Raw genomic sequence first — 70,858 nt, forward strand, 5'->3', positions numbered from 1 at the left:
TGGTAGCAAGTTTAAAGAAATATTGCAAATATGTATATTTTTAGTTATTTTGACCTCGGAAATATGGGCAGGTAGGGCTAGAGAGGATTATCTTAGTGTGCTTGCTTATTTTGTTAATAATAATTGGGAATTAGAAAATAGAATAATAGATTTTTGGTTGATTGACGTCATACATAACAGTGAAAATACTGCTGAAAAAATATCTATAGTAGTTGAAGACTTTGGTCTCACAAATAAAATATTTTCTACCATTTTAGATAATACCAGTGCAAACTCTAGAGCAATTGATATTCTTACTCTAATATTTAGTATATTTGCTAAATCTTTCTTGTTGCATCAATGTTGTGCTTGTCATATTATTAATCTTATAGCAAAATCCGGTTTGAAGTGGTTGTCGCAATACCTAGATAATTTTCGTACTGCAATACCTTTTGTAAACTCCTCTAATCAACGAATTGCAGCATATAAACAGTAATACGTAATGTGGTGTAATAAGTGTGTGTCCATGTAAATTTGTTGTGGACATACCGGTAAGATGAAACTCTACTTTAGATGGAACTTTACTTTTTTGATGCTCGAAAATCTTATACCATATAAGAGAGAATTTAATGTGTTTATTGATATGCACTATCGTCAGCTTTGGTCAAATTTTACTCATGAAAGCACATTGGTATGTTGCTAAAAGGTTACTAGAGTTTTTTAATTTTTTTATGATTTAACTGTGAGTTTATTATCCAACATATTGTTTAGTAGTGCATAATATTGTTGAAATTACTACTTATTTAAATAGCTATGAAAATGATAATCTTCTAAGAGATTATTTAGTTCATATGAAATCTAAAATTTTAAAATATTAGAAAGAAATCCCTTTATTGTATGCCTTTTTCTTTATTTTAAATCCTAGAGCTAAAATCACATGTTTTTACAGAGTTTTCATAATTCTAGATGATACTCTTGGCCATGATTATTCTACTTATTATACTAATATTCGTTCTAAGTTCTTCTATATTTATAGTAAATATGAAATAAAATATTTTGGTGTTTACCTGCAATGACCTCCACTATCATCTACAACCGGTAAGAGATGACAACATAGGGAAAAATATTTGGTAGAGGTTATTCATAAAAAAGTTCATACTCTTCGTCACAATCGCCTACGGACAACGACGTTATCGGTCATGAACAAAAAAAATTCAACATACTGCAATTGTGGCATAAAAACAAGACGAATTATCTAGTGCTTTCGCTGTTAACACGAGATTTATTAATTGTTCCTGTATTTATAGTTTCTTCTAAGGCTGCATTTAGTCATACTGGAAAAATAATCGAAGAGAGAAGAACAAATCAAATAAATGAGATGGTGGAAATATTCGCTATAGTAAAAGCCTAAGAACAAGCTGAAGCATGAATGCAATACACTGCAAAAAATATTGAGCTTCAGACTTCATTCAAAAATTTGTATCTAGATGTTGATTAGAACATATAATTTTTAATTTTCTGAGCTAGGTTGTACTTTTTTTCTTTGCTGGAAAGGTTTTTAATGAGATAGCATATCAATAAATCCGATTCTTAGAATTAATTATATATCCCTATTATTTTTTATTTTTACAATTTTCTTTATTTTTTTCGAAAGCGACTAGAACTCGTCACCCATCGCTCATCTTAACCTATAAATAGCCACCATTCATCCGTGCCAAACTCCCGGTGATCCCAATATTCCATTCTCATGGACCACCCATCACTGTTTTTCCGCATGCTAGTCAAAGTCATTTGTCCTTCAATAAATCAATTCTATATTTCTATTCATGGATCAAGACGCTGATAACTCGTATGTATGGTAATGGATGTGATGATATTTTGAAAAGATTTTTAGAAAAATTAACAGAGAATATGTATGAATTTCTAAATGTAATAAATACAACTATAAATTAGGTGCTAGATCTTCAAATAGAACATGACATTTGAGGAAATTTATTAAATATTGCAAGCAAAATTCTAAGATTTTTAATGAAATCATATAATTTTCGAAACATAAATATATGCCGTACCTTTTTTACTTCTAGTAGAAAGATTTTTAACAAGATAATCAATCAATAAGACTCATTTTTATTTATTTTCTATATTTTCATTATTTTTGGAATTTTATAACTATTTTTATTTTTTTATTTGCGAAGCGCTACCAAGCCAGTCGTGCCCAACCATACTGACGGTTCAACCATGCCTCTACCGGACCTAGATACCGTGGTGCCACAATCGTATGCAAACTAGTCAAATAATTGATAGGCCATACCCTATGCTAAGGATGGCACGCGAACTGACACAATACGCACCAATCGGACCAAACAGTAACCGAGCCCATACTTAACCTACATCGGCTCGTGCCGATCTAGCCTGACAGCCCCATTTAACCATCTCTGTTCGGATAGGCGTGTGCGGTGAGTCGCGGCGCGGGGAGTAGCGCCGGTTAAGATCGTGCCGATCGAGATGGATTACCTGATTACCTCTCCACGTGTAACGTGTCGGCGCGGGGAGAGGCTTTATCTGCAAATTAAGCATGCATGTTCGTGCGCACCTGTAACGTGTTACCCTTTTTTATCCAAGAAAGCACACGTACGGTGGTCGGAGTCTCGCTGTGTTCTTGTTGCTTGTTGAAACTCTTTTCGGTTTTGAGGCGGACGTGTACCTACCAACAGAAAAGACCATCGTCTCTCAACTCTCAACTTCCTGGTAATTACAGCCATGGTTCTAGTCCCAATAATTATACATTACCTTGGGTTGCTGAGGCTCAACAACAAATCTAATATTAACAAACTACTAGTACACGAGAAAATAAACTATTTTTAATTTCATGTTCTGAGAAAAAAAGAACAAAACAATATCAACGATAGAGACGTAGAGCCCTCTTTCGATTACTTCTGGGCTGGTCCGCTCCGGGTTGGCCTACATCTTGATTTCTCTTCTAAAATATACTCCGTACTTATTTTCTATTAGTATTACAAGTTAGCCCCATTTGAAAATTTTATAAAAATAGTCTCTTGTCGGGCAATAAGTCCTAATCGCCCCGACTAGAGGGATTAAGAAATTAATCAAGTATAAAACTAATCTTCAAGCTTTACCTTACTTTGATCGTTCAGAGAGCAATCATGGAGTCACTGAATGAAGTCCTCCCTCCGTTTCTTTCAGAGATGTTAACCCGTTGCAAGGTAGATATGACTAAGTGAACATTGGGTGACTCTTGCAAAAATCACCTATTGGTTGGATGACATTCGCAAATATTACAAAAAATTTGCATGTATTTGCTCTCAACCTTCAAAACATCATTCAAATAGTTACCAAAAATTCTATAAATTTTGGTGGAGCATATGATGCTACCATCAAGTTCTTTGCAAAATTGCAGCCTAAATAATGGCTTCTACAATGAGAAGTAAGAAAGACAAGTTTTTGTTTCCATAAAATTTGCCCTTTTCTTTTCTCATTGTACAATTTATTGTTTCAGCTCGAATTTTGTGAGCACTTGGAGATAGCAAAATCTACTATGCCAACTTTTAAAGATTTTTTTTTTGACTATTTGGATTGTCAAGTCCCCGATTTTAGGGTTTTATGGTGCATCTCGTATCAATCCCTGATCAATAGTTCATATGCACATTTTTAATAGAATAGCATCGTAATCATACTTTGATTATATTTAAATACCATAACAGAGTCTTACTTAAGGATTACAATGCTTAGTTCATTACAACAAAAGACGACATGCCAAATAAAACAGAACAACGACAATGAAATGTTAGATAAGCCCAATACCTAAAGGCAACTTAGGTGTGGATGAAGCCTTATCCTCCTACTCATCATCATCTATATTAGCGAAGGAAATACACAGAGTTAGGGTCAATTCACATGGACAGACAAACAGGAAAATCCTATGATGGCCAACCTATATAAAATTTTGGTCACCACTGATTGGAGTAAAGGTTTCCCCTATGTAGTGCATCAGCATTACTAGGATCGGCTCTGATCATAGTCCCATCATTCTAGATTCTGGGGAGAGCAAATTTGAGGGGCCCAAAATACTTTTATTTTGAGAAGCAATGGATGCTTCAACCAGGGTTCAAGGAGTTGTTTGAAGGGAAATGAGTTTCCTTCAAAGACAGAATGCTTGAGACAATCTACTCCCTAGACTGCTAGCATGGTTGCTTGGTTAGAAGCAGAAAATTTCTTGCTCACTGGAGTAGACAAATAACTGGCTTAAATAAAGCACAGAAGAATCATCTCACCCAGGAGCTAAAAGGTTTAGATGCCAAAGCAAATAGAGATGGCTTAGCTGCTGAGGAATGGAAAGCCCGATATCAAATTGAGAAAGAATTAGAAAAACTATATCTCGTAGAAGAGATGTACTGGCAGAGGAGAGGTGGATAAGACTGGATTCTTCACGGTGACCCGAGTTCCAATTTTTCACCATTGTGCCAATAGAAGGAAAAGGAAAAATAATATCATGCAGCTACATACAGAAACAGGGGTGGTGAGGGAGCAAGGGGATATCATGAAACATACTGTATTGTTATACAAACAAATCTTTGGCTCCCATTTGGGTATAGGAATTCATTTAAAACCCAACTTCTGGTGTCTGAATGAATAGATTTCCCTTCTAGACAAGGAGTCTTTGGAACATCCTTTTGAGAGAGAGGATTTGGATAAGGCAATTCAATCTATGGAGTTTAATTTGGCACTTGGCCCTAATGGGTTCAGTGCCACCTTTTTTTTTTATAAATTTTGGCATGCTATCAAGGGTGAGATGTATGCCATGTTGATGGACTTCAATGATGGTAATTTAGATATCAAGAGACTTAACTATGAGATTATAACTCTGATTCTAAAAACAAAGGAGACCAACAATATCAATCAATATAGACTCGTATGCCTTCTAAATGTAGACTACAAAGCCTTCACCAAGATGATGACAGATAGGCTAAGCCCGATCACGGGGAGGGTGGTTGATGAGTGATAATAGGCCTTTATCAAAGAGAGGAATATTTTAGAAGGAGTGATTGTTGTGCATGAAACCCTAAATGAGCACATGCACTCTAAGAAGCAGGGACTCCTTCTCAAGATTAACTTTGAAAAGTCCTACGATAAGGTGAGATGAGATTTTCTTAGGGAAGCCATGATTGCAAAAGGCCTCCTTGAGAGATGGATAAATTGGGTTATGCAGATTGTTCAAGGTGAATAGGTTTGCGTTAATGTGAATGGCCAAAAGGGATATCCCCTCTCTCCAATCTTATTCAATATTGTGGCAAAGGTTTTAGGGTCTATGATGAACAAGACTAGGGACATAAGCCTTGTTTCAGAACTGATGGGACATTTTATCCTAGGGGGAGTACTTATCTGCAGTATGCTAATGATACTATGATTATGATGGATTGTTCAGAGGCTACCATTTTGAACTTGAAGATCATCTTATACTGCTTCGAATAGCTATCAAGTTTTTAAATTAATTTTCACAAAAGTGAGGCTTTTGTTTTTGGGGGTAAACCAAGCTACTAAAGAGAAATATGCCAACATGCTCAGTTGCAAATTAGAGGTCTTGCCTATCAAGTATCTGGGAATCCCAATTGACGATTAACGTATTGAGCTGGCCGCTTTTGACCATTTGGTGCAAAAACTACATAAGAGAATAGACCCTTGCAAAGGGAAAAACATGTCCTCAGGGGAAATGCTTATATTGAACAACCATTGCTTCAATAGTCTCCTCATGTACACTATGAGCTTTTATCTCTGCATGCTAGAACCCATGGTAGGATGAACACGATATGCTCTAAATTTTTTCTGGAGAGGAACCCAGGACAAATTCAGATATCATATGATTAAGTGGGAGGCGACCTGCAGACCAAAAGATCAATGAGGTCTGGGTATCATCAATACACAAATCATGAACCAATGCATGATGGTGAATGGATATGGAAAATCCTAAGAGATGGTGATTCGCTTTGATGCAGGCTACTAAGAGCAAAATACATGAGAGATGGAGATTTATTTGGTTTCAAGAGCAAAGACTCCTCTCAATTTTGGCAAGGACTACACAAAGTTAAATACTTATTCCAGTAGATAGCTGTATACTCGGTGCATAATGGGAAAAGGACTAGATTTTGAACAGACATGTGGTTACTAAATACCCCCATAAAGATCTAGTTCCCTGATCTTTACAAAATATCCTCATATACAACGACTAAGGTGGCTGATTGTTTTGAGGATGATACCTTTAGCATTAGTTTCAGAAGAGCTTTGACCCCCTCTGAATCAGGGAGATATGAGGAGTTGAAGACTCTATTAAACCCCATTATCTTGGGTATCAGGACGCTGAAGTCCACTGGACTCTGGAGAAGCCCAGAAACTTCACCACTAAATCTCTTTACTGCTTTATACTGGATGGTGGGATCAGAAATAAGATCAGTGGGGAAATTTGAAAATGCAAAGTCTCGTAGAAGATAAATATTTTCCTTTGGCAGGTGTCTAATGATAGACTCCAAACTGCATCCACTTTAAAGAAGAGAGGTTGGAAGGGCAGTGAGTCCTGCTGCCTCTATGGGAAAAAAGAAAATGTAGACCACACCTTTTTCCAATATATTCTTGCTAACTTCACATGGAGTGTAGTTAGAGAATGCTTTCATTGGTCTGAGCAACACAGGACCTTTAATCACTTTGCTCCTGGTCTGTCGCCTCAAAATCTAAATCTTCATGCAAAATTGTGCCTCTTCTTTTTTACAGGACTTAGCTGGGCTACTTATTTATCCACAACAAGATGACGATCGAAAAGATCTACCCAAACAAGCCAATTGTTTCTCTTCTTAAAGGTCTCTCTTGCTTGCAGACTTAGAAAATCCTGCTCAAGGAAGACGACAGGGAGAAAATTGATCTAGCTCTACAACAGCTCGAGAGATGGTGCTACAACTTACAGCCAAACTTGACCTCTATATTTGATATCTTGGAGCTGTAGTCTTTCCTGACGTGTTATCTTAGCTTCCATGTCATTTATATTTATATCCTGCCTTGTTTCTTTTTCTTTTGTGAGACTCGTGGTACCCTGGTGTATATAATTGGTACTACATTCGTTCTCTTTTACTTGGTTTAGAACATCGACATAGTCTCTAATAAGCACGTTTAGCTATTACTTTTGACTGCTATCTCTTGATAAAAGTTGATAAAAATTAGATGATCTTAAAGTATTTTTTATGATAAACTCACTACTGTCATTTTTATATAACAAATTATAATAGTTTCATATATATTAGTGGTCAAAGTTTCTAAAGTTTAACTGTATATATTCTAGAATGACATCTATTTAAGAACGAATATAGTAATTTGTTTTTAATAGAAGCGGAGCTTGATTCTCTTGTAAAAAAAAGAAATTAAAATGAAGGGGACAAGGAAAGCTGTGATGGTGTGGTTAGCGAGGGGAGGAGCTCACGGCTATCTATAGCCAGAGTAGGGTGCTTCGTGGCCAGATGAGCACGGGCACGGCGAAAATATCTCACCGGTCCGGTGATGCAATTATTCGGTGGTGGAGCTGTCGTGCGGCAGTGGGGTTCACAACGTATCAGTGAGTGCTCGATACGCGCGGAGGCGGCGGTGGCGGCTCTGAGGCGCTCTCGATGGCCTGGTTCGATGGGACTGCTCGGAATGCTAGCGGTCGCGGTGACGGAGCAGCTCTGTGCGCAAGCGCGTTTGCGTGCGGGCAGAACACCATCATGTCGCGGCATCGAGGTGGCCTTCCGCTGTAGGTGCTCACGGGGGTGCCTCCTAGGCGTTGACATTGCGCGCCGACGGGGAGAGAGATGAGGACCGGGAGATGGAGACGAGGGGAAGAGACGAGAGGAAGGCGACGACACTGTACGGTGTAGTGGGCCGGTGCAAGGGGAAATGGGCCTAGGCGGTGCTGGCCTCGAGTGCGTGGGATTAAGGAGGTGTTGGGCCGACCAATAAAAGGAAAAATGAGAGGGATACAGATGGGCTTTAGTCTGGCTACAAAAGATAGGCTCGGCCTGATAGGTGAAGGGGATGGAGAGAGGGAAACAAAGGAGGGAGCTGGGCTGAGCCGAATGGGGTTTTAGGTGTTAGAAACAAGTTTTCTATTTTTAGGGAAGAAGCAAAGTCCAAATTTACATTGCCGAATAAAACTCCAAATAGAAATCCAAGAAAATCCGAAAATGTAAATGTGAACTTTGTGCAAGTTTTCAAATTAAAAAATTTAAATTTGGTGTGAACTCGATCTACTTTGATTAGTTTCAATTGGAATTGTTGTAAAGTTTTAAAAAGCTTAAACTTTTAGTGGTTTTTAAATGCGGCTGAAGCACAGGGTGTTACATGGATGGTGTTTTGAAGGTAGACAACTAACTAGTGTTTTTATGATTTTCCTAGTCCCTTGTCACCCCGTGTTTGGGCAATAGGGATATCCTTATGTGAATTTTGCAAACGGTGCCTAATCTGATAATATTAATAAATATAAATATACTTCCAAAAAAGATTCCGCGCAACTGAGCCAGGCTCTAACCGGCCCAAACTCAAGTCTATTCAGGCCGCTTGTGGGCTGGTGGCCCGGCGCGCGCGGGCAAATATCAACCGCCACGACCGAGAAATATCCACTGCCAAGCTGCTCACTCCCCCTGCCACTTCCTTGCTCGCTCCCGCTGCCGCTCCCCGTGCGACGATGATCACCACCACCTTCCCGTTCCTCTCCTCCTTCCACCCCCCTCTCCTCCGGCCCTGCCCGCGTCGCCTCTCCGTCATCCTCCCTGCTCGGGCCACCGGCTCCTCCTCGTCACGGGAGGAGCGCGAGGAGGCGCAGTGGCTCCGCGAGGAGGCGCGGTGGCTCCGCGAGGAGCATCGCTGGCTCCGCGAGGAGTCCCGCTGGCGCACCGAGCGCGAGGCCCTCCTGGCCGAGGTCGCCGCGCTCCGCCTCCGCCTCCGCGCTCTCGAGGGTCCGCCCCACCTCGCGGCCGCCGTCGACGCCGTGGCGTCACCCGCGCCCCCGGCCGCGGTGCCCGCGCCGCAGCCCAGGCCGGCGCTGGTGGAGGAGGTCGAGGTGAGGAAGGAGGTGGTGGTGGTCGAGGAGAAGAAGGCGCCCAAGGCCGAGGCGGGGAGCGGCGCCAGCAGCAAGAGACGGAGGACGCTGAGGACGGGGGCCGAGGGCGAGGACGTGCGCGCGTTGCAGGTGAGCGCCGTCGCGAGCCTCTCGTTTTGGCTAGGATTCGTGATGCATGACGTGTCCTATGGTTGTTACCAGAAACCATACTTGATTGGCAATGCTCTATCCTGCCACATCTTGTTGAATGTATTTGCAGCGTTTACAATCCATCTACTAACTCTACATTGCCAAAAACTGGTTACGAATTGTCTTATTCTCTCATCATATGCTTCTGAAATTGCATAGGAGTATAGCACAAGATTGATCGGCAGTACAAATCTAATGCATTTTGCCTCACGCAGGAAGCTTTGCAACAGCTCGGTTTTTACTCGGGTGAGGAAGACATGGAGTACTCTAGCTTCTCATCTGGCACCGAGCGAGCTGTTAAGACATGGCAGGTCAGTACTGCTTCGTCACTGCCTCACCATTGGACTGCACAGTTCCATATGGTACTTGATGAGTTCATTTGCGCTTCCTGTTTCAGGCAACGGTAGGGACTTCCGAGGACGGAGTGATGACATCGGAGCTACTTGAAAGGTTATTTACCGGGAAGACTGGAGAGGACGTGAAAACAAAAGTGAGTTTACCTGCATACTTTGTCAAATGCCATTCAATGTATCAGCATTTCTGAAATTACTATATAGTTTCTGCATGTTTTCAAGACTTATGTCTTTGTAAAATAAATTGATTTTATAAAGATGTGTGATATACACAGTCAAGTACACATAACATCTTAAAGGAAAACATATTTTCTGAACCAGAAAACTCTCCAGTTACTTCTGCAGTACAGCCTCCACCTCTTCTAGTAGAGGAAATGGAGAAGCTTAACGCAGTAATTTTAAGTACGCAGGCAAAACACTTGATGTACACAGCTGAGATTCAATTTTCTTGCAGGATGGCATAAACGGAGCAGCTGCTTCTGCTATAACGGGAATTGCAGAGGTTCGCCAAACTGTAGTTACAGAAAATGGTGTCTCAGGAATGGGGGTCTCCGAACACAGAGTGTTTCTTCTTGGTGAGAACAGGTGGGAAGACCCATCCAGGCTGACACAGAAGAAAAAGCCTAGCACCGGCACTGTTGCATCAACTAATCCATGCGTCTCCTGTAGAGGTGAAGGTCGCCTCATGTGCACAGGTACGAATAGTCACCAGTTGCCATAGTCAGGGAGAAGATAGTACAACTGGTAGCCTCTACAGCCCTCTAAAGAAGATATTACACGGATTCTTGTCAGCAAACATTATCTTTTGTGAATGGCAAACAGATACTTCATTAGCTTGAAATTCTGGCGGGAACGAGGTTCATTACTTCGAAATTCTAGACAGTGCAATTCTTTCCAGGCTATCTCACTCTACATTATTATCTAAATCCCAATTTGATATCGAAATTAACATAGGCAACCTATGTTCGACTTTATTATTTCCTGAACTTTGTTAGATTCTGCCGTGTACTGAAAATTGAGCTGCACTCTCCATCTCCCATACTGTGACTATTTCTAAAAATTTTCTTCCTTCAGAATGCGATGGATCAGGTGAGCCAAACATTGAACCACAGGTATGCTAGATTTCCTGTTGCACAAATACATCACACCGTCAATTAAATTTTGTTCTCCTATATGCATTTAATGCTAACTGTTCTCCTTAAAATGCAGTTTTTGGAGTGGGTCGGTGAAGATACAAAGTGCCCATATTGTGAAGGCCTTGGATCCATTGTATGTGATGTTTGTGAAGGGAAGAAAGTAATGGCAAGCTAAGCAAAGACTTAGGAGTAACATTCATGGGCGGACCCAGTAAAGGCCCAATGGGGGCACATGCCCCCACTGAAGTTCTTGTTTTCAGTGGATTTGAGCTTTTTTCGTGAAGCTATAAAGGCCCAGTCATTAGCAGGCCCCCGGCTCATTTTTTGGGCTGGGTCTGCCCTGGAGACATTCTGCCTTGTTCGTGAACATCTACAGCAGCATTGAAGAGCATGCATTCACATGGCTAGTGTAAGTTGCCTGTAATTCCTATAGAAAGCAGAAGTGTAGGGACATTGTTGTGTTGTTTCTTGTACAATAGAAGATGTTTCTTGTACAACAGAAGATGAAAATATTTTTTAAAAAAACTTGACCATGGGGCGAAGATATCCCCTTTGCTTTGTCTTAAAAGAGGGGAGTACCGAGCCATTTAGGGACCTACTCACACGACCTGTGAGCACCTAGGTTCGAGCCTAGGTGGCCGGCCTCAACTGGAGGCTCTACTAGCTGAGTTATTCCTCGGTTCTTAAGATGAAAATATATGAACGAAGAAATGAGTTTCTTTCTCAAATAGGCTTGCCAAATTGAGATGTTCATAAATTTTGACTTGTCATATGCTCTCCAGAAAAAAGATACACTTACACTTATCGGCAAGGATGGGATATTACCTGAAGCTATGTTGGTGTTCTTTCCTACTTTGACTTTTAGCATCCAGTTGGAATATAGCAGTAGCATGTTTTAACAATTGGAGATAAGGAAATGCTCCGTACCAGATAAGAAATAGCAGTCTGTTTTGTTCTTGCTTCTGCAACTCAAACTTGGACCATTTCCCTATCCTATGTACTGTCCGATTCAGATGCAGTTCTCATGCCATCTAATAGATACAAAAACAGCTGTGAGCACGCAAAGGCTTATAGCAAAAGCGGGAAAGATTTCACGTAGGAAAATGAAACCAGAAACAAACCTGTTTAAAATGATTTTAGCTACGAAGGTGAAACCAATAAACCTTGGGATTTCTTATATGCTTGAAACTTTGATGCTACAAACATCAAATAAAGTGATCAGAACCTATATCCCTAATTGATAGGAGCAGATGTATTTTGAACAGATAACATGCAACGAGTACCAAATTCCTCATCTAAACAGCCAAAATCCACTTGGATGAGCCAGAACATCAAGCAAGGTCCTTGCTCTGTAAGCAGAGTTTTAATTAAAAAGGGTCCTCAGCCCTCAAGCATGCATTCCAGATGAAATAGGCTGATCATATCCCTCAATGTTGTCATCTTTCTTCATCATTCCAGTTAGATCGCCAAGCATTTGGTAGATGCTCAGAATGTCCGGGTGATGTCCTGTACAACAAATAAGCTTGTCTTGTTTCCCACAGTGATCCAACTACAACCTGGAAATTTCGCCACTCTTTTTTCTCACATTGCTTCTCTGGCTATCTTAACTTCAACCCAGTTACCAGCCGCAGCATGCAAGCTTGAAAGGAACACATATGTGGATGAGCTTTGTGGTTCCAACTCAACAAATTTCTTTGCTGCAATGTTCCCTCTTTCTTCATCCTTGTGCATTTGACATGCTGCAAGATATGTAGCCCAGATCACACCGTCAGCTCTGAAGGGCAAATGGTCAATAACTTTTTGAGCCTCTAGAAGATGACCACCACGTCCAAGGAGACCAATGAAACATGCATAATGATCTGCTCTGGGCAGTAGCCCATAAACTTGGCTCATAGAATCAAAGAAATGGCGACCTTCAGAAATTAAACCAGCATGGCTACAAGCAATTAGAACACCAAGGAATGTAACTTCATCAGGCTTTATTTGTGACTCTTGCATCTTCTGGAAGAGAAGAAGTGCCTCGTTAGTATAACCATTTTTTGCAAAACCCACAATCATGGAGTTCTATGGCATTATGTCTTTCTTGTTTTCCAATTCCTTGAATATTTCAAAGGAAGAAATTACATCCCCACACTTGGAGTACATGTCTATGAGGGCACTGGTTGCAGTTTCATAAGAAACAAATCCAGATTTAAAGATGAGGCCATGTGTCTCTTTTCCATCGGTAAGAGCTGCTATCTCAGAACAAGCTTTCAGAACACTTGCAAATGTGGCCTCATCTGAACAAACATTATAACTGCGCATTCTCCCGAACGACACCAAAGATTGATCGCTGTAGCCATTTTGAGCATACCCTGAAATGATAGCTGTCCACTCAACCAGGTTTTTGTGATCTGGCATCTCCATTAAGAGTTTGTTTGAATCCTCAAGCATTTTGCACTTCAAATATATTCCAATCAGTGAAACGCCAAGGGAAGTATCCTGATTCAAAAGACCAGATTTCAGTGTGTAACAATGGACTTGTTTGCCGATAACTGAACTGAGAAGGCCAGTACAGCCAGAAAGCAAGCTAGCAAATGTTAAGCTAGAGGGCTTGAAACCATCTTTTAGCACTTGCTCAAACAACTCTATGGCTTCATCTTCTCTATTATTCTGCACAAGGCCTGTAATTAGCGCATTTCTTGGGACTATACTGCTTGCATCTACATGCGCCAAAACTTTTCTAGAAGATTCTACATCTCCATGCTTTGAATATAAGTCAATCAGAGAGCTGCCAAAAGTGTGATTTGAGCAGACATTACACTTGTGAATACGTAATGAATCTGCTTTCCAGTCTCAGTAGCCCGAATATTGGAACAGGCATTAATTGCAGTAGCAAAAGACACCTCATCTGGTGTTATACTGTACAGCTTCATCCTTTTGAGCATACAGACTGCTTCTTCGTCCTCTTCATTATGTGCAAGTCCAACTATAAGCAACTATAAGAGCATTCCAGGATACACTATCCTTGTCTGGACTGAGACTGAACAGTGCTTTCGCTACATCGATTGTTCCAAGTTTTGAGTGCATATCTAGTGTTGCATTAGCAACAAACAAGTTTGCATCCAAGCGGTTCTTGATTGTTATACAGAGTACCTGTCTTCCCAAACCAAGGGAATCCAAGTTAATGCACGCGCCAAGGACACTCACAAATGTAAAATCATCAGCCTCAAGGTCAACCCTCCTCAAATACTGAAACATTTGAATGGTCTCTTCTTGCAGCTCATTTTGAGCACACCCATTAAGCATCGCATTCCACATGACAATGTTCTTTTCAGAGAAGTCAAACACCTTATTTGCATCAGAGATGCAGCCATATTTCACATATAGGTTGATCATAGAACTGCCCACAAAAACATTTGCATCCAAATCAAACCTGACTGCTGCTGCATGTACCTGTTGGCCTCATCAAAAGCTGTCATGTTGGCTATTGCACTTAGAATGCTCACAAAAGTGGATCTAGTTGGCCTTAATCCTTGGTTTCTCATATCCTTGTACAGGTTAAACAGTTCACTCTCAAGCCCACTTTGTGCATAACTGGAGATGACAGCATTCCAAGCAACTGTGCTTGGCATATGTATTTTCTTCAGCAAAGTTCTTGCCTCCTCCAGTCTGCCTATGCCTGCAAGAGTGGAGATAATGGTAACGCATGTTACTTGGTCCGGCGCAGAGCCCATCTTCTCCATCCTAGAAAACAAAGCGAGCGCCTGCTGATAGTGTCCAACCCGATGATATCCCGCAATCATGCTGGTCCAACATATCGTGTCCGGACAAGCAATCTCATCAAACACACTCCGAGCATCGGCGACCTCACCGCATTTGGCATACACGTCCACCAACGCCACTCCGCAGAAGGCACTGGAACAGAACTCGCTCTTGAACACATCACAATGCACCTGCCTGCCGTAGTCAAGAGCGCCCAGCCTCGAACACGCGGACAGAACAACCGCGAGACCAAACTGGTCCGGCCGCCCGCCAACGGAGCACCTGATGCATCGAAACGCATCGAGAACGTCCCCGGGAGACCCCGACCGCGCGTGGCAAGACAGCACCGAGCTCACCGCGGCGCCTGAACCTCGCGCCCCGAGGCAGCCCGGTGCGCGCCAGGCGTATTCCACGCGGCCGGACCTGCCGTACAGGTCGACGAGCGCGTCGCTGAGGCGGCCCCGGAAGGGGCAGGCCGAGGCACAGTATCCGCCCCCGCATGCCCGCGAGGGGTGGGTTCGTTGAGGACTTGCGTCGAACGGGTGGTGGGCGTGGCACTCTTGGGAGAGGGAGGCGAGGAGGCTGGCGTAGTTGGCCGCGGGATGGGGAACGCCCGCCGAGCCCGCGGAGAAGCGGAGGGGAAGCTGCTTGGCTTTCAGCTTTGGCGCGGGACGGAGGCGAGCTGCGGAACGCATGTGCGCACGGCCACCGCCGCATGTGATGTTAGCTTTTTCGGGCTTTTGCGCGCGCGGCGTCGTCTTAGGGCATGTACAGTGCAAAGCTGCTTATACAGACGTTTAAGACCATCCTCAAGCGATTCTTTTCGTGGACAAGAATCCTTCACGGAGATATTTTTTTTAGTGTTTCAATAATTTCACTTTACGGTTCTCATCAAAAAAGATTTTTAAAACTATTCCCTCTGAACGAAAATCTCTCTTATTTTCCTTTGAAGCAAAGCTATTTGAGATAAGAGAAAATAAAAGAAATAAAAATAGAAACGAGAATTAAAAAAAACGAAATAAAAAAAATATAGTTAAAATGGTCTAAGGAGAGGGAACGAATGCTCAGTCATCAAGCAGTGTAAGAGCCCTAATCTACAATGGGAACATCAATCAAGTCATGTTATCAAGTGATAATACGGTAAAAATATATTGGACTTTTTCTTGGACAAGTAAACAATTGGAATTTATTGGATCACACTTACAACAATGAATTATATCATGTACACGATTGTAGACATCAGCAATGTGCAAATACGACCTACTTGTATGAACATCTCATCACATATACAGATTCCGAACCGCCTATTAGTGCCAATGCAGAACGAAGCCTCCTGCCTATAATTAAAAAACCATAGAAAAAAAGGGGATCCTGTCAGGTTGGAATGAAGTACTTGCTCTCCATGTATGTCGCCTCCTCCCTGTCCTCCCACTGTAGTTTCTCCCACCAATCAAACGAACCGCATACTTGCTTCAGTTTCCCACAATTTTATGTGCTGTTCAGTGAGATGCTTCTCAAATTTGGGCAATCCTCCACCCGGATGGTCTCAAGGGAGGGGAAATCTCTTGGGTTACAAATACTTCTCAGCTTCTTAACATCTGTCAATACGATGGATCTCAGCTTCGGGAAGTCGGTGTGGATTGTGCCATTGGTTAACTTGCTCTTGCACATGCTTTGACCATCATTGTTCCATTCGTTCCAAGAATTCTCTGTCATAGCACCACCTTGTTCTTCATCGTCATCAATGTGATCTTCTTCGACAATTTTCAGCATCTCATCACAGTGGGATATGACAAGCCTCTCGAGCACTTCAACCCATGTGATGTTCTGCAATTTGGGGCATCTCAAAATGACCAATTTACGGATGTACCGAAAACGATGGGGCATTGGTGCAACAATGACATTCTCCAATGCTGGAAGAACCGAGATGGTGAGGAACTGCAGGCATGAAGGCGTCTGCTCAGCATCGGCGACCAGTGTGTTAAGATCATAGCATGATTCAACATACAGCTCCTCAAGGTGCACCATGTGGTTGAGATCGGATATTTTGATCGACTGCATTTCCCCACAGTACTTCAGATTCAAGCGATGTGTTGACTTTGCCAAAGGACTCGTCTTGTTCAATTTCTTTAACACGTCCTCTGCATAAATAGTGATTCCGAGGAACAGTAATGCCTTCAGCGAATCAAGATTCAGGTTGTCGACATCACGAATACCGTAGTGGCTGCGAAAGAGATTAAGCACTCTTAGATTAACTTTGAGCAGTTGTTGAAGGTATCCTCAAGTGCAACAGTCACACTGAGATCCAGATGCCTCAACTCTTTTAATAACCACAGTCGCTCAGGTAATCTCATAATGTGTGTGTGTGACAAATTGAGATGCTGCAGTGCGACCAATGCCTCACATTCTGGAAGTGATGTTATTGCAGTGTGAGAAAGCTCTAGCACTTTCAAGGAGGGCATAAACTTGAAAAATCCCCAACTCAGCTTGTTTGGAGGAGTTCCGATTGATTATTTATTTTCTGTAGATGGTGATAGAAGATGAGTTGGGTGAAGGCAGCTAGTGATTACTGAATACTTGATGAGATGACACACTTCTGCGTTGCAAGATAGCGAATTCTGCATCAAAGGTATCGCACACTACATAGATAACCCCTGCTGTCGAGCTGCTATTGATACTGTACTTTCAAATCTACTGAAAAATTTGCTTAGACTATTTGACCAATTTCAAGACAGTAGGGTGGAAACTTGTTGAAGTATAAGTGAATTTTTCATCATTTCTTATCTTTTTAGGTTTTTAGTTAATTGGTTAGTGCATACAATTTAATATGATATCACGGCTAGAGATCTCGAATTTGAGTCCTAGCAGATGTAATTAAATAAAAAATTACAGCTAACTTCTATTTCCACACCTGAGGTCTGAATGAGCATCCACGTAAGGGAATGTTGAAGTATAAGTGAATTGCCTATCTTTTTTAATCAGTTTAGGCTTTTAGATGAGTTGGTTAGTGCGTGCAGCTCAATAAAACTAATCTTCCATAGCTTCTCTTTGAGGTTTTTATACGGTGAATTAAGGAAGAGCTGCACGCAGGTTTGCAGTTGGTTCTCTCGTGCAAGATACATGTGTACCCATTGGATGGAGTCAAGAAGGTATGAGCTACCGACCTACAGTAATGGTTATTGGGTTCAGACCGCTCTTTTTGAAGTTTTAGAGGATAACTGGGTAAGCTATATATTTGAAATTTTGCATCATAGTTAATCAGCTCAACTGCCACAAGAAATAGGAAGAAAATCTGCATGAATATGATGGAAAATACTTCTACATTTGAGATAAATTACATTACATACAGTTTGCATAGATAGGAAAGTAATACAATGCACGTAGTACATATTCAATCTGTACAGTTTCTATGTACAACATTTACAGTTTGTATCTACAACATATACAGTTTCTATTTACATATAAATAGGCTCATACAAAAGCCACTTATTTATGAATCTGAACATATGAATCTAATAAATCAATTCACAGATAGATGGTATAATCTTGAACAGGAATTATCAGTGATGTGCACTGTACCTGTACAAAGGTAGTTTCATGAGCGTGCTAGTCTTGATCCTAGATGGGGATGAAGTACTTATTCTCCATTGTCTCCTTGCCACTCCACTCTAGTCTTTCCCACCAGTCATATGATCCACAAATCTGCTTTAGTTTTGTCCATTCATCCATTTGACCTAATGGAAGTGTTCTCAAACGTGGGCAACCCTCCACTCTAATAATCTCAAGACTAGGGAAGTCTCTTGGATTGCATATCACCGTGAGCTTCGGTAGGCCGGTCAGCACCAGGGATCTCAGTTTTGTGAAGCCTGGATGCTGCACTATTCCATTGTTCTGCCAACTTTTGGTCATGTTCAGGTAGCCCTTCACATATTCAATATACGCATCATCTACCATACCATGTGTCTCCTGTTCCTCAGAGAAACCATATTTTCTTCCACGTCTCTGAATACTTCTCTGCTCAATCGCCCCACTCCTATTGTCCACCTTGTTGAATGTTTCCTGAACAACTTGTTCTAATTCATGGCAATGACAGATAGAAAGCTTTTCAAGTGCTTCCAGCTTCAGAACCCAGGTAATGTCGTGCAATTTTTGGCAGTGAGATATTGTTATTTGTAGGAGGTTGCGAAAGTGATGAGGAGAAGATCCAATAACAATAGTCTGGAGGGCAGGAAGCTCAGCAAGGGTGAGAACTTGCAGACGGGAAGTTCTTCGCTTGTCGGGGTCGGCAATAAGTTGTTTCAAGTCAAGGCATGATTCAACATAGAGTTCTCCAAGTTGCACCATATGTGCGCAGTCTGATATTTGGATCGACTGCATCTGTCCACAGTGCTTGAGGCTAAGGCGCTGTGTTGACTTTGCTAGAGGGTGTGTCTTTGTGAGCTTCTTCAACACATCCTCAGCATAAATTGTGATCCCAAGGAATTCTAGTTCCTTTAAGGAATCGATGTTCAGGTCAGTAACATCACGAACCCCATAGTTGCTTCGGAAGAGGTTTAGCACCCTTAGCCTGTGTAGCTTGGAACAATTGTCAAAAGTATCCTTCAGCGCCTTGGTTACACTTAAATCTAGATGTATAAGTTCTTTGAGCACCCAGAACTCCTCAGGAAGCCTCTCAATGAATGTGTGAGACAAATTGAGATACTTGAGCTTTGCCAATGATCTACAGAGTGGAAGTGTTGTAATGCTGGTGTGTGAAAGATCAAGAACCCTCAAAGAATTCATGTGTTGGAAGAAAGTTTGACTCATCCTGTCCAAGTTAGGATTATTCTGAACCAGAAAAGTTACAAGATGCTTGCACTTAGGTGAGATATCAAGGCTTCTTATATCATTGTACATGAGTGATATCCTTGTGGCTCTTCGCCACTCTCTGTGTGGCGGTGCCTTCTCCAAGCTCATCCCAGCCTTCACAACAATATTTTGCTGCGCCGCAAGGGACAGCCCCAGTTGACGGATTATGTGGTGCATTTTCACCTCTGACTCAGACCCACAACACTCCAACAAGCATGCCGAGAGCAGGCTACGGATTATGTGATGGCCTTTTTTGTCTTGAGGTATTAATTCTTCTGCCATCCAGTACTCCACAAGCTGATCTTTGTTAATTGATCCGTATTCTGGGAATAGGGTGCAGTACAGGAAGCACTGCTGCTGCATTGGTGTCAGCTTGTCATAACTGTATTTAAGTTTATGGAACATTTCTGGGATTCCATCCAAGTCTTTGATGTCATCCTTGGTTGCTTGCATTGCCAAACTCCATTCCCTTGGTTCTGTTAACCCTGCCACAGCCCTCCCTATTACCTTGAGTGCTAGTGGCAGACCACCACAGCTATGGACAATTGCATCAGCATGTTCTTTTACAATATTGTTGGGGCCAGGTGACTCGATGGCTGCAATTGCCTGAGTGCTCAAATTGCTTCGGAAGAGTTCCCATGCCGCTTCCTTTTCTAGGTACTCCATCTTGATCAAGCTCTGGTTGGCTCCCATTTGATAGCACACGTTCTCATAACGTGATGTGAGAATCAGCTTGCTTTTGCTCTCTGAATCTGGGGTAGGGATCCCAACATCTTCTAGTTGGAATTTGTTCCTAACATCATCCAGCAAAATCACAAACTTCTTTCTCCTTAGTGCATTCGCCAAGGACCTGGCACGGGCTTCCTCTGTATCTATGTCATTCCATGGCAAGCCAAGGCGATCTGTAATTGTGCGCTGGATGGCTGCTTTGTTTAGAGTTCCTGAGTTGGACACCTCAATCATGATTACCACCTACCAAAGTTAATTTGGCAACAAACAGCATTAGAAATTTAGAATTCAATTAAATTGTGTGAGGTAAATAGTAAGTTGTGGATTTGCATGAAGGCTCTAGCTAACATATCTTTCTTAGACGTCTCACTTTTCCTGGATGTTGTTTCTCAACAATTTATTTCTGTTTAATCAATGGAAAAGGGCGTGAGCCCTGGTAAAAAAAGAGTAAAATTGTAGTGTTTTCTCAAGTGTACACATGCAACTAAGGATACTAGAAATGTCATATTGTTGGTTTCCATAATACGATAAATATAATTGTCAATGCTTGGGGACAAACAGTTATTTTTGTACGTTTCTTGTTGTGAATGTGGAGCATCAAGATAATTTATTAGGAATGTATAGATGGAACTGGTTTGCCCGTGTTGATTAGAACCTTTTAGGGAAGGAACAGAAGTTCTATACTTTATATCATAATAATTTCAGAAATACTCATGTACTGCACAGTCAGGCAAATTAGAAGCATTTTTTACTTTGTGGCATCAGAGAAAATACATTCGTGTAAGAATTTTTAGGGAAAAAGTTTTTTTTTTTACTAGGTATTACATCTTTGTGGTATTAGCTCAATCTTTTTAGAACACATACATCAAATAAATGTTAGGATATCCATCTATAGGAATTGCATGGTTCTCCCAAATAGTCAATGTACACAAGTGTGCGCACGCGCACACACATACTAGTAAAAGTAGGGATGCAATATAGGTGCTATCGAAATGAATACACTTGCAAACACAGGAGGAACAGCTTGCTTTGTACACTCATAACTGAAGCTTGAAATATTCAGGATAGTATATGAAAATATGTAGAAATGGAAGCAATTTGTATTACAAAAACTGTTCAAATAAGTGCATTCAGTTTTGCTTTCTCAATGTCTGTAAACAATTGATGAGAATTAAGGTTATTTCGCTAGCTGTATTAATTTCAAATTGCCCTTAAAAACAGATAAGAATGTTCGTCTGATTGTTCATGCATGCGTATAGTGCTACTTTTGACTAATTCGCTGTGAGAGAGTAATGTACCTGGTAATCCCTGCCCCATGCTTTGAGCTCATTGTTGAAGGTGTTGAGGAGTGTTGTCTTCCCAACACCTCCTGGGCCCCAGATTCCGATGATTTTCACGTCATTGGTTTCAAAAGATTTCCTGAAATCCCTCAGCACTGGCTCGATGCCAAAGGTTTGTGTCCGTGGCCTCTCCTCTACAAAATCTGGCAAACGCTTGGATGCAAATGTTTCGAATTGGCTCCCTTCCTTGATTAGCCTATCAAGATACTCCAGCATCTCAACAACACGCTTGCCAAGACGATATCGTTTTCCAAGGCTTAGAGCAGAACTACAAAAGCAAGAGGACTGCATCAACTGATCACACTCTCGGCCGATGGGATCAACCAGGACATCGACGACCCTTGTCAGCCACAAACTGACTTGAGGATGACACTCATTGAGGTTGTTGGTCTCGAGGATGACTTGTCCTTGAACCACCTTCTCAAGAGCTTGCAGATCCTCCATGGCTTTTGTGAGGTCTCTGAGGTTGCGCTTGATGCAGGCGAAAGATGCGACATGTTTCGCAGTGGCTGCAGGCACCCCTGCTTGATTGATAAAGCCACAGACCGGCTGCAGAGCAGCACAGATCATAGTAGGATCGGGCATGGAAGTTGTTGGAACAAGGAGGGGTCAAGGAGTAGTTCGAGCAAGGAGAGGGAACAGGGAGGTCTAATTTCGTTGAAGGTGAAGAGCGTACAGTTTCTTTCAGTCTATCCCCAAGGTTTGCGTGTGATGAGGAACATGTAAAGTGGCTAAAGGCATATAGCTGTTTTTTATGTATTAGTTTTAGGGATAAGCGCGTTGATACTCTTTTAGCTGCATCACAAAAACTAATACCGTACTGGAATCTGAATTCTAAGGTCAATAGAAAGATAAGTACTTCTCATCAGGCAGAAATGGTGTACACGCAACTCACATGCCACTTGATTAAAAATGTTGACGGTTGGGATCAAATATAGACAGTACATTGGCTTTTCTAATACTCTACATTGAACATCATTTTCCGTACCAGAGGTATAGTCTTATGGAATCTAGTCAGATACTTTGGGCTTATCATATTTGCCAGCTAAGACACCGTGGAGATGAGAACGATTAGATGGGTTTACTTGTAAGTTGTAACTTGTTAGAAAACAGATAAGATCAGAAAAAAAAACTCTCCATCTTAATTCAGTTGGTTTTTATTTGATGGTGTTGGTCCTAGCCGGGTAGATGTCCAGGGTACTTAGTTGACTAGAGCAATAGTAGGATGTTACAGTTTAATGGAAGCTCTTGTTTTCTCAAAGTTGAGAATTCTACCAAACTCCTATTTGCTTACAACTTTTATTTTGTTTTGATAGCCCTCGTATCATATGCCAGGGATCAAGAAGCATATCCATGACGCGTTTCTTCTTGCAGCAATGAACAGCATATGCAGTTCCAGAAGCTACCTTCAAGCAGACGATAACGGAGTCAGTTCTGATTCAGATACACATCATAGTATCTATCCATCCATGTATCATCGCGTTGTCCTTGATCTTACCACTATCGTCTGACTCGGATACATGCTATCATAACCATCTTAGTTGGGCACCAGGGGCAGAGCATTTTTTGGCCAGATGGGTTGTGGCTCTTGTGGTCTAACAATTTTCTATATTTTAGGTTCAAATCTTATATGTTTCATTGATTCAGTCTCTTATAGTTTAATTAAAACCCATTTAGCTTTATCGGTCCTTTCTAAATTTCAGTCTAAGCTTCGGCACTGGACGCCTAAAGCACCTTCTGACTTTTGTAGGGAGATTCCCGTATATTAGATATAACTAGCGTATCAACCTGTATGACTGCACAGGTTAGAAATTTAGCTTACGGTTGAATGTTAGATATTTATATTAATAATAATTGTATGCTAAAATACATCAACTATTTATATTTAAATATTAGAATATAAAATATAAATATAATTTTTGTTCATAATATTGGAATCATGTTTATTATTTGTTAATAGATCTAATTTATAATTTTCATTTTATATGTTATGAAAATTGATTTATATTTGTTTCTTGATTTTTTGAAATTATTATTATTTTTAATGTCATTACCGTATCTCATATTATTTTTTTAAATACATTATAAATTCTTCGATATTATTTTTGTGTGATAATCCGTAATATGTTTACGTTCTGTTGTTCTAATTTTGTAATATTTGATTATAATTGATTTGAAAAAGTGTGTTGATTGCTAACATAATTTTGTTGGACAAATGATATCTACAATAAAAAAGTGAAGGAAAGGCAAGGCAAGAAGTAGTCTTTTGGGCTGAACGCTATGATTTTTTTTTAATCTTCTATTTTGTTTCGTCTGGTTGTTGATCTATGGTTACAGTTAATCAATTAATTAATTTGACGGTTGGATGTTTTGCTTTTTTATGAGAATTTCTAAGATTTTCTTAGGATTAACGTGGATACACCAAAAGGAGCCTCTAATTAGTAAATATCAGATGAGATTGATTGTGGCAGTTTTTTTTTAATTTCTGCATAACCTCGCTTAGTAATTTTAGTTACTTGATTTCATGCTAGGTAAGCTATCGTGCTACTTCTGCTAAACGTTGCACATGAGCCGAGATGAATAGAAGAAACGAACCAGAGAACGGACCAATAGCTCAATTGGTAGACCATTTAGTTGAGAGGTCGCCCACTCGAGTTTGAATCCGGTTCTAACCGATCATGTGAACACCTTTTTAAAGGGTTTGATACCTTTTTGTCTTAAAGACAAAGTCAGGGGACATTTTTTCCTGTAGTCGAATTTATTTTAATAGAAGAAACAAACCCTGTTCCATTTCCGCTTACACGTTCTAGATGGTATTGGTAACGCTTGTTCATCACCAAAAAAGATAAAGCATGTTCCGCAACTTATTAGCGTAACATATTGTCAATCTATGAAGGGCTTTCCTAGCATGTTCTTTCACTTGCTGAAAGAGCTCCTTTCACCATGGCCAAGAAGCTAGGGGTGGATTCAAAGGGAAGGAGGCTGGGTGCTCGGATCTCCTACTGTTTCGTAGCCTATGAAAGCTTCCGTATCCTCTACTAATTTTTTTCTTATGAACGAAGGAGATGAAGAAAAAAATATAGAAGGAGAAGAAGTAGAGGAAGATGAGAGAGATAGAGGTGAATGAGTCTAGAGGTGGTTAAATGGATGATCTGGTTCGGTACAGCACGGGTTTATTGAGGTATGATCCATTTAGACCTGTTAGTTAAATGAGTAGTGCCGTACCGACCCATATGTTTCCACTCCAGTTTAGCCATAGTAGCTATGATGATTTTTTTTCCTATTAGCCTGTCAGTCTATGGAAAATTAAAAAAAATCAAAAAATTTGTTTTTACTTCGAATTGAACACACGACTTTTTACTTAGAAGTCAAACACACTATAATTGTACCACATATCCTATATGGTATTAGATCTAAATAAATTATATAAGATATTAAAAAAATAGAAACAGTTAAATAGGTCGTGCCAGCCCGTCTTATCGCGGCTACGGTCCAAGTATGGTCTAAACTATCGTGTCATGCCGACTTGATCCGTTAAACATTGTGCCGTGTCACGTCTAGACCGAACCAAAATAGCCCTGCCTCGTGTCGGCCGACCATTTGACCTGACCCACTTAGCCATTTTTAAATGAGCCCCCTACCGGTTGGTTACTCTGCATTGCCGCTGCAAGAAGCGATACGCTACTTTCGATCCACATTTCGAAACAAAAATTGTGTTGATTCTCCATCAACGCGCGCGCACTGACCAACGATGTCCTCCGACCTTCGTCCGTCCAAATCTGCACGCAGCCGAATGTAACGTATCGATGCGTTTCTTGGGCGCCTCGAAAGTCGAAACCTGCACCAGCTCCGCGGACTACCGGGCGCGCGAAGAAGCACGGCAACCGCACCGTTGCATTTGTTGGCCGCCTCGAGGCGTCGTGCGTGCAACCCACGCCAGCGCGTGGCAGAACCGCTCGCTGACGCTGCCATTCAAATCGGATTGAGTTGGTTGTGCAGGTATGGCCTCTTATATTCTTTTACTGTATAGAAAAATAGTTCGTAATTATCTAAATTCTGTCGATTAAGAGTTCGACAACGGCACTTAACCAATTTCAATCATGACACGTTTTAACTACGTGTTATATATACCGACACCACCACAAATGATATATGCAATTAAAGTTTTGTCTCTTTTTCTTTTTTTGCCGTCATAAATAGTCTACTCTATGTCGCTGCAACGGTGATCGTGAGAGCAGGTTTTCAAAACTTTTTATTCTTAAAATCTTGTACCGAGAGATGACGTATAAAGTTTTTAAAAAACACTCCGTATATTTGCTTGATCTCTTTTCTGGTTGCCATCAAGTGCTCGTATTCTGCTTCATGTCATCGTTGTCTTCTGCATCTGCATCGTAATCATGCAGGCGAAAGGTGTGAAGCGTTGCGCTTGATGCAGGTGAAAGATGTGAAGCGTTTTGTGGTGGCTGCAGGTGCCCCTCCTTGATCGATAAAACTAGGATCAGCCATGAAAGTTGTCGGAGGACTCAGTAGTTCAAGCAAGGAGAGCGAACGGGGAGGTGAGCTACAACTACAATGTCTAAAACTCTGAATTATGCTTGGACAACACTTCGCTCGGTCTTGTTTCAGTTTAGTTAGGGACTTCATTTCTTAAGGCTGGAAAATACCTTGCAATTTAGCTTCCTGCAATTCCAAGCGGTGGCTTGCTTGGATTAGAACGGGACCTAGTTTGTCAACGAAGAACATTCTCAGTCTACGAAGTTTTTTTGTGTGATGAGGAACAAGGAAGGTGTACAGTTGTAAATTACTTTTTCATGCATTACTTTCGGAGATGAGTTGATACAATTTTTTTGGCTTAATTAAAAAACTAATAACCTACTAGGTTCTGAATACTTTAAATCAATAGATAATTATACCTTTCTCATCAGGAAAAGATCCTGTACACGCACCATACACGCATTTGATAAAAAAAATGACGGTTGGGAACTTGGGATCAAATATATACTATACATTGGATTGTCTATTACTTCTCTCTGAACATCATTTTCCTTCCTGGAGGTATAGTATAGGCTCACGGAATCTAGGCATGTACTTTGTGCTTATCATATACCAGCTAATTATTCCAAAAAATATTTGCCAGCCACGACACCGTTCCGATGAGATATCAGCTTGACATACTTGTAAACTGTAACTTGTAAAACAACATATACTATCAGAATAATCCCTCCATATTAAATCGTTTTTTTTATTTGATGGTATTTTTCCCAGCTGAGTAGATTTCTTTACTTATTGAGCAAGCTTTGTGTTTTATTTCACGAAGTGTGAGGTACTTTTAGTTGACTTAACTATAGCAATAGTTGCAAGCGTGAACAATTTGGTTTCCTCTATGCTGCAGTTTCGGTAAAACTGTTGATCTGTCTCTGTTGCTTCCGTGTTTAAAATTCAATCCAACTCCTATTTGCTGAACAACTCTATTTTGTTTTCATACCCCTCTTGTCATATTCCAGGTATCAAGAAGCATATTGTAACCGCCTACTCTACGACTAAAGCTTGTTTTAGCTAAATTTTAAAATTTTGGTAGCACCACTTTAAAAGATTTGAGTATAACTGTCATATCAACACAAGCATAATAGAAATAATCATATAAATATGATATAATCAACAACTAAAATTCTTCACCACTCTATCTCGCAAAACAACTCCCTTCACATCAAACAAGAACAATTTCTTTCAAAAAAAATTATGATAAGTAAAAGTACAGTACTACTAAATTGAGTTTCTTTGCAATGTAAACTGGATTATTAACATTGTAGTGTGTGTAAACTTTTAGTCCCCAGCCAGTATGCTCGTCAAAATGACCTAGACGCACCTGTAAAAGATGTAACATGGGTGAAATAAGCTCAGCAAGTAACGACTATGAATATAAATATATCTTACCTAGTTAAAGAGTGATTTAGAAACAACCATTTTACTCATAAAGAAAGGTCAAGACATGAATTTAAAGGAAGTATTCTTTCACATGATATAATATCCGTCGACACAACTTCTATTGTAAAACTCCAGGTTTCCTAACACTCCCTCTTGGCACTTCAGAGATTTATGTTGTTGTGTCGATGGGCCCGGCACCATTGTCCCCGATATAGAGAGGCGCCATACGGGCTGACTGCTAACACTGCTGGGGACCAGCAGGAGCCGGGGCCCCCTGGGCCTCGTTTTTCACTTCTTCGCTCGAGTTCGAGTCAGTGCGCTGAAGACGATGTCCGCCGGCCATTTTTCCTGCAAAAAAAGAGGCAGATTCAGGGATGCAACCCCCCTACCTGGCGCGCCAGCTGTTGGTGTATGAACACCGTAAGCGGGGATCCTGAGGGACACCTTTTGATATTCGACCGGGGGGCTGGTCCTGGATCTACCTCGTACGTGGGGTTAATGCGCGTATATGGGACCTAGGCGGGACGAATGATCATCGGCTAGTAGGAGTAAATGTACCAAGGATTTAGACAGGTTCAGACCGCACGGAGGTGTAATACCCTACTCCTATGTGTCTAGTGTGTTATTAATGCTCTTGAAATGCCTTTCTCTGGATCAATGTGTTACAAGGTTTTTGGTCTATTGTTGGCTTGTTCGCCTCCTGGCTTCTTAGTCTTGTGAGCTTCGGTTAGCTTCAGGTGCCCCTTCTACGAAGTGCTCCCCCCTTTTATCCTACCGGGGGGAGGTCCTCTAGGGCGTGCCCAGAACGAAGGTATAAGTTCCCGTAAATAATAAATAGAAAACAACCATCATGGGTCTACAATTGATGTTACAGAGGATTGAAAATGCGCCCCTTGGACGGTCCCGTCGGTCTTTACGCCCTAACTTTAGCAGGTGCAGGGGGGCCCACCGGCCAGCCACTGAGTATCCTCTCATGCTCGTCCGGTCAGAGTAGGTCTGACACGGTCTGACGCAACGGGGCGATAGGCGATAAGCCTCGAGCCCATCGAAGATATCTTCAAGCCGTCTTCCTTTATGGGCCCCGCGAAAGGACATGCGATGTGACCCGCCATATTAATTGTCCCCACGCCTTCCTGTCAGGTGGTGGCAGGGACTGACGTACTCAGTACGACAGGCGTGGGGGGGGGGGGAGTGGTTGGATGTGACCGGCCACGCTCCCCCTCAAATGCAGCATCGGGCCTCCCACCGATCGACACCTCATCGTGGAGTTCTTGCGGGGTCTATCGGCAAGGGGTTTCTCGAGTCCTCGGGAAACTCTGGGTACTCGGGGACCAACTGCTCTTGGCCCCGAGCACCCCTTCCCGGGTCTGGCCTTTCTCGGGTCCTCGGGGAACTCTGGCTACTCGGGGACCAACTGTTCTTAGCCCCGAGCACCCCCTCCCAGATTTGACTCTTCTCGGGTCCTCGGGGAACTCTGGGTACTCGGAGATCAACTGTTCTTGGCCCCGAGCACCCCCTCCCAGACCTGGATTTCTCGGGCCCTCGAGGAGATGGTCCCCGAGGGAGGACGCCATGTGGCACTGCGCTGTCCTGGCCTCGGGACTCGGGAACCCCCGGTTCCCATATCACCGACAGCACTTCTCGCGAAATACATATGTCTCATCAAAACTCTCTAAAAATACAATGAAAAAAATTAGGAGAAAGAGTACATAACTCGTGATATGGTTACACGAATTGTCTCATTAAAAACCTTAATATGAGAAACATCAGGAAAACTCATTTAAGGGAAAAAGAGCACAATTCATCTAAAATGCTTCATATAATCTTCATGATTAATTTTGGGTACTTAATCTTCTTGTCTGAGATTTAATTCTTCATAACGGTATTATGTGAAAAAATTTCCTTTGAAATGTGTAACTCTTTAAGCCTCATCATCCCAATTTCACGAATACATCTTTCAAAAGTAGATGCAATGAGAGATATAGTAAATAAATCTGCAAGATTTCTATATGACTTGGATGTATTACCTTTCATTTATTTTATGCAATTCATGAGTATAAAAGAACTTGAGGTTGATATACTTTGTTAATTTGTTTTTCATATATCTCGATTGCACTTGTACAACACATATAACATTATCTTCATAGATAATAGTAGGGGTGTTAGTGGTGTTCAAATCACATGACTGTTGAATATAATTGATCACTCTTATAAGTCATACGCATTCCCGTACGACTTCATATAAAACTATTATTTCTAAGTGGTTCGTCAAAGTAGATACATAACTTTGCTTCGATGATTTCCAGGATATTACAGTTCCACAACATAGAAAAACATAGACAGTCTGTGATTTTGTTGTATGCGGGTCTGACAGGTACCCAACATCTATGTATCCAACCAGACTCAGGTTATAATTCTTTCTATAGAACAAACCCATATTGTTACCTTTCAAGTAGCGTAGAATATCCTTCAAACCCTTCTAATACTTTTTAGTGGGCTATACACTATATAGTGCAAGTAGGTTTACTGCAAACGCTATGTCTGGCCTGGTACAATTAGCCAGATACATCAGCGGACCTATTGCACTTAAGTATGGGAATTCCGGTCCCAATATTTTCTCCCCCCTCCCCCCTTTTTAGTTTATAGGGATCTTGATTTGCTTGTAATGACCTTTCGACCATAGGGGGTTTTAGCGAAAAATGATTTTTTAAAAACGAAACCGCTCTAATACCTTCTGAGTGTAGTTTAACTGATGTACTAAAATTCTATATGTCACATACTCTAGCTGCAGGCCTAAGAAAAACTTGTTTTTATCTAAAATCTTTTATTTCAAATTCATACTTCAAGTACAGGCTTGCTTCTTCTGTACCGATGATATTCAGATCATCTTCATATGCACAAATCCATCTTGGGATCTGACTATTTCAACCCATATAGTGACTTCTTCAATTGTACGCTATAAATGTATCCATTTCTTCTATCTTGATTCAGCAATCGTATTCATTTAGATACTTTCATATAAATATCCGAATCAAGGCTCCCATACGGTCACAACATCCATCAATTTCATTTTCAACTCTAGGTTGACTACCATTGAGATTAAATATCTAAAGGTAATATCACGTATCACCGAAGAATAGGTTTCTTCATAATCAACATCTAGTCATTTAGTGAAACCTTGTGTCACTAGTCATGCTTTGTACCTCACAATTTCATTCATTTCATTCCTCTTACAAACAAAAACCCACTTGTATCCTACTGGTTTGATGTAGGGTGATATGCGACATACTGGCCTAAAAATCTCTCTTTTATTCAGGGACAACAGTTCAGCTGTTATTATCTTCTATCAGTCTTCACAATCTGACCTTATTCTACATTCAGTGAGCGATACAAGCTCATGGTCACGATCTATGACTATGTCAATTTTATTTGCAAAGTACTCCCTCTGATTGCAAATATAGGTCGTTTTAGCCTCCTCAACTATTCTCTAAATATAAGTCATTCTCGAACTTCTATGCGCTTTTTTCTCTTTTGTTCCCGTCTTGCCATTGTTTAATAAATGCTATCACTCTCATAATGAATGAGTTATCTTTTCCAATGCAGAATAAATAACAGGTAACAAGGTCATTTGATCTATTTTCTTAATCCATGTGCACAAGTTTAAAACGACTTACATTTGCAATCGGAGGGAGTATGTGTCGACTATTGTGGTTGCTCTATTCCAATATTCCCCTTAATTCATGTAGTTTATTGCTATTTCATCATGGGTTGCACTTTTAAGTGCTTCTTCATATGCTCCTCATAATTTCTTTCAGGCGCACTTCTAGGTGCTTATTCATTATTTTTTACTGTTGGAGCAAGACCCTTTAGTTTATCAGTGTCAATTTTAGCACGCACATTTTTGCTGGTTTCTTCCTATGTGTGAAGATTCAAATATGGTATGCTTACTTCCTGAGGTTCCATACCATCACCAGGTCTCAACTGGCTTCCCTTATTCATCCTTTGGGATACTTATGTGATCGGTTGTGGTAAGCTCTTCCTTTTTACTAAACTATGCCTTGAAATATCTCGAGGTCTTGACTTTGCAGATCATCGATTATTCTAGACATGTCGTACTCTACCTGCGCAAACATGAAAATAATAGCAAAAATAAATGAATACAAAATAAAATCTAATCTGCAAATCAAAAGAGGAAAGAACAAATGATTGTGGCTTTTGATGTAGAAAGAACTGAGTTGATTGGATTTAACATGAAGACGATAGAAATTAGGGTTTTATTGGAGAATGCCATACAAAGATATCTGAGAATATTAACATATGAGATCATATATAATTTTAATATTGAATTCATATCCTATGTGCAACAATATGTGAGATCTACACATCGAAGTCATATGATATGCATCCAACTTATTAAAATAATATTAGAAACTATATGGTTCTACACGGTGAACCTGAACAAGGATCATTCATTGGAAACTTGCTGAATTAAGATGAATTTACAAGGTGGCTTGGAATTTAAATGAAATTCACTAAACAAGATTTGAAAAGATGAACTATATTTGAATTACGAGGTCTGAAGTAGAATTAACGACAACAGGGACTAACATATAAAATTCCTAACAGGAAATAAAAATAGAATTAAAAGAGATAAAAGGGGGAGGTTTTGTGCAAATCTTGTGCATACCATTAGAGAGCACGGTGATGGCTGGCATTGGGCTCTCGGCGTCGCCGGCGATTGGGTGCTCGGGAGCGGTGTGGAGTGGTGCAGGAGAGGTCACCACACCGAGGTGAGACCGTGAGGCTGCTTTGCTCAGCCGGAATCGCAGTGAGGCGCGCGCACGATGGAGGATGGGCTCAGCTCTGATGGAGGTGACACGGAGAGGTAGGGCGACGATGAGATGCGGTCGCCGGCGAAGAGGCTCGTCGCACTGCTGTGGTGGACGGGGCCGAAGGCGAGGTCGCAGGCGTGTTCCTGGCAGTGGTGTAGTGCTCCATGCACGAGGTCACAACATGTGGCTCACCATGGGTGGAGATCGAGCGTGGCGTCGCGGCTCGGGTGTGGCGACGCAGACACCAAAGGTGAGCGGGATGGCGCCATGATGGCTGGGGTTGTTGGGGGGGGACGCCTTGGTACCGCACGACCTCAGTGAAGCCGAAGGTGGTCTCGAGTTGGCTAGAAGCACAATGACAAGGTCACGCGACGAAGCTCGGTGGCAGCTGGAGGAGACGACTGTCGCAGCGACGTTCCGGATTTTGAGGGACGTCGAGGGCGACGGGTAAAGATGTCCAAATAGGCCATACCTACTGGGTCAGCTCGAAGCACGACACTGTAGACATGACCCAAGCATGGCCCGGCCCCAGGCCATGCCTGGGCTGAGTGCGTGGCATGCCGGGTCAGCACAGCCCAACCCGTATATTTCAGGCAGGCACAGGCATGGCCCAGCCCGGGCAGGCACGAGCGCTGCCCGAATCGTCCCAGGCACGCGACGGCCCAGGAGGCATGGTCAACCCGACACGACACACGGTGGCCGAGCGGCACATGGCGGCATGGCCCAGCATGGCTCACGATGGCATGGCCTAGGCGGCACGTCCCAACGAGCACACCTGGGCCGACTGTAGCCATTGTGCGTGGGCCCAGCACATGGGGGCACATGGGTTTAACAGGTTAAATGGGCCCGTAACGGCCCGTTTAACCTGTTAACCTGGTATTTTTGAATTTTATAGCCGTTTTGTTACCGTTTTAGCTCTAAAAAATTTGATTTTTTTTTGGCAAAAATCACTATTTTTCACCTATAAATAGAGAATCACCCTGCCCTTCTATTACACACCAGCAACACCATTTTCTCTCTTATTTCCTCCTCTCATTCTTGTCTCAAAGTTATTGAGAATTAGCGATAATTTGGCAAAATTATTTTGAATTGTTGCCAAAAATCCTAGCAATTCCAAAACCGTCATCCTTCTGTCTTTGACATCGAAGAAATCTTGGTGATTTTTTTTGCATCATTGTTCATTCTTGTTTTATTATTAGTTTTATTATTTGATTATTTCTAACATTGAATATTTGCATTTTTTTTAGTACCATTCGACATTGATCATGGATGCAGGTGATCATGATCATAATACATCCATCGATCTTGATTTTTTTTCTCTCCAAGGACTCATAGGGGATTACGTCCCCTTTGATACCAGTGTTGCAGGTGATGATGGACTCGACGGTGAACCTCCGGTTGGTTCACATGCAGATGATGCAGCAGCACCTCTATCGTTAGGCTCAATAAGTGCACACATATTAGCAAGTACCGGCTCTAAAAGATCAAGAGCCGGTACTTCTGAAGTTTGGCATGACTTTGAATGGTTCTACAGAGAGAAAGATGGTTTAAGTGTCGGGTATGCTAGGTGTTATATTTGCAAACATGAATTATCTGCAAAGCCCTCTGGTGGAACGGGACATTTGAAGAGGCACGCCACAACTTGTAAGCGAAAGAGTGTAGTAGCCATGAAGTAGACGGTGCTACAGTACAACCCCGATGGCTCTGTTCGTCATTGGGAGTATGAGTTATACCGTTTGAAAAGAGTTATACCATTTTATTGCAAGAGTGGATCTACCACTCAACATCAGTGAGTCTCATGTATTTAAAGATTACATTAAGCAAGCTCATAATCCTAGTTTCACACATGTTTCTAGACAGATAAATAGTAGGGATATGGTAAAATACTACAATACGTGTCGTAGCAAGCTTAAAGAAATATTGCAAATATGTACATTTTCAGTTGCTTTGACCTCGGATATATATGCAGGTAGGGCTAGAGAGGATTATCTTAGTGTTGTTGATCATTTTGTTAATAATGATTGGGAATTAGAAAAGAGAATAATTGGTTTCAGGTTGATTGACAATGCGCATACCAGTGAAAATATTGCTAAAAATATATCTCAAGTAGTTGAAGACTTTGGTCTCACAAATAAAATATTTCCTATCACTTTAGATAATACCGGTGCAAACTCTAGAGCCATGGACATTCTTACTCTGTTGTTTAGTACATATGCTGAATCTTTCTTGTTACATCAACGATGTGCTTGTCATATTATCAATCTTATAGTAAAAATCTTGTTTGAAGAGGTTGTCGCAATACCTAGATGATTTTGTAATGCAATATCTTTTGTAAACTCCTCTAACCAACGAATTGTATCATATAAGCAATATTGTGTTGCAATGGGTGTGCATCCACGTAAGTTTGCTGTGGACATACCGGTAAGATGTAACTCTACTTTCATGATGCTCTAAAATATTGTACCATATAAGAACACATTTGGTGTGTTTATTCATACACACTATCATCAGCATGTGGATCAAACTTTACTCACGGAAACACATTGGTATGTTATCAAAAGGATACTAGAGTTTTTTGAATTTTTTTATGATTCAACTGTGAGTTTATCAAGAGTTTATTATCTAACATTTTGTTTAGTTGTGCATAATATTATTGAAATTGCTACTCATTTAAACATGTATAAAATAACAATCTTCTAAGAGATTGTGTAGTTCCTATGAAATCTAAATTTTTAAAATACCGGAAAAAATTACTTTATTGTATGCACTTACCTTTATTTTAGATCATAGAGCTAATTTCGTAGGTTTTTTTAGAGTTCTCACAATTCTAGGTGATGCTTTTGGCCATGATTATTCTACTTATTATACTAATGTTCGTTCTAAGTTATTCGATGTTTATAGTAAATATGAAACAAAGTATACCGGAGTTCGCTTGCGACGACCTCCACTAGCACCCACAACTAGTAAGAAGATGACAAGTGGAGAAAAATATTTGGTAGAGATTCTTTATCAAGAAGTTCATAGTCATCATGATCGTCTACGACTACGAGTGCTGGAATTCCAACATCCGTAGGGGAGCTAACTACCTTCATCGACAGCGACGTTATCATCCATGAACAAGAAATTTTAACATACTGCAATAATGACATGAGCACAAGATGAATTATCAAGTGTTTTCATTGTTATCATAAGATTTGTTAATGGTTCCATTATCTACAATTTCTTCTGAGGCAGACTTCAGTCTTACTGGAGGATAATCTAGAGAGAAGAGCAAATCTTACAAGTGAGATGGTGAAAATACCCACTATAGTAAAAGACTGGGAACAAGCTGAAGCGCGAATGCAACATACTACAGAGAACACTGAGCTTGAAGCTTCATTCGAAAATTTGTATATAGATGTTGACACTTGAGAACGTGTAATTTTCAATTTTTTGAGCTAGGTTGTACTCATTTTTTCCTTTGTTAGAAAGGTTTTTAATGAGGCAACCTATCAATAAAGCTCATTTTTAGAATTAATTATCTCTCCCTATTATTTCTAAATTTTTTATTTTTTTCGAAAGCGACCCAAGACCCGCCACCAACCTCTCATCTTGGCCTATAAATAGCCACTATCCGTCTACATCAAACTCCCACTGATCCAAACTCCAAAGACACTTGACCACTTCAACAAATCAATTCTATTATTTCTATATTTTCAATTTTTCATTCATGGATCAATAAATAGTAATATTTTTTCCTTCTAGTAGAAAGATTTTTAACGAGGCAACCAATCAATAAAGCTTATTTTATTTATTTTCTATATTTTTTATTTTTTAGAATTTTGTAACTATTATTTTTTATTTTTTTCTATTTTTGAAGTGCTGCCAGGCCGTCGTGCCCAACCGTGCCTTTCAGGCCGCCCGTACCTCCGGGCTAGCAGTGCCCCTGGGCTGCAATGGTGTGCATGCCGGCTCGACATGGCACGGTGGATGACAGGCCGTGCCGTGGGCCGAGGGGGCGGCACGTGGGCCGGCATGGCACGACCTGTAATAGTACTTAAGCTGCTTGGGCCGGGCCGTAGCCGAGCCGGGCCTAGACGGGACTGTGCCGGCCCGACCCGAACAACCTATTTGGCCATCTCCGGGCAGCGGGATGGGGTGCGAAACCGCAGGGCTATGCATGGAGCCAGCCTAAATAGAGGGGAGAGGGAGCGGGCGAATGGGCCATGCACGGAGATCATGCTCGGCGATGGTTGGGGAGAGGCGGGAGGGGGGGGGGATGACCAGTGGGCCTGGTACGGTAGAGAGAGGAGGGAGGGAGTGCGGGCTAAGAGAGAGGTTAGGCTTCGATCGGTTTGACCTAAGAATGAAACAATGGACCTTGGCCTAGGTAGGGGGTGACGCGCGGGGCTAGTTTAGATTAGTATTTGGGCTGAGGTTTAGTTAGATTCGATCCAAGAAGAATTTCGAGTTTTAGAAATTAAATCATTTTCAGAAAACAATAAAAACAAAAAAAATTCAAATAAATATCAAATACACTCAAATAGAATCTAGAAAATTTTATAGAGGCATTTTAGAAAATTTTGAACCTAAATAAAATATTTTATCATCAGAAATAAACTCTTTTAAATGCCGCAAATTAAAAAAAGCTTTTAAATAAATACTAAAATACTATTCTATTATTTAGAAACGTTTCCATTTCAAAATTAAAATTTTGAGGTGTGACAATAGCTCTCCTGCCGCAGCTCGTCCACGTAAAGTATCCGCCACCATTCGTCGATCTCCTCCAGCGCAGCCGCACGCTCCATCTCCGCGCGCACGACGTCGGCCTCGTCCCGCTGCCTCTGCTCGACGTTCGGCGGCTCCGCCATGCGCCGCTCGAACTCGAGGTCCGCCCTGAGCTGCTTGATACACCCCGTGCTGCAGGTCCAACGCGAGGATCTCGTCGATTTGACGTGAGCGTACGGCCCACGTGCGCGCCAGAGGTCCACGATGAGGCTGAATCTGACAGCGTTCTTGAGCTAGTGGAGGCCTCGACGAGGTGGAACAACGAGCACGCTGCTCATGAGTCGTGACATCTCCGTGGGGAGCCTGCGGCCCTGCACCATTGATGAGCTCGCGCACAAGACGTCTGGGACCCCAGCGTCCGCGACTGCTAACGGCCATGAAATGGCTGGCCAGTGCATTTCGGTGCGGCACTTGCAAAATAACAAATTGCCTGTTTACCATGGCGAACATCAACCCTCACTGTCTGTTCTTTGCATGGATGAATCATCATGCAGTCCACTTGACTCTCCAATTAGATTGGAGCAACAAAGCTCTCGGAAACTATCTCATGAGTCGAATCATCTGTTTTATTTCGAGAAGAATATTTCAAGGTACAAATACTGGAGCTGCTGCTCATAACACCACTCGTTCACTGCTGCCCTCCATCCTCAACCTCATCCTCAAGACCCTTTTGCCCGTAGCACCATTTCGTCAGTTCCTTATTTCCTCCTGTCATCACTAATTGTGAGCAGCTCGAAATTCCTTACGGTATCTTCATGCCAATTCCTTCCGGTTTTGGATAAAGATGAGGACCTGATCTCAGAGCCACCTGAATGGTGTACCCTTTGGCCAGTCGATGGGTGGCTGCTGCCACTAGAAATTAGGCGGCTTGTGCGATTTGGGTCACTGGGATCTCCAAAAGAGCTTGGTTTGCTTGATGAAAGGACAGCTCTTCTTGACGAGCTTCCATGCCGAGATGATGACGATGGCCTTGTTTTATCTGAATCAACAGTCTACGACACGCAAAATACAGTGGTAAGATCTTTCGTTGTCACTACAGGAATGATCAGTTGGTTTAGAACAGCGCATCAATTTCTTACCGCCTTGGATGGCATCAATGAATCTAGAAGGCTTCTGTGCTTGGTATGTTTTCCATTGTGATCAGTGCCAGACCCAGTTCTTCTGGTCAGAGCTTCAACTGCAAAAGAGAATCTATCAGAGATGTCTTGTACCACTAGTTGATTATATAAAAAAAAATTGGCCTTCAATTTCACCTATTTATTTTCAAGAATATGTTATACTCGAAAACTTATGTACCTGCAGTTCTTTCAGTCCGTTCTGCATAAGGGCCGGCCAACCCACTTGTCTTTCCGCTAGACTAGTTGTCAAAAACAAATGCAATACATTCAGAACAGTGGAATTTGCATTACTTAATGAAGGGACAGAGAAAAATGAATAACATACGTACCTGAAGTTTGTTTTTATCTCTAAACTGAGTATACTTCATAGTGGTCCAATCATATACATAATCAAGCTGGTACCCTGCAAGTATCCAGAAGAAGCCATGTCAAAAGTACAGGCACAAGGAGCCATCAAATATAAATCACTAAAGCTTAGCCATACCCTCACGGATAAATAAGTCACGGAAGAGTCTCTTCAAATAGGAATAATCTGGTTTATCTTCAAATCGTAGTGACCGACTGTAATCGAAGTACGAAGTAAACTCTGACGGATAAGATTTACAGAGGACCTGTTTAAATTTTATTACTGTTATAAACAATCTATACTGCAAGATATTGTTTGACAGCACGTTAAGTCATGGGGACATTCTGTTGCACTGTCCCTTGAATAAAACAAGTACCTCAACTGGGGTCAGCATTTTCTTTTCACTGATTCTATCATACTTTTGCTTCTCTGTGCCAACTTTGAGACCTTGCCAAGGAAGACTGGGGAAAACAAAGATGGCAAAAGAAATGTAATGTTGCAGAAGAAAATTATTAGGAAAAGCTGATAAAGCAATTTCGTATCTCACCTTCCTCTTAAGAAATACATCAGAACATAACCAAGAGATTCAAGATCATCTCTCCTGCTTTGTTCTGGAAGAAAACCAAAAATAGTTGACCCGAATTATCTATCAAGGCTTTCAGATTTGTGGATGAATATAATCTGCGATTAATGGACTTTAAGGTAAGGTTTGGTGTTTTAGGTTTTGAAATATCAATATTGCTGAAGAATTTTTGAAGTATTCACTAATTTTGGCTTTCCTGTTCCACTTGGCCCCTAGCTTCTACCAATTGATGTTCAGATACTGATGAGACAGTAGCACAAGTCTGCACTTATAAATAATAAACTCACCTACTCCAACATGGGTATTCACACTGGCATATCGTGCCGTCCCTGTGAGATTTTTGTTTTCCCTGCGATGACAAAGAAAGTGTACTTAGCTCTTAAAATGGTTATACACAAAAAGTAAGCATGAGTACAGTTTTTACAATGTTTAACATTTGATCTTTTTGCTTATTATCATTCGTTTTCTGCTAACATACTTTTTTTAACAGAAATTAACTCGGCTTATATTGAAAGCCAATAACAGAGTACAAAACATCAAACAGACATATAAACAACGAAAAGGGGGTGGGGGGTGGGGCAACAGTTACACAAGACAACTAGGGCTATCAGCACAAACACGAGTTCAAGCACAGCAAGATATGGGGCGACAGACTAGGATAACTTATTACACAAACCAGACAACAACCAGTTACAGGACATACACGTCGGAAGTGAGGTCATCTGTCGGTGCAAGATTTCACAGCCATTTGCTAACCAGGGAGGAAGCACAATCCACCTTAGGTTTGTCATCTTGTTTGAGGAGGCTCCATTTCTGCACGAACGATATAGTGGGAGTCAGGACTTCCACAGGCTTATTAGGAAACTTCTTCTCGATGGCCATGTTGTTACTTGTCCTCCACAAGGCCTAAGCAATACTTGCAAAGAGGAAAAACCCTAGATTTTGAGAGATTTTAAAAAACTTCAGAAGTCAGCTTGCCCATAAGTCAGCTACTGAAGCGGGGAATCCATTCCTACCAAAGATATCTCTCAAAGCACTCTAGGAAAATTGAGCCAATGCACATCCAAAAAAGATGTGATTGACGGTCTCAAGCTTATGCACAAACAACATTTCGAGCTCCCTTTCCAACCCCTCTTCTTTAGGGAGGAGGTCACAAGGAGCTTGTTGTGCAGCATCTGCCAAAGGAATACCTTAATCCTAAGGGAAATTTTACGACCCTAGATTTTCTCAGCCTCCTTGCTGGAAACACCTTCAAAGGTAAGGAACCTATACATGGACCTGGTGGAAAATCTTCTTGATTTATCTAGTGACTAGATCACCTCATTCTCCTTATCAATCAGCTGGATGATTGCAGCTTGTACATCAGTTTCTCCCACTAGAGCAAATCATTAGTAGTCAGGCTCCTTCTAAACTGCAAATCCCACACATTGTTGACCCAACAATCAGATACAAAAAGCTCTGGGTCAGCACATAGGTCAAAGAGGTTAGGGAATTGGGTTTTCAGAGGAGTTTCACCCAACCATACATCTTTCCAGAAGCAAACCTTGGTACCATTATTAACTTTATACTCAGCCCCAAAGTGGAGAGATGTTTGACCTTGTGTAAGCCCTGCCAAAACTAGAATGAGCCTCTCTGTCTGGAGGTGAAGAAATTACCCTCTAGCATGTATTTGGCTTTGAGAAGTTTGAACCAGATGTCCTCAGATCCAGAGCAAATTTTCCAAACCCATTCCAGCAGCAAGCACTCATTCATGATAGTAGTATTGAAAATGCCTAGACCCCCATAGTCCTTAAACCTGCATACAGCTTCCCACCGGGCCATATGGTATTTGTTCACATTGTCAGGCCCCATCCAAAATAACTTGGATCTAATAATGTCCATCTTCTTGTGGATCCCTTTAGGCAAGAGGTAAAAACCCATGGTATGCATGGGCAAACTAGTCAAGCAAGAGTTTGTCAGAGTTAGTTTGCCCCCAAAGGTTAGGTTTTTATCCTTCCATGGGTCTAACCTTTTAATCATCTTTGAAAGGAGGTCAGAGGAGGCAGCAATCCCTAGATGATGATCAGAGATAAGGATGCCCAACTATTTCAGAGGAAGCTGCCTTAATTTGCAGTTAAGCATGATGGCCACCTTTTCCTGCTGATGCTGGTCTATCCCAAAAGCAAAGACCTCACTTTTGTGGAAATTAATCTTGAGCCCAGACAACCATTCAAAACAGTAAAAAAATGATCTTGAAAGTGATAATAGAGTTGTCCGACCCATCAACCATCAAGATTGTATCATCAGCATATTGAATATGAATGATCTCTCATGGGATCAGGTGATCTACAACCCCCTTGAGCAGACCTTTTGTTGCAACTTTGGTCATCTGAGCATTCAAAGCATCTGTTGCAATGTTGAAAAGCAAGGGGGATAGGGGTCACCTTGTCTTAGGCCTAGGTAAGTTCTAAAATATGGTCCCTTTTGACCATTAATATGAATGCAGATCTACCCCCACAACAGATTGCATAACCCATTGAATCCATAGATGGAGGAACCCCTTCCCCCTCATGACATCTTCCAGGTAACTCCATTTTACCTTGTCATAAGCTTTTTTAAAATCTATCTTGACCAACATCCCTTGTTGTTTCGTTTTCCTTAATTCATTACTTCATGGAGAACCACCACTCCTTCCAAAATGTTTCTACCTTTGATAAAGGTTGTTTGACTTGCACCAATAACCCCCTTGGCTACTGGGGTGAGTCTATTATCGAGGACCTTGGTAAAGCCCTTGTAATCAATGTTGAGGAGGCAAATGAGTCTGTATTGTTTAATGGTGTTGGCCTCCTTGACCTTAGGGATTAGGGTTATGACCCCATAGTTGAGTCTCTTCAGATTCAACCTCCCAGCATGAAAGTCTTTGAACATATCAAACATGTCATCCTTGATCCAATCCCAAAAAACCTTGAAGAAGGTGGCAGTGAAACCATTAGGTTCAGGAGTAGAGTCTTCTTTCATATCTCTAAAGGCCTTTTCCACCTCCTAGTCAGAAAAGAGGTGGATCAGGGCGTCTGAGGCACTTGGAGGTAGCTTGTCATGGTTGTCCCAAAAGGGATCAGATAAATTTAAACCTTTTCTACAATCAGACCCAAAAAGGGTTTTGTAGAAGTCATAAATGTGACATCCGATTTGATTTTGAGAGGTGAACTGACCTTGATCAGTCTCCATAGACAAGATCAGGTTCTTCCTCCTCCTTTCATTGGCCAAGAGGTGAAAAAACCTTGTATTGTTGTCACCCTTTTTCACCATAGTCTACCCACATTTCTGCTTCGAGTAGATCTCCTCCATGGAGAGAATTTTCTCGAGGTTTCTTTCTAAATTGTATCTATTCTCCCATTACACCGAGGATAAACATTTAGAATCCGCTTTACCATCTAGCACCACCAGCTGAGCCAACATCTCCTGCTTATTCTTACTCTGTTCCCCAGCCTGTTGTCTGTGCGTGGGTTGCACGGATACTTCCCAAATGTGTCGTATCGCCGTCCTGGACTGTGATAGCCCAAAGTCTTTAAGCGCGTAATTAAACAATCATGAGCATTATTAGCATCATAATTGGGGTTTTGAGCAATTTTGACATGCAATATAGATCAAACAAAAATGGTTAAGTTTAATAATAATTGATGCTTTGTGAAGCAACCCACAAAATCACCATACAACATAGAATTGGAAACAATTTTAGAAATTAGTCAATGCAAACTAAAGAATATTAATGATTTTCCCTAATTTTGGGGAATTATTTGTAGGCATAAAAATTAGAGAAAAATTAGAAAAGGATGTTTTGTTGAGGAATTTTCATTTTGAAATTGGCTTAGGCTTTTTGGGTCAAACCAATTAAAATGGGTTGACCATAAATTATAGTTTCATACAAAATATGTCCCAAGATTTTTAGACTGTGGGAAGATCTTCGTTTGGTTCACAGAAGTGCAGTGAATATTTTTGATTCGGCTGTCACTGTTCACAGGGTCCCATCCGTCACCCCCTCGCCCTCACAGCCTCTCTGCCGCCGAAATTGTTGACCGTGGAGGCCGGCTGCCGAACCACGACGTCGGCGCTAACTTCTTTGACTTTAAGCGCTGTCGGCCGCCCTTATCTCCCCCCCCCCTTCACGTCTCTCCTCTCTCTCTCCCTCACTCATCTCAAGCCGGCTAGTTCTTCCGAGCAGAGCTGAGAGCAGAGAACAGCCAGCACAGTGCGGCTGCAGCCGCCAAATCCGCCACGCCAACAACGAGCTCCCTCGAGCCCGAGCCATGTGAAGCAAGGAGGAAGTCCTCTGAAGCACCCCCCGGCCGTTTACCCCTCCGAGACCCACTCTTCCCGGCCGGATTCGCGCGCCCGCGCCTTCTTCCTCAACACCAGCGCCTTCTTCCATCACCTCGCTGTCGACCCACAACCACATAGCTCTTCCTGACCGACCAAAAGCTCGGTGAGCTCCTTCATGCCCCCGTAAAGCTTTTGCGTGCGTTGTTTCGTCCTTGGCCCGACGTCGGCGCGCGGTTCCACGTGAGCTGCCCAGCGCCGTTGCCTCTGCGCTCGTCGTCGACCGAGCCGCAACCGGGCTCGTCGTCCGAGAGGTGCGCCGTTAGATCTGCATGCTCACGTAGGAGTTGTAGGAGTCCTCGACTAGCTCGTTTTCGCCGTCAGTATGCTTGACCAAGCCGCCGCAATTGTTTGTCGCTGTTTGCCGTCGATGGCCGCCCTTTGGCCGATGCCGGCGCCACGTATGCCACCGGTGGGTCCGCTGTACCGCGCTGGTGCCACTGGTGACGCTTGCCGGCCAAGCTGCGCCGCCGTTCGCCGTCGGCGATCCCGGGCCGAGCCGCCAGCCATGCCGAGCGCCATGGCTCTGGCCTCTTTGTTGGAGTCAATCGGCCCGGGCCCACGATCATGGCAGTGGCTAGATAGGCCCCCAGTACAAAAGATTTCGGACCTTTTTAATTCGGAAATCCGGAGAAAAAGCGAAATGGTTTTATTGTTGCATTGATAAATCGGCTAAAACACTTAAAAATGCATAGGAAAATGTGTATAGCTCCAAAAATCATGAAACCAATTTTGTTAGGTTTGTATGATCGTTATCTACGTGTGAGAATACTGGGAGCTATGAAATATGTATTCAAATTTCATGGGTTAATAAAATAATTTTGAGCTTTATTAATCCATAATTAAATATTGGTAACTCCAAAATTGATGAAATCAATTTTGTTAATCTTATTTTATTATGCCTTGTTCATTAGAAATACTCACACTCATGTTAAACATAATTAACTTTCTAATTTGATTTGAGTTTGATTTAAGCTTAAGTTAATCCATAACTTATTAAATGTTTAACAGTAAACCCAATTAAGTAAACGTTTGATGTTATAGTCTCATACCATGATGCTTTGCATCTCCACGATTGTCATATACTGTGAATCATCTTTCTCTACACAAATTAATGCTCATCATTTCATACATTCTTTTAGTGAACGAAGAACCGAAAAGTGACGCGGGAGTGATCGAGGGCGACACCGAGGCACACCACTTCTGCGAATTCTATGTAGGTAGCGTCAGACAGAACTCGGAGTAGTAAAGCAAGCATCTAAGCATATTGCACCCTTTGTTGAAATTGAATGGAGTCTAAATTGATAAATTATGCTTTATGTATGTTTGCATGTGTTGAGTCCAGTATCGGGCCGATATGTGTAGAACCTATGTTGATGTATTGTCTCTACCTTGACTTATTGATGAATCCTTATCCTTGTAACTTTGATGATACAGTTGGTGTCTAGCTTCAAGGATCATTCGGAATTCTTAGCAATGCTTAGGTCCTCAATAGAAGCCGAGCGACGGTGCCGCCGTTGTTCGCGAGCCTAGGGCTTAATCACTGTTCACAAATATAAAGATGATGTTGAGATGATGGTTGAGATGTGAGATTGAGGCAAGATGTGGGCAGTGTTAGGGGTATCTTCTGCCCAGAAGGAGTCATCTGGGTAGTTCGGGAGAGGAGCTTGGATGCCATAGACCGTTTTGCATCATTTAAGGTCGTCTATTGGTGCAGTTGGCTCTAACACTTTCCATACTCACCGCATGCTGATCTTACAGTAAGGTAAGCCGATTACCATATGCCGTGTCGACACTTGCCTTGCAGCTCCATTACGCATAAGAGAAAAAAAAAAGAAGAAGCAAGGTGTCGGAGAGCCGGAGCATGACCGGGACTTGCTAGCGGAAACCCCTGTGTCATGGGGGCATTGCAAGTAGTGGTTCCGGGTATGAGAAAGGTTGACATGAGTACCCCTTGTGAGTACTTTCGTGAGTAACACAAGCCGAATGGTACTCGAGTCGTGTGGATAAAGTTGTACCCCCTGCAGGGTGAAAAACATTTCAAAATGCTGCGCTCTTGGTTATGAGCATGCTTCTGTTTATTTGCATCAGTCGTAGAGTTTACGAATATGGGATAAAGATATGGTATGATGGAAATAGTCGATGGATATTGTTGATGAGATACTATGGTTCCTATATATACATGCTCAAGTTGTGGATTGCAGGGTACACTAGCATATCGGTTAAGTATAGATGCTCACACGTAGGTGTCCAGATTGCTTACCGCATATGTTTTACTTAATCCTGTACCCTTACTCTTGCTAATAGCTCAATGCATGATCCTTAGAGTCGAGCTATTTATAAGTGCCTTATATGGATTAAGTCTTACGGGTACCTTCGTACTCACGCTGCTCTTTTAGGTTCTACTGGTGAGGGTGAGGCTGTGTTTGGCTACTTTGTGCCCGCCGATGCAGGTGGTGGGCAAGAGTAGTGCATCCTACTCTGGTGAGACGTAGCTTTTGGGGTGGAGCCTAAAGGCATATGGCTCCACTCTCAATTTGTTGTTGTTAAGATTTTAATCTTCCGTTGCGTAGTTTCTCTTTTGTTGCAAACTGTTGTAAATAATCATGCTTAAGAACTTGCAATATAATCTTTAATTACTCGCTCTTTCTTAAACTATGTTATGATGTACATGTTGAAAAGGCATGTGTTCCGATCTTGGGCATAAAACACGTGCCGAGATGTACCGGGATGGTATTATGGTTAATCATTGAGGTTGTGATTACAAATAATGATCCTCCTGATGATTAATTAGAATACTGTTTGAACGGTTTCTCAACAAAGACACGGGGATACGCGTATCCCAAGTATCCCTTATTTTTTATTTAAAATAAATACAAAAAAAATGGATACGGTGGAGATACGGCCCAACCCATGTGAGAGAGGGTTTTGAGAGGAGCAGCACGCAGAGCTGCCCTCCTCTTCGCCGCCGCTCCTCCTCTCCGCTGGTGGAGTAGCCCATCCTTTTTGTTGTCCCTCCTTTCTGCTGCGCCTCCTTTTCGCCGGTGGATGAGCCTATCCTCTCCGCCGCCCCAACTCTCCATCGGTGGAGCAGAGGCGCGCTGCCCTTCCTCTTCGTCACCCCTCCTTTCCGCCGGTGGAGCGGAGGCACGCCGTCCTTCCTCTCCGCCGGTGGAGCATAAGCGCTTCGTCGTCGCCGCTTCCTGTCAGCCACCTACCGGTATAGTTCTCCTACTCTCCGTTCCATCCTCCTCACAAGTCACCATCCTTCTCTTATTCTGCCTCCCCATTCCATCTTCCTCTGCTAGGAGCTTAGGGATGGCAATGGAATCAAGTGGAAGTGGAACAGGATCCTCTGTTGGTATTCCTCCTAAAACAAAAAATGAAGAAACTGAGTATAGGAACCCAAAATATCCATTGTGGGCTCATGTTACCAGATTTTGTGACACCCGGTGGTTCAAATGGCCGTGGAGGCAATACGAGATTTAGGTGCCATCTTCTGAAGGTGAGAAATATGTGTGTTGCAATTTGTGAGAAGATTTCATACCCTATCCTTGACTAACTTCACAAGGAAGATTGTAAAGCTACAAAGGTTGCAACAAATAGCGCCCCTAGGAATAAGCTACTTCGCTTACCCCCTTTTGAAGATTCAGGCTTGGCACCATCATCAAAGATAAGAAAAGGGAATCAATCAGAGATTTTAGAAAGTTTTAACGCTGAAACTCGACGCATTGCCGATGGTCATATTGTAAGATTGTTCTACACTGCAGGTTTGCAAAATTGCAATTAATTGTGTTGTACTTGTATTTTGTATTTATCATTTCGTTTGAAGCATGCTAGTACTTTATTTTGCAGGGCTACCCTTCAATGTGGCAAGGAACCCCAATTATCGGGCATCTTACAATTTTGTTGCAAACAACAAATTGGGTGGTTATGTGCCCTCGGAATATAATGCATTGAGGATAACTCTTCTCCAAAAAGAGAAAGCATATGTTGAGAGGATGCTTCAACCTATCAAATCCACATGTCCCTTCAAAGGAGTGACTATTGCAGCTGATAGGTGGACTAATCTACAAAGGCGCCCAATTTTAAATTTTATAGCTGTCGCAGAGGGTGCTCCAATTTTCCTAGGTCCCACTGGGAGTGGACGAGGCACCGAGAGCTTTGTTGGTGTTGGCTTTTTAGAAGACGCCGATCTCACACTTGATGAGCCAGAATTTGAGGAGATATTAGGAGGGGAAGATTGAGTTCTTGTCACTTATTGATGAGCTTAGCATGTTTCTTTATCCTATATTTCTATTATTATGTTATATTGTTATGTAATGCCCAATTCGACTATGGTTATAATATAGTATTTGGGGTTTATCGTATCCCGTATTGCTATTTTTTGAAAATGTCGTGGCAACATAGGTTTGTGCCATCCTCTCATAAACTATCTAGAGTCACAGAGGCTACCATGCCACATGTCCACAGAATAGCCATTAACAGGTCTTTTGTCTTTCTTCTCCAACCATCTCTCACAAACTAGCTCTTTGAAGCTATCAGCTGAAAGCCACTGCCTTTCAAAGGTGAAGTAGCTACCCCTCTGAATTCCAGCTTCCCCTAAGTCTAATATAATTGGGTTGTTATCTGAGCTAATCCTAGTCAAGCTACATGCATGATATAGGGGAAATGATGTTCCCGATCACTAGACATTAGGTACCTATTAAGATTAACCATAATTGGATCTAACTGCTTGTTAGTCCAAGTATAATTGGCACCATCCCTTCTCACTTCCCTTTAGTAAGAGTTGACAATGAAGGTATTAAAGAGTTCCATAAGATTTCTATCTATATTATTGTTATTCTTGTCCGGGGCATCTCTGATGAGATTGAAATCACCTCCAAAGAGGATTGGCAGTGACACCCTGTCAGATATTTCCAATTCACATACAAACTCCTTAGATGTGTTGGGGTCTGCTGGGCCATAGACTGAGACAAACACCCATCTGAGGTTGGAGACCTTCTCACTGCCTTGAGCCCTCTAGCATTCCAAATAAAGATCCTCATTTATGTTTTTACTTTGGCATGTCTCTCCCTCTCTTTTGTTCAGAACCCCTCACTGGGGCTTCTCCAGATTTTGAATTGTGGCTATCAAAGCCTCTGGTAGAATTGTCAATGACCTCCATGGTCATATCATGTTCAAGTTCCTCTTCCCTTGATACTTCCCTCTCATGTTGTTTTTGCAGGAAAGCTATATAGTTTGCTTCTGCAACTTAGCCCTAGCTATTTCCTCAGCTTTAAAGACATCAATTTGATTATCAATATTATCAGCTTCTAAGTCTAGCTCTAAGATTACATTAGCAATAGATTCATTGGAGGAATTATTCAAGATAGTAAACTGGTTATTAGTTGAGGAGGTACCTATAGTGAAATTCTTTTGCTGAGCTCTCTTGATAGCCTTGGTTTGGATGGAAACCCCATCACTGGTGATCCTGGAGCTTACTCTAGTTGCCACACTTGGCCCCTTCCTCTTGTAATTTCTGATCTTTGTGGTTTTGGGAATAGCAACCCACCCTTGGGAGTTGTCCCCCTCCTCAGTTTTGGAGCTAATTTGGGATAGGATGTCAAAGTTTTCTCTCTCATGCTCCACAGTCACATCAGTCTGTTGGCCTTCAGACATCTCATTGTCAGTAGGCTCCTTAGATGGGGGTTGAAACTGAACACAAGCTTGAGAATCATGGATAGTGTCTTGGGAGAAGGTTAACTTGGGCCAGAAGCTGGCAGAGATCAAGGCAGGTCCCTCCTGATTGTGGACTAGAACCATACCTTCATGGACTGACCCCCTTGCAGGGGTTGGGAATCAATGTCCTGCATCTCCTCCTAGTTGGTGTGCCCCTCATCTTGCCCTACTGCAGGGAGCAGTTGTCCCCCTGTGGGACATTGTGAGAGAGCCCCCTGGTTGAAAGGAACCAGCTGAGAAGTATAGTTATTACCCATGTCAGTTTAGGTGAGCATTTGCTACTGCTTAGTGCCTATCAAGGTGTCTGGTTGATAATGGGAGTCCAAGGACCCCTCTTCCACCTCCATCTCACTAAAAAAATTCAATTCCCCTATGACTAGGTCAAAGGAGGCAATTGGTGTTATCTCCTTACTGATAGATGGTGAAGAAATTGTCTCCAAAGGAACCTGCTTCCCCTTCTCCATAGGTTTATGGGTTCTTGAAGAGTGTTTCTTGTATTTGTCTCCATCATCCTTCCTTGCATAGTCACCATGACTTGCTTCTTCATCAAAGTCACTCAAGATATCATCTTCTGACCCCTTATCATCATCTCTGGCTTAAGAAGGGCCATCAGTGGAGGTTTGTCATTGAAACCCTCCATAATGTATCTGATCAGGTGCCCTTCCCCATTAAAAAAGACCTCAATAAAATATCTGATCTTATGGGGTCCCTGCATAGTACCTTAACTCTAACAGGGTCATTTCTCAACAAGCTAAGCTCATCCACCACCAGGGGCTCGGCCACCAAAGCAGCAAGCTCCTTCACAGACTCTACATCCTTTGCAAAAGCAGGGATCCCATAGATTTTGATCCAAGTTGATTTCAGGAGATCAGCGACATACTTTTGACATAACATTGGTTGCCCCTAGCATGCAAGCTGTATCAGTCAGCAGACACTTGACAATGGAGACATGGGCAAGGAGAGAATAAACTAGAGCTTGGTGATCTATGCTTATAGGAACCAAGTCCACAAATTTGGCTATAAACCAATGCTACAGCAGCTTTCCATTTTACCAGGTACCAGGTTGACTCTGTTTTATAAGTAGATGGACCAAACTTATAATTCTGGCTATCTGTGTTCTCCAAGTTATAAACAGCACTGAAAAGGTCTCAACTATCTAATAATCCTTGTTGCTTGGGAAACCTGAAAGCTCCATAATGGCTGCGTTTTTGATGGAGAGGCCCCGAATGGTAGTGAGCAGCTGAGGAAGGTGGAAGATGAGGTTGCTCTGTGGGGTGCTACTGGGGCTAACCTCCGGTCTTTGTTTGTTTAGTTCTTCCTTTTCAGTTTGTGTTTGTTTGTCTGTTGTGTGTTTGTTTGTTTGCTTTCTTCTTTTTTCTGTTTGTGTTTTTTTTTTTTGTACTAGTTTGTTCCTTCTATTTTTAATGAAATAATACGTAGCTCTCCTACGTATTCGAGAAAAAAAACTTATAATTTTGAAAGTAGAGGGGCCAAATTTAGCCCACGACAGAAACTACTGTTAACCCAAAAGTTTATAATCATGTCGGTTCAGAAACAAGAACCTAACCATTTAATAAACTGAACTGCTAACAGGCTGCTACACCCATTCACCACATAAACTTTATAGTGTGCATGAACAGCCGTCAAAGGAAGAATGGTATCGAATAACATTAAGAAATTAAAAGCAGGAAAACAAACACTAAACTATGGGAATTCCTTTGTAACTTGTACAGACGTAGAATTCTTTACCTGTATGGTATGTGCTTATGAGTTTGGAGATCTCGGTACTTTTTTGCAAGGCCAAAGTCGATGACAAACACCTGCAGAGAGTGTTTAACTGATATTACATGGTAGGTTGGGCAACAAACTGAACATTAATTATATCCAGCATTTGTACAACTGTACAAGACAGTTACACAGTATCAGAAAATTAATAGTCATTGACTTATTTCTATTAGAAAATATTATAAGCTCTAGGATTTTTTTGCGGAAGGGGCTAGAAGCCTAGTTATATTAAAACACGCATCAAGCTTACACCCCTGGATATGCAAAGACAAACCTGTAGAAAGTCGAAATTACAATGTAGTACATAGACCAATCTTCTCCAAGGTTGACAAAATACAGATAAGACCCTAACCAACAAAGAAAGAATGAAGCAAGTCTGCAGGGCTTTCGTCGCATCGCCCGAAGACCTCGTAGTTCGCCACACCACCGCAATGCTCTCAGGCAGAGGAGAATCACCAAGGACGGGAAACATAGCAACTACGCAAGCAACATGAAGCGACATCTAAACACTTTGGCTAGCTGCAAGACTTGATTCCACTAAGGAGCTATTGGGGGAAATATCCCAGCTCACAGACATCACTACGGAGACGCCATAAAGAGCTCATCTAGAGCCCATAGGCTCCAGACTCCCTGAAGAAGCTAAAAGTTTCCGAAGAGCGTGGACCCCTCTGGCCATCGCCTCTCGAGACAGGAGAAGTAGCTGGCCTCCAGAGGGAATATCTGCAAAAGGAGAACACCAACTGCAATTGACCTGACACGAAGTGACTGACAGTTAATGCCGATGCAAGTGGTGGCTGCCCTGACATCCCAATGGAAGTGGAGGCCACTCTAACATACAGGACAGTGTGGCGCCACAGTTTACGACCGGCCAAGCTCTACTCTTTAGGCCAGTTCACACCACTGTATTTGCCATGGTAGATAATATTTTTAGATAGAGGTAAAAGTATTTTACCTAAACCCAAGCTGTGTGATTCAATTGGTATAGGTCTATGTGATATAGTGATAACCTATGTCACTATCTCTGTAAGGGGCATATTTGTACACTTACACCCGATATGGTACTATAAATATAGACTTGTAGCCATCAGGCCTGGGAGGACCAATCTTTTGGTAAAAACACATGGGTTTTTCTTCCTCTTCACTTCTTCTCCAAGCTTGAGTCTCCTCTCTAGAAGAGGCTCTTGTCGCACTTGTTCATGGAAGACTTTCTTTCACCAACGGCGTGCTGACCGTGGGGACTCGAACATAGAAGTACAAAGAGAGGTGGGATGTCATCTAAAAAGAAGACCGCCAAGGCTGCAGCACAGGTGGCCGACTCTCCAGCCATGCCTGTACGAGGGTCTACACGACCACCACAACCATGCAAGTTATGTATACCCACCAGATTTTGAGAAGGCCTTCAATAAGGCTGAGCATCAAGTTATTTTGTATATTCTCCTCCATATGGGTTTTGGTCAACGCTGGATTTCTTGGATATTAGATATTATGAAATCTGGAACCTCTTCAGTGCTTTTAAATGGAGTGCCAGGAAAGGTTTTTTTATTGCAAAAGAGGAGAACGACAAGGAGATCACATCTCCCCTCTGCTCTTTGTCTTAGCTGCTGATTTGATGCAGAGTATTTTAAATAAAGCTAAGGACCTTGGTTTGCTTTGTTTGCCAATTCAAATTGGGGTTGTTTCTGACTTTCCAGTGGATCAATATGTTGATGACACGCTTATTGTGCTCCAAGCCTATCAAAAGCAATAATTTGTTCTCAAAGCCCTGCTCAATGCAGTTACTGCTTCCACATGGTTAAAGGTAAATTACAGTAAATCTGTCATAGTTCCCATTAATGTCACAAATGAGAAAATGAAAATTCTATCGAAGACTTTTAATTGTCATAAAGGGGTATTACATTTCACTTATCTTGGGCTCCCTTTGAGCACTTCTAAGCCTAGATTGGAACATTTCATGCCTCTCATTAAAAGGGCTGAGAGGAGATTGATTTGTACTTCAACCTTTTCTAACATAAGCTAGTCAGCTTGAGATGGTGAATATTGTTCTATCTTCTTTACCAACCTATTATATGTGTACCCTTAAGATTCCATCAGCCGTTATAAAACAAATTGATAGTTATAAAAGACATTGCCTATAGCAAGGCTCTAATGTTAATAGTAAAAAGTCGGCTTTAGCTTCGTGGAAAATGGTTTGTAGACCGAGACAAGAAAGTGGTCTTGGGATCATAAAATTAAGAACTCAAAATGAGGCTCTTCTTCTTAAAAATATTCACAAATTCTACAACAAGAAGGATTTGCCTTGGGTACATCTTGTTTGGGACAATTATTATAAGAATGGTACTTTGCATTCTTCTCCTAGAAAAGGATCTTTTTGGTGGAGATATATTGTTAAATTGCTTGATGTTTATAAAGGAATTGCCACTCCCCTGGTCGGAAATGGTACTTCTGTTCTTCTTTGGGAAGACATATGGTGTGGACTAGTAGCCCAACATTCTTTTCCGGAGCTATACTCTTTTGCCAAATATGGAAGAATCACGCTTCATGCAGCCTACCATTTGAATACTCTTGCGGAAGGTTTTAATCTTCCCCTTTCGGTTCAAGCTTATCAACAATTCCAAGAGCTTTAGGGCCATTTGACACTCTTAAATCTCAATAGTCAGAATGACACTTGGAGTTATATTTAGGGAAATAGTTCTTATTCTGCTAGCAAAGCCTATAAAATTCTAATGGGACACAGTCCCATTCATCCAATCTTCAAATGAAATTGGAAATCTTGTTGTCAGATGAAGCATAAAGTTTTCTATTGGCTGCTTCTAAAGGACAAGTTTAACACAAGGGAACTCCTCCGATGTAAAAATATGTATCTTCCTTCGTATACATGTGATCTTTGTATTTTGCACATGGAAGAAACAAGATACCACATCTTCCTCTCTTGCAATTTTGCAACAAACTGTTGGACTTTGCTTCATCTTCGCTTCATTTCTAGCTTTGCTCTAATGCAGAATTTCAGGAGATTCAGAAAGAAGCTTGCAATCCCTTTTGCAATGGAAGTCATCACTCTTATATGCTGGGGCATTTGGATCATCCGAAATGATTGGGTTTTCAATGAAACTACTCCCACTATTCAAGCTGTTTGGGCCCTATTCGAGAAGGAATTTGCTCGTGCTATTCACAGAGCAAAACCATCTAGAGTGGATATTATATAGGTCTTTTTCTGTTTTTTATCTTTGATTTGTAATTTAACTCTATTATATCTTTTCTTTTCTTTTATTTAATATATAACCAGTAGGGAACGGTCCTACTGTTTCATTAAAAAAGATTGATTCTTAGCGAGGTTTAGCAGTCAGCACAAACCTGGTTTGCTTTACGTCCTAAACCCATAAGGAAATTGTCGGGCTTAATATCACGATGAAGAAACCCCCTCGTGTGCATGTACTCTACTATACTGATCTGTATAAAATATCAAGAAGACATGTTACTTTTGCTTGCAAAGACCAATCAAATGCAAAGTGAGGAATTCATTACATTATCTATCTATTCATTTGTATTTGGATTCAACATGTCCAAAACCAACACAAGAACAATACGATACAGTAAGAAAGACTCACCATCTGGTCAGCAAGCATTAGTACTGTTTTAAGAGAGAGCTTTCTGTTGCAGTAGTTAAATAAGTCTTCAAGGCTTGGACCAAGCAGATCAATCACCATGACATTGTACTCCCCCTCCACTCCAAACCACTTCAGATGTGGAATTCCAGCTATATGTCAGAGCAGAAAAGAAACAAGTCAGTAAAATACCTGAGTAAATGGACTAACCAACTTCTACTGTGGTCATACTTACTCCCCCCTTGCAAAAGCATGTATAGTTTTGATTCATAGTGAAGCTGAGGATGCCGTGATTTAACCGATTCCTGGTAAGAAGTGATATACACACAAAATAGCTGAGCAGGGTTGTCTTAAATTCCTACTGCTAAGTGCTAACTAAGGCTGGCAAACCGCACCAATGCCAAGAAATCAAGTTGTTCTAAAAATCATTGATTGCAAAGCAATTAGAAGACATACTAAATACATCTCAGGGGGGAATATTGTTATATTCCATTGTTGCTATTACTGCCTTGGAGCACCACTCCATCTTAAGTTTTAGCAGAAATAGAAAAATAAACAACTCCAAAGAAACTAATGTAACTTTGAAACTCATCCAATCAGAATCAACAAGAGATTAATTTCCATCAGCTACTTTAAAGCATCGATGCCCTAATTCCAAAGGAGAACTACAAGTTCATTGATTCAAATCAGCAACTCTATGCCCAGAACAAAATCGTGTGGCAGAAATGATTCATTTCCCAAGGATGTATGGTACTCCCAATGGTCCCAAGTACCCACTGCTGACAATTCTGTAACAAAAGACACAGAAAATGTGGGGCAGCATGATTTCTTTACACTGTACAGTAACGTCTGGTTGCAAATTACCCAGCTCCTAATATACTCAAATGCTGCAAGGCGACGTAGCAAAGTCAAGGCTAGCTACAGATGCAAATTACTCCAATTGGGGCGAGCCTAATGCAGAACATGTCATCTATATATGTATTGCGGACGCCTAATCCAAATTGCTCGTCGCATACCAGTTTGACGGCCACCTCCTCACCATTCTGTATGTTTACGCCTGCAAAGTGCAAACAAATCAAACAAGTGGTCATAAACATGCATACACCAAATAAATCGTACCCGAAAAGAAAAGCAATTCGATAGGCCATCAGGGAACATACCGAGGTAGAGCTCCCCGAAGGATCCACTCCCGATCTTCTTCCCGAGCTTGAACTTGCCCCCGATTACTTGCTCCATCCTCGCAACCCCAGCCCGAGGCGCGCGCTACACCCGCCACCAACTCCCCACCGACAGGGCTCGGCCCCCACCTTCCACACCCAGATCCCAGCGACGCGCCTCAAACAGGTCCACAAGCCGACCACATTGCTCGGGCGACGCTGGCTCCGATCGGCCCCGGCCACCCGAAAGCGACCGCCGAACGGACGAACGAGCCCCGTGCGGCGGCGACGCCCCGCCGCAATGCGGGCCAACCTCCCGCTGGAGACGGAGCCGACCGCGCTGGGTCGGCGAGCAGGTCCAGGGATTCGGGTGGAGATCCGGGCGCAATTCGTCGGTTAATTTACAGGAGAATTTCTTGGAATCGGAGGCGAGTTAAGGAGGTGTGTCGGGGAGAGGAGGGAGTGAGCGCGGAGGTGGTTGGGGGAAGGAAATGGCGGAGCGAAGTGGAGCCAGCGGGAAAGGGCCTAGGAAGCATTATTACGAAAACGTTGGAATTAAAAAAAGAAAATGCTTCGCATCCGACTGATTTATCCGACTCATGCGATCTGTGGTCGTAACATAGTTAGATGATTTCGTCATATGCATATCAATGTTCTTATAAAAATGATTTGAGTTATCTGTCACTTGTAATTATACCAGAATCTATAGTGCAAGAAAAATTTTAATGGATCATTTAGATGCACCACATAAAAACACAGGAATGAGAAAAGAGAGGTAGAATCAAATGAATTTTTCCATAAAGTTAAATCTCATACTAAAAATCCTCCAAAATTAACAAGCCATTCCATAAGAGTTCTAAGGTCTAATCATTGATTCCAAATAATTCTATAGGGATTTTTCTATAGAATCTAATTTTTTTTTAAATTCTCTATTTTTTATTTGTTCTTCCAAAGCGGACCTAATAGCAGCAGGGAGTCCGGGAAGGGTGGGATGCTCTTTTGCTTTTGATTTGTGTTCCCCTCCGGATTATTCGCCGCGTGCTGTACCCTCTTGCCTGCTCGAGTTTGGTGCTTTCGCTGTACCTGCAACGGTGGCATGTCCTTTCATGTGATGTACAGTAGTACAGTAGGTTGTCACGTTCTTATCAGTGAGTATTCGTATAAGCATGGGGTATGCGTACGGAATACGGGTATTTGCTGACGTGACCACCTTGTTGGACTGTTTAGTGATAACACCCTTCTTTTTTGCTACGTACCGATCATTGCTAAAGAACTTCATTAAGCAGATAAAGCAAAAAGTGTTTGGTTGCTAAAAGCTGCCAGTGTCATCCACTTTTTCTCCAGTTGAACTCCACGTCTGACTGTTTCTCTACGTAAGCAATACGTAGCATTTGATGGAATTTTTAGATTTTGGTTAATTTTAAAAACTTTCTACGTATGATCTATAGGAAACAATATAAAAAAATAGATATTTTTACGGTGTCATAACATTAATGTTGTAATTAAATAGTACGATACAGTAACAATGACATATGGTAGTAACAATGACGTCATCACATATGATCTTTCAAGACCAATATAAAATATCTCTAACATTACGTCAGCGTCGTGCTATTTAACCACATCGTCAAATGTTATGACGCCATGCCAAAGATCAATTTTTAAAAATTGTTTTCGCATTGATCCATTTGTAAAATATGTTAAAAAGGTGTGACATCGTGACATTTAGCATCACAATATTTGACGTCGTAGTTGAATAGTACAGTGCCGACAAGTAACACGTTGTATTTCAGTACATGACTTCAACTGTCACGACACCGTATTATTCAATCACGGCGCCAGATGTTATGACTTCTTTAAAAAATTTATTTTTTGACATGTGTCCTATAGATCTATGAGTAGAATAAGTTTTTAAAAAGATCAAATTCTAAAAATTCCACTTCGCCACAATTCCGCAGCTTAGATTCGGTACTACACTAGCGGCAACGAGGTCGTGTGCTACATCATTCAACTGGATCTTGGACTAACGCGAGGTCCAGCGGTAGTCTCCGCTGTGAGCAATATGGGCTCGCCGGGTACCACACATGGGCTGGACCGTCCCGGCTTTATGAAGAAATCAATGACCACATTCATGACATGCTCGTGCAGAGTACAGCACTACACTACAGCATACACCGGAAGAAAGAAAATTACACCCCACGGGTCGTGTTACAATCCTAGCAGTGACTCTAGCCCGTCGGACTTCTTTTTCTATTCATTATAATAAGCAGTTCTCTTGCCGGTGACCGTTGTACTGCTGCAGTAGTTGTACCTTACAAGTTGCAACAACATACAGCATCGCTTGAAAAGAGTTTCAACAAAAGCACGTCTTTAGTGCCCAATGATAAGTGCAGATCACACCAGTTGCATTTTAGTGATGATCCTAACTCCACAGGTTGGAATTTGAAAACGCTAACCAAAGTTGCGGTGCACATTAAGGTTGCATGGGGATGCGATGCGGGTGTTTGATGTGTCGCTCTAAAGTCTAACCTAGATTCAATAATCCAAGCTTCATTTTAAGTTGAGTTGCATGCATAATCCGTACAAGAATGGTACCTGAAGGATAAACATCATTGTTTGTCACGCCAAACCAGTGGCCTCCTACATATGCTCACTGTTGTGTTACAAGCATTACTGCAATCCAAAAGGACAAAAAAAAAACCTTAAGACACATGGCGAAACTAAATTAATCGAAGATGTTAGACATCATATGTTAGTATTCAGTAGCTAAAATATAGAACTGTAAGTTACACCTTGACCTGAAATTGAACAGATTGCCACAATTTTCCAATTGTCGATTTCATGATTTGCTTTTCTGTTTGTAGGGTCATTGCAATCAAATGGTGCGAGCAGGATTGATGAACTAGACATGTCCAAGAATATGCACGCAAAGTTGATATGATGGCCTGCTAGACATTCTAGCCATATTCTCATAAATTGGTTACTACATATTGTACCTTGGTTCTTGATGCATATGCATATGCATATATAAGGAGTCTTGATGTGACGAGGATGACCTCTTCCTCCACCCGTGTTTCTTCTCCCCCTCTCCTTGGCATTCCCAGCCTCCTCAGCCTCACGCCGGTGCATACTTTAGGCCTGACGGCCACCATCCAGGCCATGTCGTCTTCTCCGCGGAAGGCCTCCCTCTCTCCCTTTGCGCCGGGGTCCCCCTTTTCTCTGTTGGCGCAACCTTTCCTTCCTTTGGGTCGTCCAAAGGAGCTGCGAAGACGGGACGTTTCCCCTTTCATCTCTTCCAAGTTTACCAGCCCTTGTTTGGTGCCTTATGTGTCTGTTCCTTGCTCTTATCGTGATGCGGTTTGTGGTGTTGATCTCCTGGAGGTGGCGACGGTTCTTCCAGCTGCCTCGGTGATTGCTCATCCGCCTAAGCTCAAGTCGGTGGTGCGTTGCTCGGCTGCGGTGTCACCCGCTGCTGCCTGCTCGGGTGTTGTTTCCTCTCAGGCCTGCGATGCGGGGGTTGATGGTTGGTAGCTGGTGGAAGGTTGGTGTACTATGCGTCTTCGGGCTCGTTCTCCGCGTCATCCTTCCAGGCCGGTGCAAGTGGATCTTCGTAGAAGGTGCTTCAACTGCTTCTCCGTTAGCCACTGCGCTGCCCAATGTCGGCGTCCTACGCGCTGTTTCCACTGCCGAGCTCTGGGTCATCGCTCTTGATTGCAAGCGCTTCTCTTCGCGAGTGGCGACGCCGTGTTTGGGTTCTCATCCTCATCCGTCGGGGATGTGGTATTTTGATTGGAGTCGTGTCTCTCTGCCAGACACATCGTCATCCATTTTGGCTTCATGGCTCCCACCGTCGGGGACGTGGCGGTTTGAATTACGGCGCGTCACTCTACCAGAATCGGTGGAGCAAGCCGTTGGTTCTCTGCCACCTCTTGGCGAGTCATCGGCTGGAGGAGTGTCCGCAGCAGGGGGCTCTGCTTTGTGTGATGATCGCAGTGGTCAGGGCGGTTGTCGCTCTCGTTGTGGGCCGCGCAGGCGCCACCCTTCTTCGGGGGCTCCCCCTCGGCTCCTCCACTGTCGTCTTCTAATGTTGATGGTTCGTTTCCGCCTTCACTAGCTCAATCGTGAGGGGGGGGGGGGGGGGGCTCCGGCGTTGGTTGTCATTGGATCCTCCTCCTAGGAGAATTTGTGTGATCGATCGTTCTCGAAGCATTGTTACTGCAGAGGACGAGCTCCGCAGTGCGGTGTTCGTTTCGATCGCCGGTAACAGGCCGTCTGTGTCGTCGTCCGTGGTTGCGGAGACCATTGCAGGGAAGTTCAATTTGGATGTCTCCTCTTTGTCCATTCATTCGTTTGCGTCGGAAGATTTCCTCCTCCTACAAGATGAGGCAGCGGCGGACTTAGTTTTCAATGGTGGTCGTCTGGTTCATGCTTCTGGTTTCATGCTACTCGTTAAACGTTGGAATAGACTTGTTCATGCTGCCATGGGTGTGTGCCTTTCAAGGTTGAGGTTGTCCTCCACGGCGTTCTGGCTCATGTGTGGGAGTTGGCGACGGCGGAGCATCTGTTGGGTTGTTCTGTTGGACTCAACGGCTTCATTCTTCGACCGTTGATCATTGCCTGGGCTTATCATCCAAGTTTGATTCCTTCATGCATTGGCCTTTTCATTGCTGAGCCAACGGAGGCCGTCGGCGGGGAAGATCCTCATGAGAAAAGGACCTTGGTGTACAAAATTGACATTTTTGTTGCTGCGAGTTAAGGTTTTGATTATCCCCCTCCGGGCTCACCGCATCGACTGGATGACAGTGAGGACGATGCCAGGCGCCGTCGCCGGTGTACGGGAGCTTCGCCAGATCGTGCTTGTGTTCATGAGGATTTTGTTGGTCACGCTGGTGATCCTTCTCGAGTCCCGGTGAGGATGTGGCTGGGGGCCACTTTTTGTTGGAAAGGATCGCAAGATGATCGGGGAGGTGAATGGTTCAAAGTGTGCTGATGCTTCGGGAAAAGATGCTGACACTCATTTGGATTGTGCTGTCACCTCGGGAAGGGCTTCTAACATTTAGTTGGATTGTGCTGTCACTTCGGGAAGGGATGCAGCCATTGATTCAGCCTCTGCCACCCCGCCCCCTGACTTTACTTCCTTCTGCCACGGGTGGTGTGCGTGAGGGTGACATACTGCAGTGCGGATCCGGCTACTGGGTCTGCCATTTCTGTCGCGGATGCTTGCATTTATGCCCCTTCGCTTCTAGAGAACTTGGGTTGTTCAGTTGCAACGTCCAGGGATGATCTTTTGATGGTGCTGCTGCTCCGTCGGACTTTCCTGCTTCGTCTGTGGTTTGGGCTCTGAAGCTGCTGCTGCTCCTGAGGATGTGAATTCGATGGGGAGGACGGCGGGTTGCTCTCCTAAGCCCCTGCTAGTCTACTCGAGACAACGGTGCCGAGCTGGGTGGTCAAGTACCCCTTTGCTTGGCCCGGTCTCTGACGCAGTACCTTTGTCGCCTTGTTGTCCGGCTTCTCCTTCAACAGCTTTCATTCGTCAGATATCCAGGCTGATTGACAACCTGCTCCCCCAGCCGAAAATTCAGAAGAGAAGAATGAAGGGCCCACCGCCCGGCTCTCTGCCGAGGCGAAGCAGGCGTGTGGATGGGGTCGCGCCTTGGTCTCCAAGGTCGGATGTTGGGATTACGTAGCGAAATATTTTGCGTAGGTTGGGTTTGTTTTTGGATAAAGAACAGTTTGATCAGCAAGCTCAAGATATGTACAATAAGCTTTTTGAGAAGACTCTTATTAGAGCTCACCTGACCGCATTGGCAGGCCATCTTTGGCTAGTCTCCTGATGATGCGGATCAAGTCAGATTGGCAGATGATCTGCTGGTGTTGAGCTGAGGCTGCCAGGTGTGTTCTCGGTCGTTTTTGCTGTTGGTTTATTATGAGTCTGTCTAATATTCTGATCTGGAATGTGCGGGACTGGCCTTAAGATCGAGAATAAGCTGAGCTCTGTAGCAAGGAATCTAGGAAAATATGCACCCACTACACTGAACAAAACACACGGTCTAACTTCACGAGAGTAGGAGAGGCAAGTTCATTAGACCAAGTAAACTTACAACCTAAAAGAGAGATTTCCTTAATAGCCGTATCATCCAAAAAACGTCGAAAGCAGCCCATCATAGCTCTGTTAAAATTGGAATTGTCCTTATCCTCTTCTTGATATATCAATTCAAAATCTCCCGCCACCAGCCAAGGACTGGCACATAGAGCATGAACTTCACGCAGTTCTTGCAAAAATAATAGCTTCTCTGCATGATCTTGAAGGACGTAGACCCTAATGAACCACCAAATATGCCCATCTTGATGAGAAAATTGGATGGAAACGGAGATTATCGACCCTAGAATCAATGGCCTGACATACTGAACCCTTCCAGGTGATGAGAATACCGCCACGCGAACCATCTGCCGGGAGAGCCACATGATGGTCAAAATCAGCACCAAGAACCGAAAGAAGAAAACTAGAAGAAATAGCAGCCACTTTTATTTCCTGTAAGCAAACAATATCGGCTCAAGAAGAAAACACTTCCTCTCTAACTGCATCGCGTCTCACCTTCTTGTTAACAAAGTCATGTATAAGTGTACGAGTATGTCACTGTTACAATTTATAAGTATTTAATAGCCAGGAGCTAGCTCAACCATACATGAGTTGGTTTGGAATTGAATGGACCACATTAGTATGCTGGGACAGAAAACAAACATTTTAATCACCAAATTGAACATATTGTTCTGTTGAGGGCAAACATGACAGATGAAAGTGCAAAACAACTTTTGGAGTCAAAGTCTAAAGGGATTTGAAGAAGTTGAAAAACAGGAAAAATGGTCAAGGTTATGAATATCTGGTAAGATATGAGAAGGAACCGAGAGTTATGACTACAGCAGTAGAGGACAGACATGTAAGGAAGGCAACAAACAGAACTCCGCCAAAAAAGAAAAAGGATTGTAAGAACAAAGTGTCCTTTTAGTATAGATGCATTAAACTGATCATTAGATGTAAAAGCATACAATTATATGAGAGATCATGATTCAGCAACAAATGCTGCAGGGTGCTCAATCACTCAGATGTTTGCAAGTATAACTACTCGTTTGTGCTACATTCAATGTGATGCAATTGAAGTAACATGCATTGCGGAACCACTCACCAATGCCAAGGTAGACAGTGATGTCTGGATGATTAACTACTTAAACATATTCAAGATCCCACTTTCTATTATTCTTTATGCAAGTTGGGGAAGTGGGTAACCATGGTTTCATGATGTAAAAAAATAATTTACCACAATACGAGGAATGTGGCATACACTATCTAGTAGGTCAACAGAAGTTACAGAACAAGAAAATGCATCTCAATCAGAAGCAAAACTGCAGTAATGGGGGGAAATGGTTCATGTGGCAACACATTCAACAAACAGAATTTAATCTAATGATTGAGCAGCTATCAACAGTAAGTGTAGTAAGTTTACCTTACTAATTCAAAGAGTCAAGACATATAATGATGCTTTTGCGTTCAGATGGCCCAGTCCTTGTAGAAGACTGGTTCACTAGGTGAAGAACCAATTAACCAGATCTAGTTAACTACAGGCAACCTTTGATTTCTCCTGATGTTTCTGATCCTTAAAATGGTGGAGAACATTCAAATTACCAAAGCTCTTTCCATCAATTGCCCACACTCGATACAGAAGCACATGCAATAGGAACTCATTTCATGAACATAAGATAATCCCAAATTGCAATTCAATCACCAAAAGTCCTCACAGGAACAATTTCCATCCTTAAAATGGTGGAAACGGTTTGCATCACGCACAACAATCTCCCTCTCAACTATCTTTGAAATAAATTTAGTCATTGTGTGGCAGTCAACACAAACTCGGAGATTCTTCATAACACGAATTGTTGTTCCAGGAGATGTGCTAATAATACCAAACACTATCGCGAGTTTCTCACTGTGGCCACATAACACATATCTCTTCTGCTCCTCTTCAATATCCTGGAAAACATCTTCTGTATTGGGTACATATCCTTGGCGTGCCATCTGTTCTGAGAAAACATTCAATGCACCAATAATCCTGTCATACCAAGGATGGGACCTATCATGAGCTACAAACACATGCAGTTGGTTCTTCACTTCAATCCAACTGCAAGCTGGTTCCTTCTTCATACCCTTATTTCTCATAGATTTTCGCAGATACGCTGCTTCATTCCATCTCCCAGAAGCTGAGTACATGTTTGACAAAATTACATGAGATCCCACACTCCTAGGTTCGAGCTCCAAAATTTTCTTGGCTACTTCCTCAGCTAACAGGGTATTTTTATGGACCCTGCAAGACCTTAACAAGGTGGACCAGACACTTGCAGTTGGATTTATTTGCATCTTAGATATAAAATTATATGCTTCATCTAACTCTCCTGCACGGCCAAGGGTGTCTGCAAGTGCTGCACAATGCTCAAGACAAGGAACAATTCCATATTGGTCTTTCATACTATTGAAATACTTCCAGCCCTTGTCCACCAGTCCAGCATGACTGCATGCAGTCAGAACCGCCAGAAAAGTGATATGATTAGGCTTCGCATTTGCCAACTCCATTCTCTCAAACAACACAAGAGCCTCTCTTGCTGGACCATGCAATGCATACCCCATGATCATCGCAGTCCATGATACGATGTCTGGTGACTTAATCCCATCAAAGATGCGGCGAGCAATACTAATATTCCCACATTTGCAATACATGTCAATCAGCGAGCTAGATATAAACATATTATCCCCAAACCCACCACAGATCACATAGGAATGCAGCTGCTTTCCAAGATGCAACGATGCCAAATTGCCACAAGCAGGTATGAGGCTCGAGAAAGTAACAGGCACAGGCCTGACTCCAGCCTGCAGCATCCGACGAAATATTCCAAGAGCCTCCTTAACCGACCCATTCTGCACACACCCTGCAAGCATGGAATTCCACAGAATTGGGTCACGTACTGGGAGGTTGTTAAACACCTTGACTGAGTAATCCGTCCGGGTGCAGTTCGCATACATATCAATCAAGCTACTGCCAACAAACACATCATTGTCAAACCCATTCCTGACCGCGAAGCCATGCACTTCCATGCCTCTCCTGACATCGGCACACTCCGCAAAGATTGGCAGCACACTCGACAATGTAAATGAGTCAGGCCTAAACCCATCCCACCACATCTTCCTGACCAATCCCAAAGCTTCATGGTGCCTTCCGTCCTCCGCGCACCCTAATACCAAAGTGTTCCAGGACACCACGTCCCTCTCGGGCATTTCGTCGAACACCTTCCGCAGGCTCTCCAACGCAGCTGATCCCAAGACATCCTCGCTGATAGGCGCCCCCATCCCAGAGTGATGATACAAACCCGGGAGCTTGCAGTAGAGGTTGAGGAGAGCATTGGCGGTGAATCGGTCGGCGAAGGCGCCTGAGCGGATGGCCAGCGCGTGGAGGGAGGCGCCGAGGGCGCGGAGGCCGAGGGAAGCGCAGGACTTGAGCGCGGCGGGGAGGGAGGCCGGGACTGACGAGCGCGGCGCGGCCGAGCTGCGCATTCGAAGGAAGAGGGAGACTGCGTCGAGGAAGTGGCCCTGGGCGGCGGCCACGCGGATCTGGTAGGCCCATGAGGGCGGGAGAGGCGATGGTGTGGAGGCCGCCGCAGCGAGGGACATGAAGGAGACAGCTACTAACGCTGTGCCCGCGGCGGCCGCCGTTGGAGAGGCAGGGTGCGGCTCCGCCGGCGGGAGAGCTCGCGGTCAGCGTTGGGAGGGCTCACGATTACGGTTCATTAGTGAAGAACACGTCGAGGCCCACTTGTCAGCGTTGAAGCTCGAGTGGTGATAGGCCCACTCTGTCAGTCTCTTGTAATCAAATACGAATCTTTGGGTATAAAATACGAGTCGGTTATCACACTACCTCTTCTCTTTTCCTCGTATCTAATAAAAACTTATAAAATTTAAATAATTTATCTATTTTTATCATCAACTCTTGTTACTAGCCTCCCCGCTCCTTTAACTGCTACGGATATAAGACTTATTTTATTAATGAAAATAAATAAAGAAATTAGTTAATAATTTTTTTATTTTTTTCAGATCTTATCTGAAATCAAACTACGGCATCGCTGTTGACGTATTACAATGCTATTATGGCACATTTACATCTCCGTACCCTAAATTTATGTTTAATATTACCGTATTTAACATTTACATCTCCGTACCCTAAATTTATGTTTAATATTACCATATTTAATATTTATATTTTTGTTATACCGTATGGTCAATTAGCTAGTACAAATACGAGTACAAGTTTTGGACCCGGCAGGCAGCGACTCCGATCAAGAAGACTTGTGATTCTTAAAGAGTCCGAATGGGAGTCTGATTCGGGTTTTTTTTCTCTTTGGCTTCGGCATATATGTACGTTCGGAAGTACCGGCCCTATACATAACCCGATCTCTCTTCTCGGGGTACCAATCTCGAGACTTTTTTTAATAATATTATTTTGTTAAAAAATTATAAAAATAATAGTTAGAAAAATAAAATTATAAAAATAGCTACCTATCGACATACAGAATATCAACATATCCTTTGTCAATGCTTCGCATACCGACAGACTACGTAACACTAGGTAGAAACCTGTCGGCATGTGAAATACATAGAAAAAGCTCGTTCGTGCTGAGAGGCCCCCAGATAGACACCGATATAGGTGCCAAAATAATTGATAGTCGACAAGCTTGTCGGTATGTGAAATATCGACAGACTTGTCGGTAATTAGAATACCGACAAATGTCGATATTTCACGTGCCGACAGGTTACTTTTGTTTTTTATTTTTAATAACAATTTGAAAAATATTAATAAGGTATAGTCAGAACTCAGTGTACATCCTATAGAAGAAGTCACACTCGTTTGAAAATAGCAACTATAGCTACACGGAGGTTGAGGTAACGAGGCGCGCGAATGTTCTGTAATAAGGTTAAGCTAACGACATCTCAAGTGTTCGTAATTTTGGTTCAATGTAATTTTCTCGATATATTTATTTAGTTCATCTAAATTTGTGTGGGTAATTTTTTTAGTGAAGTAACGTTAGAAGAATATAAAATTTAATTTTGCGAACAATAGTAGCTATGAACCACAATTATCTTAGAACCCAGTATAAAGGTTACAAATGCTGATAACCATAGAGATGACGATAATAAATATTAGTATGTACTATACGCTAAAAATTAACTTAATAGTGTGCCACTACTTATCATAATATGCCTTAGAGAATACAATAGATAATTGCGTTAGGGAATAAAAATATGTCGGATTATAATAGATGCTCTCTACTGAGTGCACCTAAAATATTTGCTCTTTCTCAGGGTATCAGGCACTTCGCCTTAGCGCGATGGGTTCTCCCCGCTTTCTTTCCCTCTTTGGTTTGCGTGCTTCAGCTACAGCGCACTCCTTTCCAGCCATCCTGATGTATGGAATGAGAGAAAGGGGAAATTTTATGAAAGCATCGGGCTTAAAAAAAAACAAATTAGTACAATGATAAAACTCAATCAATTCATTGAAGAAAGTAAATTACATCACATAGTGTAGATCCTGTATTAGTATTAGGGTACTATCTTGTGTATGGTCAATATGAGATATATTAAAGTAATCACTGAAAAGGTGTAGATCTTTGTTCCAAATTTGATATTGGATACGCACGTTGAGGATAACCACTGTGTGTTGGATATAGTGTAAATCCCGTAGTAGTATTATCTTGTGTATGACCAATATGCAAAGGTTTGTAATATAGTGTTATGTCAAGTGGACGAGGTAATCAGTAACTTTACATTATTTAATTCTGCTTGAAATAATAATTGTTTTTGCAAGAAATAAAATTTTAATTGCAAAAATGATAAATTGTAAACATAATGGTATGCCATAGAGAATGCACAAAGGCAAATATATAGGACATAACAAATTTTCAAATAAAACAGGATCTAGAACATTAATTTACAATATAAAACAATTCTGAACACAACTACAGTTAAAAGCAAGGGCTAAAACTTAAATTAATAGTACTGTAAAACTATATATATTGAACATGGCTATAACTACGAAAAAACCTTGAGTTTTTTTGATAAATAGTCAATCCATCGGCATGTGGACCGGGATAACCTGGGCTCCGGCCCATATGGCCTTTTGGCCCAAAGCCCGGTAAGACTCCCTCTTGCCCCACGCCATATAAAAGAGCAAGAGGGGGGGGGGGGGTTGTCGCATGGGCCGCCACCGACTGCCTGAGTGGAAAACGCGTCACCGATGAGGGGTTGAAGCTTAGCTGGCCTGGAAGGAGGGCACGCTGCCGAAGATGGGCAGGAGTCGAGCTAGTTGAGATGGAGGTCACGTCGTTGGATAGGGACTGGAGCTGAGCCGGCCGGGATGGGAGGGGCCCGCGTAGCCAACGTTGAGAAGCCGGAAGGCAAGACGCGAGAGCATCGGGATCCACCGCCTTCTTCATGGCACCGATGGGGTCGCCAGCGTTGGGGTTGTGTCAACCCCTTCCCCTTCACACGTGTGCATGAAATGGCCTGAAAACCCCCTTCCTCATCCATGCACGCGCGTCAGGGTGTGCTCAGGCACTATCGGAGGGAAAGTCGCGAGCCACATGAGCCCACAACCCCGAGCGAAGACCTGGACGACGGTTGGCCACCGTTATTACGAAGCGATGAAGACGGTGGTACGACATTGCAGCAAAGGAAGAAGGGGTCGGCGACATCGTTGTTGCTGCCTGGGCATTGATGTCGGGGACAGCCTGTGGAGGAATAGTTGGGGAGTGCGTCTATGGGACGTAATCCTCTAGGTCCTCCGATGAGTAGTCTATCGTCGTTGTTGCTGGTGTGCTGTTGAAGAAGGGAGAAGCATCGGTGCAAGCTGCCATGGTAGGCGGTGGGCCAAAGGCAACCACAATAGTGGTTGCGACCATCGTAGAGAAGGACTCCACACTGGTGATCGGGGGCTGCTATGGTCCTTACTCCAAAGGAGAAGGACGACAAGGGCAGCACAGCTGATGGTGAAAAGGGCGATGGCCAGACGACATCAGCTACCGCAGGGGCTGCAGCATGTGTGGTTGAACACATTAGGTCGCTAGTGCGACCAGGACGACACCAAGCAATACCATAGCGCTAATGACGACAAAAACAGTGGAGTGAACGATGCGGTAGGACGACGACAAAATATAAAGATGCAGGTATGTCATGAATAGGGCAAAATAAATTTGCCATGAAGTGCTCACCGCCTACAAGAGGCCTTCGTGCCTCACTATTCTTAATTTTTATGGCCGATCAATGGTAAAATTAGTGACCGATAATGTATTAGAGTAAAGATAGGACAATAGATTGAGAGATTAAAGGAAATAAGAGATCGGTGACCCTAACAGGTGTCTCTTCACCATGTAACTGTTAATTACATGGTTAACCGCTAATGGCAGTTAATTGATCACATAATTTTCAAGCTTACGAATGTCTGTTCTTAACAGCAACTGCTGACGCTACTACACATATACTGCCTAAAAAGCACAATTTTTGGATAACAGTTCGAGACTGGTTTACAAAATTTGGATGCAATTTCTCATTTGAAAGTTATTTATCACTTTTACCCCTTCCAAATTCTTGAACGTGAAGGCAGCCACGCAGAACAGGAAAGGAGGGGTAACAACCAACAGGGCAGCCGCAAGCAAACAATAAATAAAGATTTGAAGCAAGACAAAAACAGTAGATACCGGATAACAGCATAGAATATCTCAAACTCTGAAAAGGTTTCTGGCAAAATCTCTAAAAGAAGGCATATTTAAAGTTAAAATTTTGGCAAGCTCTCAAAAGAAATTCACAGTACATGATTTTTTTTTTCAGGACATCCGAATATTGCTGATCAAAATCTCAACAGGTCATCCACCAAATCAAGCAGCAGCAACCTCCTTTTTAAGCTTAGCGAGCTCTTGCCTGATAGCACCGCCCCTCTGTTCACATGACAATCATAACATTAGATGAGTGCATAAGCAATACAGTACAGAAATTAACTGCTCGAGAGGGTATATATCAAACCTTGATCTTAGCCAACATGACCTTGAACCTGTCAAAGTCGTTGAGGGACGCTCTCCTCTTCTGGACAATCAGCTTCTTGCCCCATGAGCTATTCTCCCACTTGGTCTTCACATCTGCAATCAGGGTGTGATCCATTTAAACCTTGGTCAACAACCAAATAGGTGTAGACCTAAAGAATGATTAAAGGATGGTTAATCACCAGCTTCCTCCATTGCATTAATCAAAGTGGTCTTCTTAGGGACACGCTTAATGTCAATCTTGATGTCAGTCAGGGAAAGCCGCTTGAAGTTCATCTGGCAACGGACCATATCGGGGGCATCCACAAGTGCCTAATAGCACAAGACAGAAAAGACACTTCACACATCCATCGCCAAAGAGAAGGCAAAATAACGATGATCATTGAGCAAGTAGCTATTAGTACTTAAATTTTATTAAGCACAATGCAAAATGATGGTAATCAGTCAACTAAGAAATAAGGCATGCTATGTCAGACAAGATATGAACTTCTCAAAGCTCACAAGGGGTCATCTAAGATAGTTAACTTTATATAAGATATTTGGCAATACGTCTCTACTGCAACCACGCAGATGTGTCCCGGCCCGATCGCTTGAACAGCTAATGCTAAAATGTACATGAGGCTACCGCATGATCCCAACTTCTGCATCTGTACCCCAAACCTCGGCCCAAGCAATTCAATAACGACCAGAAGGGGAGGAGAGAGATCCAACTCACCCTGTTCTGGTCGACGACATCGACGATGACGACGAGGCGGCCGTAGTCCTTGCCGTAGTTCACCAGGGCCACCCGCCCGATCTCCACGAACCTCTTGAACGGCTGCACGACCACGGCATCAGCAAGGCAAACACAACCGACGTGAAACGAAGCGCAAAAGCGGAGAGGCACGTTGTGGTTCCGCGAGGTCAACCTACCATTTTGGCGGCGGTCGGAGCGGCGGCGGCGAAGCGAAGCGGGAGCGGGCGAGACGACAGGCGGGTGCGGCTAAAGAGGGGAGGGTTTAGGTGCCGCTGGTCTATATAGCCGAAGGGAATGGTTCTGCTTGAGCCGTTGGATCTTGAGGTGTTGGCCCCCGACCGTCCGATCTAGGTTAGAGCGGTTGGGAGGTTTTTGGCGTGGCGGTTTG

At 42.5% G+C, this 70,858-nt stretch overlaps 6 protein-coding genes and 1 pseudogene across 6 annotated transcripts; 1 reads left to right on the forward strand and 6 right to left on the reverse strand.

Moving 5' to 3' along the window:
* Positions 1 to 8,617: 8,617 nt before the first annotated feature.
* On the forward strand, positions 8,618 to 11,299 carry LOC133888206 (protein disulfide isomerase pTAC5, chloroplastic-like). Its single transcript, XM_062328358.1, has 6 exons — positions 8,618 to 9,202; positions 9,478 to 9,573; positions 9,660 to 9,752; positions 10,070 to 10,310; positions 10,690 to 10,727; positions 10,825 to 11,299. The coding sequence occupies exons 1-6, from the start codon at positions 8,699 to 8,701 to the stop codon at positions 10,924 to 10,926; spliced, it is 1,074 nt and encodes a 357-aa protein (XP_062184342.1). The 5' UTR covers positions 8,618 to 8,698; the 3' UTR covers positions 10,927 to 11,299.
* On the reverse strand, positions 9,361 to 15,275 carry LOC133888205 (pentatricopeptide repeat-containing protein At3g09040, mitochondrial-like; annotated as a pseudogene).
* A 633-nt stretch (positions 15,276 to 15,908) lies between these two features.
* LOC133887777 (uncharacterized) lies at positions 15,909 to 17,146 on the reverse strand. Its single transcript, XM_062327749.1, has one exon. It carries the CDS (start codon positions 16,554 to 16,556, stop codon positions 15,984 to 15,986), a length of 573 nt encoding a protein of 190 aa, XP_062183733.1. The 5' UTR covers positions 16,557 to 17,146; the 3' UTR covers positions 15,909 to 15,983.
* A 620-nt stretch (positions 17,147 to 17,766) lies between these two features.
* Positions 17,767 to 22,137, reverse strand: LOC133887775 (disease resistance protein RPS2-like). The gene is made up of 2 exons (XM_062327748.1): positions 21,371 to 22,137; positions 17,767 to 20,315 (listed from the first exon to the last, which is right to left on the reverse strand). Exons 1-2 carry the CDS (start codon positions 21,995 to 21,997, stop codon positions 18,114 to 18,116), a joined length of 2,829 nt encoding a protein of 942 aa, XP_062183732.1. The 5' UTR covers positions 21,998 to 22,137; the 3' UTR covers positions 17,767 to 18,113.
* Positions 22,138 to 37,484: 15,347 nt separating this feature from the next.
* Positions 37,485 to 56,135, reverse strand: LOC133888726 (casein kinase 1-like). The gene is made up of 14 exons (XM_062329067.1): positions 55,608 to 56,135; positions 55,464 to 55,504; positions 54,683 to 54,752; positions 54,451 to 54,599; positions 54,197 to 54,292; positions 50,810 to 50,880; positions 39,271 to 39,332; positions 38,948 to 39,011; positions 38,777 to 38,861; positions 38,539 to 38,665; positions 38,384 to 38,457; positions 38,233 to 38,293; positions 38,016 to 38,113; positions 37,485 to 37,928 (listed from the first exon to the last, which is right to left on the reverse strand). Exons 1-14 carry the CDS (start codon positions 55,681 to 55,683, stop codon positions 37,635 to 37,637), a joined length of 1,368 nt encoding a protein of 455 aa, XP_062185051.1. The 5' UTR covers positions 55,684 to 56,135; the 3' UTR covers positions 37,485 to 37,634.
* Positions 56,136 to 61,487: 5,352 nt separating this feature from the next.
* On the reverse strand, positions 61,488 to 65,455 carry LOC133888527 (putative pentatricopeptide repeat-containing protein At3g23330). The gene is made up of 2 exons (XM_062328804.1): positions 63,107 to 65,455; positions 61,488 to 62,051 (listed from the first exon to the last, which is right to left on the reverse strand). Exon 1 carries the CDS (start codon positions 65,317 to 65,319, stop codon positions 63,382 to 63,384), a length of 1,938 nt encoding a protein of 645 aa, XP_062184788.1. The 5' UTR covers positions 65,320 to 65,455; the 3' UTR covers positions 61,488 to 62,051; positions 63,107 to 63,381.
* Positions 65,456 to 69,392: 3,937 nt separating this feature from the next.
* On the reverse strand, positions 69,393 to 70,785 carry LOC133888528 (large ribosomal subunit protein eL14z-like). The gene is made up of 5 exons (XM_062328805.1): positions 70,647 to 70,785; positions 70,450 to 70,551; positions 69,917 to 70,046; positions 69,718 to 69,830; positions 69,393 to 69,632 (listed from the first exon to the last, which is right to left on the reverse strand). The coding sequence occupies exons 1-5, from the start codon at positions 70,647 to 70,649 to the stop codon at positions 69,573 to 69,575; spliced, it is 408 nt and encodes a 135-aa protein (XP_062184789.1). The 5' UTR covers positions 70,650 to 70,785; the 3' UTR covers positions 69,393 to 69,572.
* Positions 70,786 to 70,858: the final 73 nt, after the last annotated feature.

The sequence above is a fragment of the Phragmites australis genome, chromosome 13 (assembly GCF_958298935.1).
Source record: "Phragmites australis chromosome 13, lpPhrAust1.1, whole genome shotgun sequence".
NCBI lineage: Eukaryota > Viridiplantae > Streptophyta > Magnoliopsida > Poales > Poaceae > Phragmites > Phragmites australis.

Excerpts from the sequence above, each read along its gene's own strand:
- LOC133888527 (XM_062328804.1), bottom strand. The coding sequence starts at position 65,319 with ATGTCCCTCGCTGCGGCGGCCTCCACACCATCGCCTCTCCCGCCCTCA.
- LOC133888726 (XM_062329067.1), bottom strand. The coding sequence starts at position 55,683 with ATGGAGCAAGTAATCGGGGGCAAGTTCAAGCTCGGGAAGAAGATCGGG. Across the intron at positions 54,600-54,682 it reads CATGCTTTTGCAAGGGGGGA|CTGGAATTCCACATCTGAAG; the intron begins GTAAGTATGACC and ends TCTGACATATAG. Across the intron at positions 38,862-38,947 it reads ATGTATTTCTTAAGAGGAAG|TCTTCCTTGGCAAGGTCTCA; the intron begins GTGAGATACGAA and ends TGTTTTCCCCAG.
- LOC133888206 (XM_062328358.1), top strand. The coding sequence starts at position 8,699 with ATGATCACCACCACCTTCCCGTTCCTCTCCTCCTTCCACCCCCCTCTC. Across the intron at positions 9,203-9,477 it reads AGGACGTGCGCGCGTTGCAG|GAAGCTTTGCAACAGCTCGG; the intron begins GTGAGCGCCGTC and ends TGCCTCACGCAG. Across the intron at positions 10,728-10,824 it reads AGCCAAACATTGAACCACAG|TTTTTGGAGTGGGTCGGTGA; the intron begins GTATGCTAGATT and ends CTTAAAATGCAG.
- LOC133888528 (XM_062328805.1), bottom strand. Across the intron at positions 70,047-70,449 it reads ATGTCGTCGACCAGAACAGG|GCACTTGTGGATGCCCCCGA; the intron begins GTGAGTTGGATC and ends TTGTGCTATTAG. Across the intron at positions 69,633-69,717 it reads TCATGTTGGCTAAGATCAAG|AGGGGCGGTGCTATCAGGCA; the intron begins GTTTGATATATA and ends TCATGTGAACAG.
- LOC133887775 (XM_062327748.1), bottom strand. The coding sequence starts at position 21,997 with ATGCCCGATCCTACTATGATCTGTGCTGCTCTGCAGCCGGTCTGTGGC. Across the intron at positions 20,316-21,370 it reads CATGGGGCAGGGATTACCAG|GTGGTAATCATGATTGAGGT; the intron begins GTACATTACTCT and ends TAACTTTGGTAG.
- LOC133887777 (XM_062327749.1), bottom strand. The coding sequence starts at position 16,556 with ATGCAGTCGATCAAAATATCCGATCTCAACCACATGGTGCACCTTGAG.